We start from the raw sequence: 72,089 nt of genomic DNA on the forward strand, positions 1-72,089 counted from the left end.
GTGTTTTCCCCAGCTGGGGTTCTACACGCACCCGCCTGCTCAGCTTTTATTGCGCCACGAGGTGCGCGAGCGTCCCATCTCTGACAAATGCTTCAACCATGTCTTTTACGTCTGTGCATTCTTCAGTGTTGTGGCCTTTTGTCTTGTGAAAGTCACAGTATTTGCTCCGATCAGCATCGTGACGATGTCGGATTATTGGAGGCTTTGGCCACGGGAGCTCTTCAGTGGCGAATATCTCAGTGACGCTTTTGCTGAGTGGCGTCCATCTGGAGTTCCGGTGCGGCTGTGCATTATCCCTTCCGCCCAATCGATGTTGCAAGCCGGATGAGGTGTCAAAGTTTACCCGTGACTGCCAAATGCCTTGCTTCCGCTTTTTATTTAGTCGGGCGGTGAGGACGTTGTCTTCTCTCGTCTTCTGGGTGTAGAGGTTTGTGCTCTGTGGGAGATCTCTACCCAGTTGCTTCTCGGTTTCCGCATAGCGTTTTGCTGCTGTCATGATGGCATCCCATGTGGATGGCATGCCATCTTTACCCGTTAGCGTGCGGATGAGCTCTGGGTCATGCGCGCCCTGGATGAAGGCAGCGCGAACAAGATCTTCGCTGATATTGCCCAAACTTAGCTTCTTTGAGTTGAAGCGAGTGATGAAGTTTGGCAGAGATTCATCTTCTTCTCGTATGCATTTGAGGATTGTCCATTGCTCCTCGGTATACTTCCGTTGCTGGCTGAAGTGTTGGCTAAACTTCTGCTGGAAGTCTGCCCAGTCGTAGATGTGGTTGACCGGTAGACGATCAAACCAAGCTCTAGCAGCCCCAACAAGCGTCATTTGGAACATGTAGCACCAGGTGGGTTCCGTCCAATTGCTGACTGTTGCCCCTGCTATGAACCTGTTCAAATGATCGTCTGGATCAGATATACCGTCATATGTGCCTATGTTAGGCATTTGTTTTGCACTCTTTGGGGCGATTGCTTCCGCAATGTCCCTTGCAAACTTGGACGTTCCTGCATTTGCAATGTTTGGTCTGAACGTTTTGGAAAAGTCTCGTGGACTTCCACCTGTACTTTTTGGTTTGAAGGCTTGTCCAAAATGCCTTTTCGGTTGGGATTCCATTTCCTTACGCTTCCCTTTTGCCCTATGGCGAGGGTTCGCGTCGGAGTCGGATTCCTCCGAGTCATCCAAGTAATCTTCGAATTCGTCAGCCTGTTGGACGGAACGCAAGCGTTCGTCCAACTCAGCCTGGAATTCCTTTTGTCGTGCCTCCGCCCATGCCTTGACTTCATCGAGAGTTTGGCGGGGGAGTCTTCGTTTCTCAACCTGGGTATCAGTGGATCCCAGTAGGCGATCATTTACTGCACTTGCCCCAGCCTGAGTAACTGGGGTAGTGTTTGTAAAAACTGTGTTACCGGTGTTCATCCCAGTAGCTGGGGTTGTGGTTACCGGAATTTCTCTAACCATCTTTTGTAGAAAGTTTGAAAAAACTGGAGATAAAGTTCTAGCTTTATGCACGGATGGCGCCAATGAAGAAACACTAACTGGACCCCGGACAGATTACTGGTAACCTGGGGGTTGGAGAGATGTTTCCCACGAGGGGTTAGACCCTTGGAAGATGGTTCTTCTGATAACCTGCAAAACAGACACCGTGAGCTCGTCACTGGGAAGGGGGGGTTCCTCCTTGTGACCACACTCCGGCGTGAGAATCAGACTAGATTGCTCTTTAAATATAAAAGTATATTAAGAGATTGCTAGAGCAGATATCAGGTATAATATGATGATAATGTAGTAAGATATGATAAGATGAGATGGTCATACCATTTGTGGTATTTATAGCCGAAGGTAGGTTTCCAAGGAGGTATGGCCGGCTGCAACAGTGTTCCTGTTCCACCAACAGTAGCCTACGCACGTGTCCTGCTGGTAGTTGGTGGGTAGGTAGCGGCTGATAGTGACCAGACCTGCTGTATACTATTCCTTTTCCACCAACTGCCAGCTACGCACGTGGTATGACAAGAGTTGGTGAGTAGGCAGCGGCTAACAGTGACAAACAGTGTAGGAGCATGCTGCTCGCCATACTGTTGTCCATAAGCTGTCGTATCTTTAGTCAGATCTTTTTCCCATACCTCGTCAGGTACAGTACAGAAGATCTTCCTGTATCGTACGGACTGGCTTATTTGGGCGGGAGTATTCCCCCTCCCGCCCTTGTGCGGGATAGTTCCCGGCTTCGCTCATTCCTTCAGGTGACACTGAGTGATTGAGAGCTAAGTGCCTTGTGCGTGTAGCCTTGCTGCGCGGGTGGCCTTCCCTCATGGCTTGTATCCGAGGCTGCGGGAACAGGCGGAGTCCTTCACCATGGGAGGCATTTCCTGCGGGAACAGCTTGCGTACTGCGCGTAAGGACGTCACGTCTCTGAGCATGGTTGGTCCTGCGGATCCAGTTGGTTTCTGCGCAGACGTCCCTGTTTAAGGTGAGTCTTGCGGGTCCAACTGGGCTCTGCTGGGACCTACCTCTTCACTCCTCTAATCAGTTCACCGGAATAATCCCATTAGAGACTGGCAACCTGAGAAATCTTGTCACTCTTCATTTGTTCAACAATCAGTTAGGCGGTTCTATTCCACAAACCCTATGCCAACTGACATTTCTTTCTGGGCTCGCATTGAATGATAACAATCTTTACGGTTCCATTCCTACCTGTTTGGGCCAGTTATCGAATTTGAGCTATATTTTTCTGAATAGTAACAATATTTCTGGAGCAATCCCAGAAAGTTTGGTCAATCTGAAGAATCTAACCTTATTAGTTCTGTACCAGAATCAACTGAGTGGAAGAATACCTAGGGAACTAGGTAAATTGACTTCACTCCAATCGGTTGAGCTACAGTATAACAATCTCAGTGGTTCGATTCCTTCATCACTAGGTGAACTCAAATCCATTTTTCTACTTCGTCTCTATTCAAACAAACTTTCTGGTCTCATCGGGCAAGAATTGGGAAACATGACATCCCTTTCTACACTGGAAATAGGAAACAATCAACTCAACGGTTCCATTCCAAGTTCATTTGGTAACCTACGAGCTTTAGAAACACTGGTTCTTAGCGATAATCAGCTTTCTGGTTCTATTCCCCCAGTATTAGGAAAGCTGAAGTGGGTGAGATTTGATATCACCAACAATCATGTTTCAGGTAGCTTGCCTGATGACATCTGCAATGGAAGAAAGCTCGAGTTTCTTGGTGTTAGTAATAATAAACTTACAGGTCGAATTCCTAAGAGCTTGTACAACTGCTCCAGCTTGACGCGTGTGCGTTTTGATGGAAACCAACTTACTGGAGATATTTCCGAGATCTTCGGTGTCTATCCGCGTCTCAATTACATCAATCTCAACGATAACCAGGTTTACGGGAAAATCTCAGACAGCTGGAGCAAGTGCACAAACTTAACCATGATACAGATGGGAGGGAATCGAATTGGAGGAAGCATGCCTCCGTCCCTTGGAAACTCGATTCAATTGGAAATTCTTAATCTCTCGTTCAATGATTTGGTTGGAGAGATACCCAAAGAATTTGGAAGGATAGCTCACATGGGGAAGCTTTTTCTCAGCAATAATCGACTTTCTGGAATTGTGCCACAAGATCTAGGATCGTTACTAGAACTTGAACGTCTTGATCTGTCCATGAATAAGTTGAATGGGTCCATTCCGTCGTCCCTTGGGCAATGCTCAAACCTCTTTTCCTTGGACTTGAGCAACAATGAATTTACTGGTGAAATCCCAGTCCAATTAGGTAGATTGGTTCACGTGTCGGTTCTTGATTTGAGTCATAATTCACTCATCAAAGAGATACCTTCTGGGCTTTACAGTATGAGTAGTTTGGAAACTCTTAATCTCTCTCACAACAAACTCTCAGGTACTATTCCAAAGAGTTTCGAATCAATGAACGGGCTCTTGAGCATTGACCTTTCTTATAATCACTTACGAGGTCCTCTTCCCAAAAGCAAAGTGTTTTTGAATCTTACAATAGAAGCATTGCAAGGGAACGATGATTTGTGCGGGAATGTTACGGGATTGAAAGAACGTGAATCAGAAAGCCATACCCCAATTTCCCCAAAACACAAACTTGCACTTGTGATTTTGCTTCCACTTCTTGGAGCCCTTGTACTTGGCGGTCTCATGGGAATTTTTAGTTTGTACTGTCGGAGATCCAAGAAACTGCCATCGACACAGCTTGTCAGCGAGCAAAAACACGACAATAACTTGTTTTCCATTTCAACTTTTAATGGGAGAGAGATTTATGATGAAATTGTAACCCGAACAGAGGAGTTTAATGAAGCATATTGCATCGGTATAGGAGGATGTGGAAGTGTGTACAAAGTGAAGTTGTCATCAGGTGATACGGTTGCTGTAAAGAGACTTCACTCGTCTTCTGAGGTGGTCAATCATGATGAGTTCGTAAATGAGATTAGAGCACTGACAAGAATACGACATAGAAATATCGTCAAACTATTTGGCTATTGTTCACATCCTCGAAACTCATTTTTGATTTATGAGTATCTCGAAGGGGGCAGTCTGGCTGATATTTTGGGTGGTAGAACAGCTCAACATTTGGATTGGACAGAGAGGGTGAACATTATCAAAGGTGTTGCATATGCTTTATCGTATATGCATCATGATTGTTCACCGGCTATTATTCATCGGGACATATCAAGCAAAAATATTTTGCTTGATTCTGAGTACGAAACTCGTGTTTCCGATTTTGGTACGTCCAAAATTTTGAACCCTAATTCTTCTAACTGGACTAATGCCGCAGGAACATTCGGATATCTTGCACCAGGTAATTTATTTTCCTGTTTTCAGAACAACAAAATATACATAACTCATCAGTTTAATTAGAATGGCATTCGTCATGTAAATAATTTTGCAGAACTTGCTTACACAATGAAGGTAACTGAGAAGTGTGATGTTTATAGTTTCGGGGTCCTAGTGTTAGAAATCATTAAAGGAGAGCATCCTGGCGATATGATTACTACTCTAGCAACAACATCAACCGAACAGGTCAAGCTCACAGATTTGGTGGATAGTCGTATACTCTTTCCACTCCATGAAATCGAAGATGTTCTAATGTCTATATTAAATCTAGCAATTAAATGCGTTAATTCAAACCCTAAAGTAAGGCCTACAATGCATGAAGTGTCGCAAAAAATTGCAAGTATTTTGCAACATGTAAAGAGCGATGTTTTTTGTGTGCGACATGTATAAGAGCAATGATTTTGTGTAGTGCCATCACTTTGCATATTTGGTCTCGGTTTACGTGTCACACCCCGACTTAGGACCTAGAAGTGTGACTAACAACTGGTACTTGTTTTGTAAATATATCAAAGTTGCGGGTTGTTTTAGCGGAAGACTTTATTTATAATAAAATATTTATTTACTTTTGGAAACTTCTTGGGTAATAAATATCCAAGTGTTTGATTTAAAAGTCATGTTTAATATGTTTACCATCATTAAACAATTTAAAACCAAGACATCTTCTTTTAGCGAGCATCTAACTCCTTGAGTTACTCTAATTCCTTGCCACTTGTGTTAAATTTGTTTTCCTGAAATGTGGGGGAAAATACGTCAGCGATGAGCTGGTGAAACATTGACTGACTCTTTAAAAATTTTATAACAGTCATTAAATACAAATATAATTTTCTGCTTCACAATCTCAACAGGAATGCTGGTTCTCATTGTTTTTCACATTAAGAATAATTTGTATTTGATCCTTAAACGACTTTTAATACACACATACTTGATTTAAACTAGTAAATATGACCCTGAACATTGTAGCGGGATAATTAATGCATTGATCCGTTCTTTTTCAATGTTATATTATGTATTTTTTTTCTAACAGAGTAAGCCGAAATCGTCCCTAACGTTTGGTCATTTATACGATTTTCGTCCAAAATTTTTTTTTCGTGTCTAGACCGTTGAGGTTTCTAATTTCTTGTCAATGTAATCCAAAAACAGTAATTGTGTCTAATTTCTTCGTTAAATCAAGGCTAAAATAGTCTCTTCACTTTAGTTTATATTTTAATCGTTGACAAAATAGCAAAACTCATCCTTTGCGTTTACATGATTTTTCAGTGGATGTCCTTTGTAAAGATAAATGCCATAAACCTTCCTTTTCGTTTAAAAACCTTAGCACATCATGTCCTTACCCGGTTAACCTTTTTCTTAAATCTAGTCATGTGCATCGCATATGAGGATAAATTGGTCTAATTTTTACCATATTTAATAAAGAAATATAAAAAAACCATTAACACCCACCCTCTCTTTCTCTCTCTCTCTCTCACACACACACAGAGAACTCACTCTCTCCTCAACTCTCTCCTCACCTCTCTAAATTCTGGTGCCACCACCACCTTTTGCCGAACACCACAACTACCGGCTGCAGCTGTCCTTGAGCTTAAGGATAGGATGTAGCAACGGTGACGACTCTGACACTCACACCTTCCCCCAAATCAGATTCACAGACACCACGTCATGGAGATCCACCACCAACTCAACCACTCCCGCCATTCTCGCCACCACCGGCTCCGACACTCACACCTACCCGTGAGCGAACTTCACCGTCAATCATTACCATCATTTTTTATTTGGTTTCAAACCTAGATCTGACCAAAAATACCCAAAATCTTCCATCAATAAAAACCTTGAATTACATTCTGATTGAGATTATATATGTACTGATACGCACTATAATTGCAGAAAGAATCAGTGCTTTAAACACCAATATAATCGATTTATGGGAGAATCAGATATCGAAGCTAAATCTAGATCAGTAATAATTCTGTTACCGGTGTGCTTAAAATGATTGGAATCGGTTTATCTTTTGAAACTGAAATCGCATCTTGATGTGAAATTATGTTAATGAGTTTAGGATTCATCGGAATCTGTTTATGCGAATAAATTGAAATCGAATCCAGAAAGTTTTGCGTTCATCGTTGGTGGTGGTTAGATCAGGTGGTGGTGCCGCCGACAGCAGGTGGTGGGGACTTGTGGTTGTTTGGTTAGGGTGGGTGGTGATGGTGGCTAGACTGTTAGAGAGGGGGGGGGGGGAGATGGTGAAAGAGAGTTTAAGAGAGACCAATAGGGAGAGATACAGAGAGAGATAGAGAGTATTATAATATATTTATTTTATTTGAATTATTTGATAAATTTGTAAAATTACAAAAAATACCCTCATATGTCCTATGTGCGATGTACATGACCAGATTTAGCGAAAAAAGTTAACCGGGTTAGGGTTAAAGAACATGGCATGATAAAGTTTTTAAACGGAAAGAATGGTTTACGGCATTTATTTTTGCAAAAGTACATCCACTGAAAAATCATGTAAACGTAAAGTCTTAAATCATGTTTTCAATCCCATATAAACCCTAGTTACCCAACCCCTAATTCCCCAACCCAGTCACAATTAGCTAAACCCTAATTTGTGTTCAACTCGTCTGCAACATCCATCTTCACATCGATCTTCACACGAATTTAACCGGTCATCCCCATGTGCGTCGTGACTGATATAGCCACCACCCAACAACCATCGTCATCCTCCTGTGCGTCTCGTTCTGCTACCAGTCGAACGATGGCGCCGCTATGGGTTTCAAATTATCAAATTCCGGCGAACAAGGTGGGGAATGGAAACGGGGAATGGTTTCAATCGAAGAGGTGTGAACTTGCGCTGGTTCAGGTGGTCGGAAAAAAACGGAGGGGGCAGAGAATTTGGTTGTGGCCGGAGCGTGTGTTGTAGAGTGGAGTGGTCGCCGGCGTTTGTAGTAGCCAATGATGGTTGTCGCCAATGTGTGGTATCAGCGGTAACGGTAGATGGGTGATGGTGAGGCCGTGAGGGTGAGGTAGTAGCTGGTGTTGTTTAGCTGGTTCATATGAAAAAAAAATAACATTTTTTTAGATAAAAATCGTATTATTGAACAAACTTTAGAGACGACACTTCACTCTTTCTAAAAGGACTTTTAATACTAATATTATTATAACATAATATTATTATAGACATAAAAAACAATAATGATGTTCGGTTATATATGCGATAAAACGAATAAAGTATGCATGAACTATTTTACAACTTCTTGGCATGTACTTAGAGCTTCATAACATGTATCTTATGCATAAGAAGTGGTCTACATGTTGTACGCTTGATTTATCACACCTGTCTTCTTTATGTTCTCACACATGTCAGTTTACACCTGTTGCGTCACCGTCTCTTTCTCTTTCATTTTGTAACTCCAGATCTCTTTTCATATTTGTGATCTGCAACACTACCACACCATCGCCACCATCCAACCACCGCTCACCATCTCCGCTACTTGGTTACCAACCACCACCTTCTTCTTGCATTCTCTCTCTTCTGTTTAAGAGATGATTCTCTTTTTCTGTTTGAGAGATGACAAAAATGGAACCGTCACCATATCCGCTGCAGGTTCCATTGACACATCGAGTAGTCTACGTGTTTCCGGGTTCCATTTTTGAAACCGAGGCGGCGCGAGGGCGGTGGTAAACCGTCGTTGTCGGTGATAGCCGTTGCCGGATTCCATTTTGGAATCCTTGGCGGCGGCGATGGTGGAGTTAAGACGATGATGTTTGACCGTCGTCGGGTTCCATTTTTTTGGAGCCGATGGTGGTAGCGGACCTTCGACTTTTCTCTGTGGTTATAAATGTGGGGTTTCCTAATTTTGAGGTAATCAACTACTTTCTAACCTTTAAAGTTTCATTTAATTTCACCATTGAATGGGAAAATCAATTAAATTCACACTTCCGTTGTATTAATTCGAGGATTGAAGGTACTCACCTTTGTTGTTCAAAATACTATTCAAAAAAGAGAATGGTTGGATGTGTTAAATTTATTTGACAAATTGTCGAGTAAGTTTCTGCCATAAGATGGACAAATGTGGTTATTACGGGGATCAGGATTGTTGTCGACTTCCTTTTCCAAACTCTAGGTGGCGGTTGCTTGGTGGTGGTCTGCTGAAGCGACACCTTTGTGGTTGTCGTCATTTACGATTCGTTGTGACTATTTTGCCCATTGATGAGTTAGGCGATCGTGATGGTGGGTTTTGTGAGTTGTATCTGTGGCCTCCAAAATGTCCGGTTACCCGATATCATTGTTTTACCAGTGTCTTTAAGGCCTGCTTTGTCTTAGCTTGGTTTACAAGGGCTATATTGATCATGTATATGAGCCCATGATGATGATTGTCTATCGTTACCAGGTTTCGATTCGTAACCCTTGGTGGCGATTGAGTCGATTTGGCATTTGCCGACTGTGATCCGGTGTTTTGCTGCTGGCTTTATGACTTATGCTAAGTTTTTTTTGTTGATAACGGTCGGCTATGATGATTATGTATCTGAGCCAATTATGATTCATTTAAAAGTTTTTGTTGTCTTTTTTTTTTTTTACTTTATAAAGACCTGAATGCAGTTTCAAGGAAATGTTATGATTGGTTTTGGTTTACAAGACCTACAGTTATTTGCTTTATAACAGATCTAATCTCAAATTGCATTCTATTTAGGTGCAGAAAGGAAATTTGGTTCAAGTTATATATTTGGCCTTTTTAAGGTCAAAAGGCAGTTTGGGAACACACTTTACCAGTAGCAGGTCGAAATTGATTTCAAGTTGAATTTACTACATGACTCCATTAATGGGTAGCTTTGGCTATTTGTTTTGCTATGATGACACTCCTTTATTTGAAACGGCTACGTATGTTGCATCCGTATTGGATACGTGTATTAGAGATCTGAGCCTTTGTTTTGTATAGTTGATTTATTTTTATTCATTTATTTATTTAAATTCACCTGTGCTATATTCGATTGGCTCTCGACCACCAAATTTGAGCTTCGCCGGTGGTTTCACAACCCCCGCAACGTGAGGGTCGAAATACCATTTCTTTTAAAATGTATAACTTTATATTATAATGAAACTTTAAAAGCTAGAATTACTTGTTAAGACGTAAGTTTAAAGGGTAAAAATTTCACTACAAATGGTTATAGCTAAAAGAGTAGATACGTAAAATTGTAGTTGACAAATAAAAAGTATATATGTGAAACTTTTGTAATAAAAGTCTATTTAAAGTTTGCAAATAAAGTTCAACATTCAAAAGAAGAGATTTGGAACTTGGGTGGCTTAAATATTAAACTACTATACTTACAGTTTAATTAAGTAATTATAGGTAAATTAGATTTTAATAATCTTAACTTTTTGCAGCTGGCCGATAATAATTTCATCTTAGAAAATAACTATCACCGGTTTTACCTTTCACATTAATTGCTTTAATTGGACCCCTGTTAAAAATTTTTTAACTCGGTTAAGTTTTCTTTGAATTTCTAATTGATGTTTTAGGTTTTTTGATCGGAAGGAGGATATAAACCAATTAATATAAACCTTATCTCAAAACGGTGCTTCGGACGGTTTGAATTTTGTTAATTGGAAGTTTAAACACCCGAATTAAAGCACCGTTTCGGTGTTTGGAGCAACATTTCGAGGTAAGTTTTACATCATCGTCTCGTATCCTAATTTCGATCAAAAGCTCTAAATTATCAGCTTGAAAATTAGAAAACTTTAACAAAGGTTCAATCAATTAATGTAAAATGTGTAAAATGTGGAACCAATGATAGCTATTCTCTAAAATGTAATTATTTTCAGCAAACACCAAACTGTAAGATAAGTGGTCTTATTTGGCATTTTCTGTTTGTTTTAAATTTATTCTACATCTTGTTGATGGAGCAATTGATCGTGACTTGGTTTGTGCATCAAATTTAAAGTTCAATGTGACGTTTGCTGGTGTGCATTAAATTGTGAGGGGATATGTATTGGCAATTGATCGTGACCTGGTTTGACATCAAATTTAAAGTTCATTGTGACGTTTGCGGTGTGCATTAAATTGTAGACATGTATTTTGTTTTTGGGAAAATTCCTAAAATAGGCATTTTTAGATAGAGAAGTTACAAAATAACCCTACAATATTCAAGATTCTCAAAATGTCACAAAAAATTGGACTGGGACGACAAATTGAGAGAAGATCCTGAATCTGACAAAGCCGGTCAAATTTTTGAAAATGTTAAAAGAAACATGCCAAATTTTTGAATAAAGTTGATGGACAAGGCCATTTATTTGAAAATCTTGAGGGATAATACCGTATTTATCTCACTATATATCTTCTCTAAAGTAGTCTACCCAGACTGGATTTTTACGTTTTCTACCAGATCCGTATAAATTTTCTACTTCTTGAATTTTGTTCCTTTTGAATTCCGTTTTGGCATACGCATTTTAAACAAATTTGTTCTAAGGAGACGAGCCCTATATTTTTTTTTCTTTATAAGTATTAAATATGGTCCACATCGACATGATTTATATTAAATATGTCCACACCGACAGAAACTAAGTGGATCTCGTCCACACCGACACTTAAATCTTTGATATTTAATTTAAACATTTTTTTATTAACTAATTTTCCTTATTTTACATGTAAAATATTTATATTAAATATTTATAAAGAAGAATCATATTTATATTAAATATTTAAGATTTAAAGTATCGGTGTGGAGAGGATCCACTTAACACCTATCGATATGGACGGATTAAATATAAATTATGTCGATGTGGACGAGATTTAATACTTATAAGAAAACAATCTCGTCTTCTTGGAGCAAATTTGTTTAAAATGTGTCTGTCAAGACAAAATTCAAAAGGAACAAAGTTCAAGAAGTTAAAATTTTGTACGAATCCAGTAATAAACATAAAAAGACCGTTTGGGTGGACTGCTTTAGAGAAGATATTTAGTGAGATAAATATGGTCTTGTTCCTCAAGATTTTCAAATACATGGCCTTGCCCATCAACTCTATTCAAAAATTTGGTTTGCTCCCTCAACATTTTCAAAAGATTGGCCGGCCTTGTAAAATTCAGGGTCTTCTCCTAATGTGTCGTTTCAGTCCAAATTTTTTGAGACATTTTGGGAATCTTGAATATTGTAGGACCATTTTGTAATTTCTCTCTCTAAAAAGGTCTATTTTTGAGAATTTTTCCTTTTTTTTTCCCGGACTAGTAGGGGACATGCATCGGCCATATAATTTCGTGTGAAGTTTGTTTGTCATATAGTTAAACTATCTGAATAAATAAATTTATTCCAACAACGGCAGAATATGAAACACAAATAATGTGTTAAATTATTTATATAAATATGTATTGTACGATATAATAAATTACATATTAAACCATATGAATATCTTAATTCCGACCAAGAAAACTATTTTCCGGCAAGCTTCATATACTATCAAGCAGGTCCAAATCCGGGTAATTATAATATGTTTTATACTTGTTTTATCCATATGATAAAACCCCTAAGGTTAATTGAACAAACATGGATCGAAATGGGGAATTAGATTTCTAGGGTTATTAGCGTAGAAGATGAATTGGATTAAATATATAAATATTTCAATTCTAAGCTGAATAGATTGATAGAGCAAACCCGGGTCAAGCATATGTGTTGTTCTTTTTTAACAGCTTATTTAATTATCTTCTATAATTAAATTAATTATTTAAAAATCTTAATAAATTAATAAAATTATTTTTAAATCAAATAAAATTTTTATAAAATAAATTAAATTATATTTCACCTTAATCCATATAAAAACCAAATTTTTCCAAACCCGTGAACTCGCTAACTTTAGTTTGTTCGTTAATAAATCCATAAAACTCAAATGATTTAACTTTAATTCGTTTAACCATTAAAAATTAACTTTAACCCGTACATTGCAAACCTAATATATTTCTCGTAGTTACGTTAAATTATTAAGTTATATTAAAATAATATTAAAACATAAAATATTAATAAAATAATATATTGTCTTAAAATATGTACAAATTATTATAAATACGATATATCTTCCCAACAAAACTCATAAAATAATTAGTTTAATATTTCCACTTAATAGTCGTTAAATATTCGTTTTATTTCGTTTATAGCTCGTGAGGTTCAACCAATCCAATTCCTTTGACGCTTTTCAGCTCACTACTAGAAAATTGATTGGGCTGTGACGCCGAATTGCGTCGGAAAGGCGTGAGAAACGACTGATTCTGACGCACTTACGACGTAATGTGCGCGTCAGAAAAACCCTCGTCGGAAATTCCTTTATGACACGTTTCCGACGCAAATTAAGACACATCTCCAACGCATAGTTGTGTCGCAATATTCCGACACCTTTCCGACACTTTTTAACAACTTTTAATAATTATAATTACTGTATTTTTAATAACTTTTAATAATTATAATTACCGTATATGTATAAATACGGTATTAATTTTTAATTTTTCGACGCAATTCTGATGCATATAAAAATTGATTTTCGACTCAATTCCGACACCACTTTAAATTATTCTCCGACACAAATCCGAGGCAAATATGAAATGTTTTCCGACGCAATTTTGACACACGCGTAATATGTTTTCCGACAGAATTCCGACACACATAAATTACATTTTGATCCATTTATTATGCTAAAAATACATAAAAGCCAACAATACCTGTATAAATGACCACAATTTCACATGCAAAACAATTTTTACCATTTTAAAATACAAAACACAGTCGAAGTCATAGTTATGAACATCCATAAGAAAACCACAAAATCAGTTTAAACGACCACAAATCTACTACAAATTGAAATGTTTAAAAACACTAGATATAAAACTACTACTGAGGACCGGAAGGTTACCAGATCTGTAATTCAATCTTTCATCATGTCACTCCTATTTCTCTCCTCTTCTATTTTATATTTGATCATAAACTATTTGTCGAACCCTAAAGTCGCAGAAAAAAGAATCTAAGACGACTAGTGAAACCGAGTGACATAAATTTCGTTATTTTTGTTCCTTGCATATTAGGTTACTATATGATTCTTGATAATCTTGAGCATAAACATATGTTGATGTTTGTTAGCTTCTGGTAGCATAAGGCAGTTTGAAAAGCTTCATAGCATGTGTATTTCTTATCGCTCCTTTTTTTTGGTAGTTAATTCTGATTTGGTTGATCGGTAGTTTGAATGTTTAATATTGTGTGAAATCATGTATCATGTATGGTTTTTCGTTTGGGAAGAAGGTACACTCGTTACTTTTTTTTTCCTTATAAAAATAGATATTATACTTAATTTACACAAAACAGTAGCATCTGTAGTTGATTATGATGAAGGTATACGCATATGTATTTGGATACATATATGTATCTGGTTATCTGAATACATATTTGTATTTGGTGTAAGATTCCATGAAAATATGTTTTACATATATGTATGTGATAGGATTATCCTACTGTTAATAAATTTCTTTATGCTTGTGCATGTATGTAATTTGGTGGATGATGAAATATTTGTCTTCCTAATTATTAAGTACGTGCATTTAGTTTAGTTTATATGTGTACTAGTTTTATTGGATGGTACGTGAATTGAACTAATACACTCTTATTTCATTTGAATGTTAAGTAATATCTTATTTATTTCCATGCAAGTATGGTGCTACATATATGTATCCTTAATACGTATATGTTATCAATTACTTTCTGATGGGAAATTAAAAAAAAAAATTTGCTTTCTGATGCTAACATGCATAAGGAAATGGATATAAAGTCAACAACCGATGAAGTAGATGCAATTTAACAATGTTTTATTTTATTTTTTTTTTTGTTTTAGTATTTTATTTTAGTACCTTTAGTTATAAACATCTTTAAATCTCGGTTACTTTGAAACATATTACCTTTCAGGCATATTATCATGTTCTAAGACATATAAAAATTACCCAGAAATATGTATTTATCCTTAAATTATTGTGTTTCTATGTATGTTGGTTTGCTATATGCTAGAAGGTAGTAGATATAACTATATATGTTATGTATCAAGTGACGGATCTAGGAATTTTTTTTAGGTGGTGCACTACTTTTATATGCTTAAATTTCATAGAGTCGGTCGGGTATAAAAAATTCCGGGTCGGTTCGATGATTCGGCCAAAGCTCATTACATAATAAAAATACGATAAAATAATAAAAAATATACCGTCATTAAAGTGTCTTAATTTACCAACTAAATTGGTTAGAGGTAAATCATGCCCGGTTTGTTGACACGTACCTCTAAGTAGATATGTCCGTCTAATTTCATCTTTTTGACTTCGCTGATAAGATGAAATGGTTTGCCTTTCGAAAGGATCCCATGAAAGATCATCAAAAATTATTTTTGACGGTTTACTACTTGAAATTGATGATCCAAGGTTCGATGGTTCACTTTGTAAATATCTCTTAATATTCAAAATACCTACAAATCAACAATTACAAACTAACAAATTAAAAAACTATAAGAAACTAACAAATTCTAACAAACTAAGAAATTAAAACCAACAATCTAACTAATTAAAACTAAAGTAACAATAAAAAACAATTAACAAGAAGTCAAGAACAGTTAAAACTAAAGCAACAATTTAACAAATGGATGATCATTTTATAGAAAACTTTCTAAGAAGCATTTCATCGAACACCTTGTAAGCATAATTGTTACAATAAAAAAACATTTATTCATCTCATTCTACCACCAAATTAGAAAGATTTGAGAGCTGAATGTGAGAGTTAAACAACCAAACCACTTATTAACACAACCTAGACCATATAAGACAATAGAAGAAAGCAAAAATCCCAAAAATTATTTCAACATATCGATGGGAATTGGGAAAGAACATGGAAGATCGAACATACCTTCAAAGTCGGAAGAAGAGAACGGCTGAACGGGGACGAGGGGTCAGGGGAGATAGGCTGTCTGTGTTTGAAGAGAGCCAGGGAAAACTGAAGAGGCGCCAAATTTGTTGTTGTGGTCTTAGAGTTTTAATAAAACCCATAAGGTAAGTTGGTAAAAAAAATAAAAATAAATCTATCCTTCAACAAGAATGGAACCTGCGACCTTAAGGTAACCAAACAAACACCATACCGGCTGAAACAGCACTTCAAACTTTTATGTAGTGGTTCCTTTCCTATTTAAGGTGATTCCTTTTATATTTTCTATATATAATTAGACTATTATTTCGAAACTCGAGTGGTTCCGCGGAACCACCCACTTCTACTATAGATCCGCCCCTGTATGTATCAATGACTTTAGTAAAATACGCTTATAAAATATAGAGGTTAAAAACTTTATATATATATATATATATATATATATATATATATATATATATATATATATAATGAGGGAGAGATTGGAAAATTAAGACGTTTACTTTTAAGTAAATTATAAAGTTTAATACATAACTTACAATACAACAAAGCATCTTGGAAAGTTTCACGTACAATTTCAAATCACTAAACATAGTTATAATTTTACCCCCTTAAATTTAATCATCTTTTGTAAATTTAAACAATATTTACAACTATGACCCTTAATATTTTATCTATATACTCCTTTTATTTTCACTTTTAACCCAACTTCCACCACAAAATTTGAACGGTCATAATTTTTTTATACGTTAATATTTTTTATGAAACATTGCACCATAAAAATGAGTGTTTTATTATCTTTAATTTGAGTATCATAAATAGTTTTTTCAGTTAAAAAAAACTACATTTTAAGTATGAGTGTGTTTGCGGTCTGGTTTGATCATTTTTAAATTAAACCGTGAGCCAAACCGTGCCGTCGAAAACTGAAACCACCCCGTTGTAAATTAAAATCGGCTGGCCAAAAGTTAAAGAAAAAAAATCACTCGTGAAATCAAACCAATGACCGGTTTGAATGGTTTCACGGTTTCAAACCGAACAATGAACACACATAAACTTGTAATGTGATTACCAAAGTCCGCGTTTCCCGCTGCATCGTGCGGGCTCCCGTCTAGTATGTGTATAATATATATATATATATATATATAGGATTTGGTTCATTTCAGAAGTGTTTCTTAGAGCAAGAAGAGATTATAACCAATCACATGATTTCTTTTTTAATTTCTTATTATTTAAATAAAAGGGTATGTTAGTAAAATATAAAATGTTTTGTTTTGTAACTCATACTCATTAATGGTTTAATTAATGTTAAGTTACTAACAAATAATAAGTTGTTATTATTATTATTATTATTTATTTCATCTAAAATTTGAACAATTAAAATCTATTTGATCTAAAATCATTATATTCTAACACATGGCTAATTAATTTTTTATATTTGATATCTAATGTGAAGTTTTTTTTTTATTTATTTTAATCAACTAATGTAGTGTAGGCTTATCTTATATAATGTAGATAAAGTTACATGATCTAGTGTGTGCACACTTTCAAATTTTGTATAGTCATAACTAATGTAGGGTAGACATATCATATATAGTCTTGAAAAAACTAATGTAATGTAGGCTTACTTTCAAATGTTGTGTAGTCATAACTAACGTTGTGTAGATATATCAAATGTAGTGTAAGCAAAACTAATATAGGGTAGGCACACTTTCAAGTGTTATATAGTCATAACTAATGTGGTGTAGAAATATCATATGTAGTGTAGGCAAAATTGATGTAGCGTAGGTTCACTTTCAAATGTAGTGTAGACACACTTTCAAGTATCGTATAGTCATAACTAATGTAGTGTAGATATATATAGTGTTGTGTAGGCAAAACTAATGTAGTGTAGTGTAGGCATACTTTCAAATGTTATGTAATCATAACTAATGTCTTTTGAACATATTTAATATAGTGTAGGAACACTTTCAAATGTTGTGTTGTCATAACTAATGATGTGTAGAAATATCTAATGTAGTGTAGGTAAAACTAATGTCGTGTAGTCACTTGAGACAAGTTGGAGTATGTTTTTATGTATCATGTATATGTATTAAACTAGTATTAATCATCTTATGAGCATTAATTATGTCAGAAAAAATAACCGACAAATTCATTAATGCCTGGTTTAATTAGGCCAACACCATAAAAGACATGCATGCTCTTTTTAATTAAAAATATTTCACAAATATGTGTCTTTATTTACGATAATGCCATTTCTATTGTTGACCATTGATTAAACACAATCAATGGTCTAGATTCATTTCTCGCATTTCTCGCTATAATATCACTTCTCGCATAATCCATCTCCTATATATATATATATATATATATATGCTAAGTATAAAATGAAAACCCAATTGAGTTGTGGAAACTCTAGAAACTCATTCTTAACCACATATTTTTAATTAATGTTTAAATCTTGTGTTTCACAATTAAAGTGAATAAAAAATGTAAATATAAATATAACATTTTTTCTCTTCTGAAAACATATATAAAATTAGTAAAAAAATGTTAAAAAATAGCAAACCATTTTTTTTTGATGTTTCGATGTTTTGTATTAAATGTTACAACATATATTACATGTAACAAAAAAAACGATGTTACATAGGGTTTTCGCGGGTTTTCACAACTCAAATGGGTTTTCATTTTAACCTTATCCTATATATATATATATATTAACATATATATATCCTATATATATATATATGTTAATATCCATTTACATATGCTTAACTTATTAAATCACAAGTAGAGATGTTACCACACATACATAAAATAAAACTATTCAAATAGTAAAACACTAAAATATGTTAAAACCAAAATCGCTGGAAATATATATAGATAAGAACTAAAATTTTAAAATACAAAATAATCATAAAAAGGAACGTAAAACTAAAAAAACCAATTATCCAGTAGGGCATGTGGAATGCATAACTTGGTTATGTGTTATTATATCTTTGTCATAAAAATTAATAAAATTATGAAAGAGATTAAATTTGAATTAAAGATCTTGTTCAGTTTTTTTGGAATAATGAAGCCGATTTAAGGAGAGAATCTAAGGGATTAAGTTTGAATGAAATAAACATAATAAATAGAAATAAAGAAAATTACTAAAACACCCTTACAATAAAAATAAGTAAAAACAAAAAACAAATTTTGTGATTGGTCAAAAGAAATTCTCATAGTTTTTAAGAAAGGGAGTGGTTCTCATTTGAACCCTCCCATATATATATATATATATATATATATATATATATATAAGGGTGGCAAAACAAACTCAAATAGGTTGTTTTGGGTCAATTTAGATAACTTTTAAAATTGAGATGCGTCAGGATGGATCAAAAGAATTTTGTAAGAAGGTCAGGATGGGTTGGATAGATGCTAGTGACTTTTGATTATAGGTTAGAATGAGTTTGTTTATGGGTTAGAATGAACTAAATCAAGCTTTGTTCAATTTTATTTCAAGTAAAACCCACGGAACCAAATAGAATCTGAGAAATCAAAACCGAAACCATTGAAACCGAGCATATACCGAAACCGACCAAAATGAAAAAAAGCAAAACCGAAGCGAAAAAAGAAACTGAAAAAACCGAACCTGAACCGAGACAAAACCGAGGTTTTTTTTAATGAACGAGGAAGACAGCGGAAACATTTTAGTTATTTTACTTTTTGCGTTTTCGATTTATATTTTGAGTTATTATTTTTTTATTAATTTTTTTGAATATTTTTTTGAGGGGTTTTGAAACCCTTTGTATTTTAACCTTTATTTAGTTCAAGATGGGTTGACTTTACCCATCTTGACCCATACGCATCCTAAACCGAATAAAACCGAGAAATCAAAGCCGAACAAAAACCAAAAACATTGAAACCGAATAGATACCGAAACGAGAAAAAAAGAAAAAATGAACCGAAAAAAACCGAACCTGAGCCTAGACGAAACCGAGTTTTTTTATGAACGAGGAAGATGGCGGAAACATTTTAGTTATTTTACTTTTTGCGTTTTCGATTTATATTTTGAATTATTAATTTTTCATTAAATTTTTTGAATTTTTTTTAATGGATTTTTGAAACCATTTGCATTTTAACATTTACTTAAGTCAAGATGGAACTTTACCCATCTTGACCCATACCCATCCTAACCCTTTATTTTAAAAATCCAGACCCATATCCATCCTGACCCAAACCCATTCTAACCCATCACCCAAATCCAACCCAACCCACTCATATTGCCACCTCTATATATATGTAATGTGTGTACCATTAACTGGAATTAGCGAGCCAAAAACAAGAAATACTCAAGTCAAGAGTGAGTAAATGGAATACAGACTTGTTCTTATACTATGTTGTATCTTCATGATTACAACTGTTTTAGCAACTTCCACCGAAGAAATCACAAGTAATACGTTCCCCATATGTCTTGTCTTTTTGCACGCTTAATTGTTCTTGCTAGATTTAATTCAACATACTTATAATTTCTGTGAACTGGATGCAGACTCATTCTCTCGGAAGATTCTCACTCAGTCCTCTTGGTCAGGTGGTGAATGGGATACGGCTGGTTGGGTTTACGAGCCTCCAGGATGTTGTGTGCCGTAGTCCACTGTAACCTTCATCCACGTCCCGTATTTTGCAAACATCAGCATTTTATTAAGTATTTTATCATGCAATCTTATAATTATATCTTAATTAAGTTCTGTGATGAAATAAAAGGAAGAGTGGGGATGCCCGTGATAGGAAGAGTAAGGATGTTATGTTAGTTTATTTGTGTTGTATTGAATCTGTTTCGTTTGGCTAATGATATATGCAGAAGAATAAATTTGATGATCTAAGTGTTCTCTCTAATTTCTATTCGGCTTCCGTATGTGTTCTTTTGCCAACGATTAATAAACCACTGGAACAACAATAGTTTGTTTGCGGGTTTGACCCGAAGCCGACCTGCACCTGTTAGACAAAACCCAAATCCATAAATTTCATGTTAGATTTTGCGGTGTCAAAAATTCGCACGCCTTTTAATCATCACCCATATTGTATTGTTATTAACACGAAAAACCTTGTAAATCACTTTATTCAAATGATTAGTTAAAAACCATTTGACAAAAATGGGCCAAAAAGTGTGTTGGGTAACCTGATCAACCCACTCATTGTAAACCAATCCATTTTCTCACCTCTAAAAGAAAAAACAAAACAATAACTATATAATTCACTCTATTCATAAATAATAATAATTATTATTATAAGTTGGTGTTACCATCTGTGACAAATTCAGGACTTTTCACCAATGGGATCTGATTTTCGATGTTCAGATTGTTTTTTCGGGTCGGTCTCCGTTGGGGTTGGGTCTAGCTAGAAACATAATAAAAAACATTACATGTCATTACTCATTAAGAATATATGATCATTATTCATTAAAAAAACACACAAAATACTATGTTATTTGAAACAAGAAGAAAAAACATTACATTTTTAAAGTTATTCCTTGAAAATTTTCATCTCTTTGTTTGACGTCATATATAATTAGCACTAAAATTCAAGTTTTTAACAAAACTAAGTCACAATTTTAACAATTTGATACTACAACATACAATTACCAATATAAAATCGATCAAGTAGTCCTATAATTTACCTTTTGTAACTTCTAAGAGACAAAGTCATAGGCGAGGGACAAGAGCAAGAGGGGCGGGATGGAGAGGGCGGCGCTCCAATGACCGACGTGGTAGAGGAGAGGGCGGCGACCAGCGAGAGGCACGCTGAATGGAGGGTGTGGCAATGTGAGTTTGGATGTGCAAGTCAGTGGCGTTGGGTATCATGTATGTGTAAAACCCTATGTGTTATTGAGTAGAAGAGCCTTGAGCCTATGACGAATAAGATTTAAGCCAACAGATTTGCTATTGCATCAAAATTATATTCATAGTATGAGTTTTATATATTAGTTCTTATTATGGGTCCATGGAAAATTTAACATACCGACTCTAAGAAACTTTTTAAAATACATCGGGTCTTTGGACCCCAACCCAATTAATATGGGTCCACACTCACGGTTACCAATTTACCATGGCACAAGAGCTACCACCAAGTCCAACGCTAAATGAATAAATATATAGATTTACAATGGCACACCATCCACAAACTCCTCATGAAGGTACTAAATGCCCATTGATTTTTCCACAAACGCTCTGCTGCTGCCTTATCGCCTACAAAATTTTAGCATCTTAATTTACTAACAATTTCACGTGGTTACTTATTAATAGATCAACCTGGTTTATACATCATTTTTAAATATCAAACATGTAGAAAAAGAAAGAACTCGGTTAGAACGAAATGAAGCAAATGGTTTGAACATACGTAATGTTTGTGCAACCTTCGAAACTATATATGTATTGTTTATAGAACGTTTACGATAAAAAAGTGGTTTGGGTCAATCCAACCTAACCTAACCGGTTTTCCTTGAACAATAATGACCCGTATAACCTGCAGGTGCAAATGAGTCAAGCTTAACCCCGCCTAAGCTCAATCTTGCTTCGTGAGTAGTATATAATGTTGGAAATCAAGCCTAGTAAATCAAACACGATAACACACAACTTGAACAAGACGTTTGACCCTTTTCTTTATTATTAGTTTTCTTTATGTGCTTTTACACTTTTTGTCATAAAAAAGTCCATTAAGCCTAACAATCACTTAACCATTTTCATCTAATGTTGTTGGTAGGTCATGTAGCAATCTTGTTTCGCTATCAGATGTAGACCCAATTATGAGCTATAACTTTCCTTAACAGCTGACTTACATTAACAACCTGAAAGTTCTATATAGAAGGTCAAAGAAAACTTAATATGTAATCCAATTAAACCCGTATATGAGTTAATGCAAACATCAAGTTGTGATGAAATCTTAATGCAATTATTTTCATCAAGAATCAATTAAGTGGATTAATGTGTATACCTCAAGATGAGCGGGGGTAATTAAAACAAACTTGTCCTTATAACGGTAACATTCTTTTAGCGAATATATGCTGCATAAATCAAAGCATTGTTCATATCGTGATAGACCCAAAGAGACATTAGTTTTGTTCCATAAGTTTTACCTTAAATAGGTAATTACACATGTAACAAACAATATTGCTCTCCATTAGAGGATAATAGGATCACTCGGATTATTTTCTTATGCTTCATTAAGTAGAAGCCTTATGTAGGTTCAAATCTATACTCGTTCAGATATTACTCAAATTGCAACACACTAAATATGTCTAGATTAATGTAAAGCATCTAATAAAGTACAAAAATATCTTTAGAAGAAACGAGAGACTCTATAGAAGTGAGGACTCAAACCGGCTGAATACTCTAAACTTTATTATATTCAAATATAACAAAATGTAAATTTTCGGGATATATTATTATGTCAATAGATAAATCTATCTCATAGAGAAGTCATAATAAGCTGATAACAACAAAATATAAGCTATAATGACATAATATGTTGATAATCACAACGCAGTTGTCACCAACATCAAACCATTCCATCCCACCACCAAGAGACATTACATTTGTGTAGGTACGGAGGTACTCCACTAGGGCCCATAGAATATTGTGAACAGTCTTTTGCTAGCGGTTATGACTTATGAGAATACTTCATGCTACATTAATTAAAAGTGGGATTAACGATATTAAGGTTTCTACCCAGCATGACTTGAGTATTCTTTTGAGGTCTAGTCCACCTAGTAAGGTGTCTTTTCGACCCGGGTGGGATGAAGGGAACCTTACACCGATTCTCCGGTTTCATCGAGAGACTAAATCGGTGTTTATGGTTAACCCATACACGTATATGCGCCAGGGAATGAGAGCTATTGTCTGTTTAAGCCTAATGCTGGATAAAGGTATGCTTTAGTTTGTGCAGTTCTTTTCTATGAAATTTAGTTGGTTTATTTTGTATTTTATCTTTTCTAAAATTTTCCATAAAACGAGGGATGAGTTTTTTTTTATCCAAGTACTGGTATATTTATAGATCGATATTGACCATTTGACCGGTTTTGTTTTTTGGTTTGGGTATTTTCAATAGTAACGAGCTGATGCATTCCCACATCAAACAGGTTTTAGAGTAAATGGAATTTAGTTTTGAAACTTTACATTTTAATATTAAACCTTTTTAAAAAAATATATACATGTTTTTATTTAATTTTTTCCTTTTGACCTTCTAGTATTTTAAAAACTACTTTTAAATATAGTATTTTTTTATTTTTTATTTTTGAACGACCAACGATGAATACCCAGGGTAATCCAATAGCAAATGACGATCCCATACTCCCATGATCACATATAATGATGAGTAGCCGAAGTTCATCCTCTCTTGTTTCGGGTAAAACCCACTACCGAATGCCGGCTAAGTAAAGGCACCAACAAACCAAAATAAATACAAAAACCTTTACAAACACTTGTATATTGTGTAAAACTAGAAAAATAAAATTTTTTCTTTAATATATAACTTTTGTAATCAAATTTTTGGTTATTAATTCAAAGGTACACCAACCAATTCGATCAACTGATGGACACCGTATACGTATCCATGAAGAAATTAGGTTACCTAGATGTCAAAATAATCATGGCGGAGACAGGGCGACCATCGGGCGGCGACCCACAAAACACACATGCCAATGTTGCCAACGCCGCGGCTTATAACGGCGGGCTAATAAAAAAAGTGGCCTCCGGTGTCAGAACACCAGTAATGCCCGGACGAAAGTTTGAAACTTGTATATTTTCGTTGTTTAATGAGAATCTAAGGGTCGTCGTTGGGATGAGAAGAATTTTGGATTGTTTCTACCCGAGTTCACTCAAGTTTATGATGTTGGATTAATGCACGGACCTCAAGTAGGTGTTGTTTTAGTTTTTTATGATATTATGAAACACGTAGCTTTAAAAGAGAAATCGTTGCTACTGTGATATATGTTTAAAAAAAATTAAGCACGTGGCATGCATAATTGAATAAGAATTAAAAAATAAAAAAATAAAAGCAGGAGTAGATAAGATATTGATAAAAGTACAATTATTGATACTTCAATATTTATTTTTAGAACGACGACTTTCTTTTATTTATACTATCGCACTCTTTAAATTTAGAAAGTCTCAATGTCCCACTCTGGTCATACTATGTAGTCTTAATCGGGCCTACGTTAGCTTTAGAGTTTGGCTTGGGCGTTCCACCGAGAAACCATACCGCCAACTGCCATTTGACAGTCGTTGTGCCACCACAAAAGCGGAACTGTCAGACTCTCTCTCTTTTGAAAAGTACAATTTTTTGAAAATACATTTTTAGACATTTTTCAATACATAAAATTAAATGTACCGCCAAGTTGAAATAAATTTTAAACTGGCAAGGACGCAAGGTGGAGATTTAAAAGTAGAGTTTGAAACAAGCTCGAGCTATACTTGTTTCGAGCTTTATTGCTAAATTCAAGTTTATCTCGTGAGTTGTTTTTCAAGTTATTTTAAGTATGTAAATTATTGATTAATTCTTATTTATACAAACGTTGATTTTAATATGTAACATAAATATATTATTACTAGTTTTAGAGCCCGTGTCACACACGAGGTAATTCAAATTATAAAATTATAAGTAAAACAAATAATTACATAGCGTATATGAAAAAAATATATTACATCTATGCTTGTATCTATACAATGTGTACATAAATTGATTTTATTTATATTGTACAACGATTTTTTTAAATGAACTTAATAAAAAAAATGTTCGTGCAAAAACGTACCCGAGAATGCTTCTTTCTATTGAAAAATTCATTCTCGGTTTCATATATGTATAATTGAAAGAATTTTGGTTATGAGCCACTTTCAGAAATAAAACTTCTCATACGATAGTAGTTCTAACCACTCAGTCTAAATACAAAAAAGCGTCACCTTTATGATATATTTATCAATTTACCACCCATCAAATGAACGTAGAATATTAAATTGTAACAATGGATGTTCTTCAAGAACTATTTTTTCTTAGCTACACCATGAAAAAGATTTTGATAAGTTTCAGAGGGCTTCTCGACTTTGTCATAATGACAACATAAAAAATAACATGTTAGCCCATTCAATTTTATGAATATTTTGTTTCATTTGAGTAAAGTTTTGCATGACATGCTTCTCATACAACGTTCTGATCACCATAAAAGGAAAAGTTAGTGTTGATATAAATATTTCAAATTTGATAAAAGTTAAGCATTGATAGGCATGGGGTGGCATGCCGAAAGTATTCGCAATCTTTTCTTAAATTTTAATAGTTGAGGGAAAAGTAGTCAGTTTACAGATGTGACCATCGTCAATTTCAGGTTAACTCCGTTAACTCAACTCCGTCAATTCAAACTTAAGATCATTGAATCTGTAACGCACACCTCATTACATTTAAACTAGGGTTTAAATGACGCTTGACACTTACTACATGTGTAGTCTTTCGGGAATTGCACCGAAACGCAAAGGAGTTGACGCAAACAATTGGTGAATAAACGAAAAACGTCAAAGCAATAATTATGTGATAATTATGTGTTAGACATATGTGTTACTTGATTATATTATGTATGATACTAAACAAGAAACAAGAGCTAGTTAAAATAAGCTAGAAAAGTGCAAATTAGAAGTTGAGGGACCTAGATGTAACATGTTATTATAAATAATAATATAAACCTAAACCCTAACACTCCTTCTCCCTCCCTCTAGACCGATCGGCCCCCCTCCCCCCTTGTTCTTGGCTGCCGTCAATCACACACACACATATACACAAGATCTTTCAAGTTTAATCGAAGATTAAGGTGCTAGGAAGGTATAAACAACTATCCTATGTATTTTACATGCTTAATTTTGAGTTTGAATGGGTTAATTATAAACCCTAAAATCTGGAAATTTCATATATTGTGTTCATATGATCTTTGTTTGATTTGATGATGTACTGATGATGATTTGATAACTAGAATTGATATTGTTACATGTTAATTGTTGTGTCTTGATTTTGAGATCAAATAAAACCCTAACCATGTATGTATGGTGTAATTGATGTGCATGGATAGTGATTATGGTGTCTAGAGTGTTATATGAAAGGATTATAGTCTATAGATGGTTAATATGTTGAGTTTTGTTGCAAACATTTTCTGGACAGATTGTGTTGTTGATGTTCAATTGACTGTATCGGGGTGTAAATGTGAAAATTGGTTGAGATTATTGATACTAAAGTAAACTAGGTTGAGTCTAGTTTCTAAAGAATATAAATTTGCAATTTTTGGACGTGTAAAAGTTAACCTTTATGGTTTTACAAAAACGTTGTGCAAAGCTGAGTTGTTAGACCTGTTGTTAGGTTGTTTTGTAAATGTTATATCTCATGAACTACGAGACCAATTGGGTTGGTTCCACTTCTGGAAGTTGAATTATTGAGTTAGGAACCTAACCCAAGTGGTCTTGCATTTGTTGGATTTTTCATTTAACGGGAATTTCAAATAACATTCTGTTGCGCATGAATTTGACTGTTATGAGTTTGCTGTAATGATTTGATGATTGTGAGAAACCTATGTGGAATAAAAATATAATAAAATATGTTCTGGAAACCTAAGACATATATGCTTTTGTGATGATTTTTGGTAAATTAATTGTGATGCTATGATCGGTGAGATAGTACAATATTTCAAGTAGAATTTCTGTCTCGGTGAAACTAGCTGCTGAATTTGGTGAAAATGCATGAAACATGATACTTGCTATATAATTGTTATGTTTTGACCAAATTGCCCTTGCGGGGAATAATTGCTAATTGATTGTCATGATTTGACCAAATTACCCTCGTGGGGAATAATGATTAGTTAATTGTTATGTGTTGACCAAATTGCCCTTACGGGGAGTAATTGCTAGTGATGTACTTTATGAATACATGACACGAAAATACTTGCTTACACATGTAATGTATCACAACTACACTTGTTAAAGTCACACACGATCCACAAACGGAACACGAAACATGTTATGTGCATAGGTATTATGTGCCGGGTCTAGAGACTCGATAATATTCCGACACTTAGAAAAATCTCTTTGTTGTTTTAGAACGCTAGAGAGAGTTTTTCTGTGACGCGCATCTTGGTGATTTAATTTGGGAATTTCTTCGCAAACAGTGAGTTTCACTTTCCCCTTTTAAACTTTTTAAACGCTTTTCACTTGGGGGAGATAACATACTCCGAAAACGCGTTTAAGATTTTGTTAACATAGATTATATATCACTTGTAAAGACCAAGTGGCAAACGCGTAAACTAAAGTCCTTCATTCACATCGAACCGTTTAATATTGGATAATAGCGAGTCATTGTTGAGTAGTACTACTGGGTTTGACAAACCCCACCCAACGCTAAACTCGACTGGAGGTCGAGTGGGTGTAATCTTGGCTAAACACATACCATGGTCTGGATGACCTGGTGGCAAGGCAAATGATAAACAGTCAGCTTCGGTGTCGAACACTTAGTGATACTTGTTTTATAGGCTAGCTACCTATAGATATATAATTGACATAACATTATCTGGTAACGCAAAACGCTGTAACGCAAAACGCTGTAACGCAAAACGCTTAACGCAAAACGCTGAACGCAAACGCTAAACGCTTTATTTTTATTTAAACTTGTGAACTCACCGACCTTGTGTTGACACTTTTAGTATGTTATTCTCAGGTAGCCGAGGCGGGCGCGCGGTTTAGGAACATGCATTGCTTGAAACATTTTTAATTATGCAAACTTATTTTAAACTGTTATCATTGGGTTTTAAGTCGTCCTGCGTGACGCAACATTGGTATCTATGGTTTTACGCTTCCGCATTTAATTACTCGTAAACGTTTTCATGGTTTTAAAACTTTGTTTTATGGTTTGATTATAACTAATGATTCCGATCCTGTTAGTTCACACCCTCTGACGATAAAACTCCGTTAGTGAATTTTGAGGGTGTGACAACAAAATCCTGAACCTTTTGATTATTTCAAAAAAATGCCCTTAAAAATAAATTTAAAACCCGAATCATGTTTAAAATTTTAAATTTCATACTTTTGGCATTTTAAAGTCAACACTTTGAACCCATAAAAAATTTGACGATAAATCAATTTTGCATTCTCAAAATTTTCATTTTTGACCCGTAACATTTGACCAAATGTAGTTAACTTGTGCCAAACAATTTATTTACCAATTTTTGATCCATAAAATCAAATTTAAGTTCCACAAAAAAAAACGAAAACAATTTTCATTTGAGAAACATGATTTGTTGTTGATTTCTAGAATTCATCAACTATTTTGAAATATATAGTAAAATAATATGTTAATATTTATATTTATACAAACATATAGATATCTACCTATTATAATAAAGTAAAATAAATAGGTACACTTGTTATGTTTTGGTTAATTCTCATAATTTTTTCCCTCCAAAACTAATATACCCTAATATATATAATAAATCAATAATTATTCACTTTCCTTTTACACTATATTTATATAATATCTATATATTTTTATAAATATAAGTATTAACATATTATTTTACTATATATTTCAAAATATTTGGTGAATTCCAAAAATCAACAACAAATCATGTTTCTCAAATGAAAATTGTTTCGGGTTTTTTGTGTAAGTTAAATTTGATTTTATGGGTCAAAAGTTAGTAAATAGATTGTTTGGTACAAGTTAACTACATTTAGGTCAAAATTTGTTACGGGTCAAAAATGAAAATTTTGAGTATTTTTAAAAGTCTGAGAATGCAAAATAGATTTATCGTCAAATTTGTTATGTGTTCAAAGTGTTGACTTTAAAATATCAAAAGTATGAAAGTTAGAATTTTAAACATGATTCGGGTTTCAAGTTTATTTTTAAGGGCATTTTTTGAAATAATCAAAAGATTCGAGATTTGGCAAATTGACTATAGTCTCTCTATGAGACGTGGAAGCCTATAGCTCACTAACTAGTAGGGGAGAGTTTGAAAATTGCCATCGGTCACACCTTCGCAGAAAAGTAAGTAACCAATTTGTGCCGGAGTTGACTAACACGTACGAGAAAATTAACTATACATTCAATACAAAACTTAATTTGTATCTTAAATCTTAATACAAAATATTTACATTCGATCAGTTTTCTTCTTCTTTATAAGCTTAGTTTTGTAAAAAAAAAAAAATTATTGTTCCTAGTCTTACGAGTTACGTCCTCTTAACAAACTAAACTACATGACGGGGACAGAAAAAAATAAAAAGTATATTCATCTCGTAAAGGGTTAGAATGAACAACCTTCCCATTTGCAAAAACCTAGAAACTTTATTTTAACCATTTGATTGCACGTAACCAAAACTGACTGAATTCGCGTCGACTCACCACCTCAACGCCTGGAACCGACAACGCTTGTGTTTTACCAACGTCTGAGTTTTAACAACCAACTAAACGTCGTTTTAAATATTTTATTTTTTATATGTTAGTTTGACGAATTTACTTTTCAAGCTTTAACAATTGGATTTTACCAAAGTTTTATACTATAACCAATGTTTTAAAAACCGGTATTGAACTCGTACCAGATCGGGCTAAAAAATGGTACAACCGATTAAACCATGTTAATAGTTTACCTTATAATATCATATAAACATAATTTCAACTCAAAAAATAATTCAAAATTATATAATTCCATAATAAAATATAAACCAAAAGTTAATTCATAATAAAAAAAATAGTACAAAAGGTTTCGATTTTCAAAAAATAATCCAAAGGTTCACTCGTTTCGATGTTAATTGCTATGTTAAAAGTAGCTTTTAAAAAATATGAGCCGCAAAATATCAAAAATCGCTTGGGCTTGGAACCAGTTTGCCGGTTTAAACCAGTATTTTAGAAAAAACCGTGGTTCGATGTTATAGCAAACCGCCCAAAAATACCGGACACAAAATACCGGTCTGATATGCGAAATCTGGTATTACCGGTTCAACCGGCCTGTATAAACCGGTTTTAAAACACCGACTATAACTATACAAATTCTTTTGAGCAATATTAGTTTATCTGCTAATTTTATCATTAAAAGGAAAGGAAAAAACGTCGAAGTTAATTTGCAAGTTGGCTATATAAGTCTGCCATAGTTTGACCAACCGAAACAAATTGTCAAACTTAAAGTCGAGGACTTAAGTGGTCCTAATATTTTAAAAAAACGGAAGTTAGATTTTAATTGATCTATTCATAAGAATATTTACAAACAGTCTTAACTTTTTACTTATTTTTCTACATTAATTTTATACTAACTGAGAGTTAACTCGGTTAGCTTTTGTTGACATGGACTACTTATGTGATAAAAAAGTCAAAATTTTGATGACGTGAACTGCTTATGTGACAAATGAGTCAAAGGTTCGATGATGTAGTCCGCTTAAGTGACAAAGTTATTATGACATGTATTGTTTATGTGGCTTTTCATGTGAGCAAGAAATAATTAAATTAACTTTTAGTTAACTAGTATTTTACCCGTTTGGTGTACGGGAATATCAACATAGGAATGCAACGGTTACAATAATTCAGTAACATATGTGATGTTTTGGTTGCGCTCAAATACGCTTTGGAGGTACGGTGTTTTGGTTGCGCTCAAATACGCTTTAGAGGTACGGTCAAGGGAATAACAAATACAAGGGTGTTACTTCATATCATATTTATATATTTATGTGTTGCATCAAAATGGTAACACAATTTATGATGCACCGACTTTAGAAATTTGTGAACTTGTGTTTCAGATTAACACACATTATAGTACTTAATTTTTTAAATTATTAATGATTGTGTAATGTATTAAAAGTTAACAAATGCAATAATTAACATCCATATTGCTTGTCAGTCTTGTTTTAGACTTTTAGGTATTAATAATGGTATTTTGAAAAACAAATAACACATCACTCATAACATGTCAAAACACTAAAATATATAATATAGATATCAAAACAATTATCATAGATAATTATAAAAAACTTGACATACCAAACTTCAAAAGGTAACATAGAGTTAATTTTAAAAATAAAAAAACAACCACCACCATATACATTTTTTTAAGTCAGAGAATGTGAAATTTAACTTGTTGAGCTAAGATATATGCTAACAACTCTTTGTCTTTAGGATTGGAATTTAGATAAGTTAAAATCATTGTTAAACATACTTTCTAAAAGGCAACAACTTTTCCCATTAACTGCTGCTCAGCTGTAATGTGGTTTCCATACTCCATACTATGTAAGAACTGATGTAGCACATTGTAGGATAAATCACCCGTATGAGTTTAAAAACGTTGTGGCATGCATGAGATCATATGCACCTTGTCAAGTCCCAACTGAACAAAATCCATAATTGGACTATAAGTCACATCCTTCAATCCCTTTTCTGCAATGTAGCTTTTGTAACCCGAACTCAATCCACCCTAGTAGAATAACTAAAACTATAAGATGTATATAGTCACCAGTGAAATTTTATAAATATTGTACCTTGAGAACAACCATAGGTTGAAAGATGACAACAAATTATGGTGGCTCTCTTCCTTGCTGTGTCTGACCCTACAGAAAGAAAGATGCTGTTTATAAAGAAATAATAATTTGTATTCAACACTCCAAAACGCTTTATTTTAAAATTATGGTACCTGCACTGCTTTGCACTTGAGAGATTTGAACGTTGAGGTAGCCGGCTGTAAAACTTGCAAATATCTTCCTTGGTTAATGGTGTTTTAGATTCTCTACCAATATGCCATTCCTAAAAATGTTAAATAATATTAGATTTTTTTTACCCAAAAGTTATGAAGAAAAAGTTCATAATCAAACCTCGAGTTCTCCATTTTCGGGAAGCAAAGGTGGAACTTCCTCCTCTCATTAGAAGTTTTTGCCTGCCGTTTGAGAAACACACCTTGTTGCTTCAGCATAGCCAGTATAGTTTTTATAAAAAATAAAAATAAAATAAATAACACCATTGGTACCCTATTATGAAATTATATGTGGAAAAATGGGTGGGTTGGTTAATGGATCGACAAATTCAAAACATGTTGAGTCTGCAAAATGAACCGAAAGTTCAGTGTGATTTCTTAAACTGTTTGGTAGTAAGCTTGTTTATTTAATAAACGAACAAACATGACATGTCCCGTTCGTTCATTTATGTTTTTGAATGTTCGTTCTTTCAATTCGCTAATCTTTGTTCATTTATGTTTGCTTAAGTTCGTTAGTTTACGTTTGTTAACAAAATCATTTTTAAGTTTTACACCCAACACATTTTCTTCACACAACTTTTAACTCGTGATGTTCAGGTTATGTCCGTTCGTTAATGTTCATGAACTGTACATTTATACTGTTAACGAACACATACATGTTCATTTTATTAACGAATGAACACAAAAGCCTCATTCGTATTCAATCATTTGTTCAGTTAAAGTTGAACGAACAAACAGAAACATACTCCGTTCGTGTTTGTTTAAAAGCCTATCGGCTTGAAATGTCAAAGCATACCATTATGACATCAAATCATCAATAATAAAAATATTTGAAAATACCAATTTAGGAGGTTTTTCAACCCGATCAGCCTGCTTGAGATAACAAACAAATAGGGTCAAGGTAATACAAATTATAATTTTTGTTACAATTGACACGATCTTAGAAAAACTAAACATGCCCATAACTCCCCACTAACACAAACCACATTTCAGTTACATTTAGAAGTTACCCAAGCGTGTGCTGACTCTAAACATTTTTTTGTTAAAATTGCCACTATCATAATAAAACTAAATATTCCCATAACTCCCTGCTAACACAAACCACATTCAGTTATATGTACAAGTAACAACCCATAACTCCCCACTAACACAAACCACATTCGGTTACATTTACAACCCGTATATCCACACCAACACAAAACATCATTTCAGTTACATTTACAAGTAACCCAAACGTGTGCGGTGTGCTGACTCAAACATTGAGAACCGAAACAAAGTGAAACACATGTAAAACTTCAAAACAAAACATGCATAAACTAAAAGGATTGGTAAGAAATCACCTCCAATTTTGATTTTTAAGCTATTTGTTTGAATTTACTCAAGTTGAGATAAAACATAATTAAAATGAACCTATGATACTCAAAAAAGAACAAACTCACACAAACCTAATACAAGCTCCAGAAATTTGGCAAATCTGACCAAAGTTATAACAGTACCACCAAAGCCAAATTTCAAGATTAAAATCATAAATTACAAAATCTGTAACACAAACCTTTTTAATTTCTTCATTTCTTCCTGTCAATTACACATGGGTGGGGTAGTTGAGGTCCCCTGGCCTATTGAAAATAAAAGGCATTAATCACCTACTTATTAGAATACCAAATCAAAATCATTTTTGAGAAACAGCGATAACCAGTGACTCTTAGCAATACCAAATTTAAAACTTTGTGTTTGTTTCAGGAATCAACTGAATTGGGACAAAAAGAATATACCTTGAGCAGTGTATCAAATTAGAACCATGAATGTTTCAACTGACAAAGACTTGTAAGGATAAAAGCAAATTAGAGCAGATAAAGGAACACATAAATATAAACGCCCAAAGTAATGATACCTGAATGCTGAGAACAGAATTAGAATCAGAAATGGTTTCATTCTAATTTCATGTTCCTCCTCTTCGGGATAAACGCCAAAACTAAATATCAGAATCACCAAACAGACACCAATTTCTCAACGAAAACCAATCAATTGAGCCCTAAATCAAATGGATGTTTCCGATTAGCCTCCTTGACGGCCGCAATTCGTGTTAGCTATGGAGTTAGGGCTCCAGATCGAGTCAATATCGTGTCTCCGGCGAATGGAAATTGAAAATCAGTGATTCTGTTGAAGGGTGGTTGTAGCAAAACTGAATTTTGAAAGATGAATGTGAATGTTCGATTTGCCGGAGCAAAATATGGGGTGGGGGGTAAAGTTGAGGAGAAGGAAGAACACGTGAGTAAAAGAGTACTTGATACAGTCTTATCGGAGTGCTGCTGATTGATTCTTATTTTACGGTAAGATTCGGAGGGCTGAGAATCAATCTTGGATTTTTATCCAACAGTCAGGTTTAAATTACACTCTGTGACAACCTATATATAATTCGAAAAATATAACTATTTTACCGAGACCAATTTTAGCTGATCCCAAATGTTTACTCCATTTCTTGAGAGGCTTTTCTAACAACCCCAAAAATGCAATTATACTTTCAAGCTGTATTTTAGCCGATTTCATGAATTTACTTATGTCCTCAATATATGGTTTAGACGATTCCAAGAACTCAGTTATGTCTTTTAGAAGCACTTTAGCCTTTTCCAAAAGCTCAGTTATTTTAATCTTTATAATGTTCGTCTTGTCTTTCTTTCTTTTATCGTTCAAACGTTTGACGATCACATGTTTCATGCATGAAACATGAGCTTGCGAGCTTTGCCACCTTTTTGACACGTAACACCAACAACTATCCATGTTTTGTTTCTTCTCTGGATAGCAGTAAAAACATGGTGATGTCAGGTTGTCACAAAGCCGAAACTTTATCCTACCAACTCCGATGGTCTTTTGTAGGTTTAGACAACATGGGTGTAGGTTTTTGTTTGTGACATCACAGTGGTAAAAGTAGCCTTTAATGCCTGATCCACATGCACAAGATCTATGCTCTTCATTAGAATGTTCTTTAAAGAACTTGAAAGTGGATCCTTTTAAAAACTCATGGGTTGCTTCTTCCTTGTGGAACAAGCAGTCTGGATGAAGAATGTATGGACAGTTATCTTCGTAGCGTATGTATCTATTTCCAAACCCTAATTCTTTGCATCCGCTGCACTTGTATGATGATCGATCCTCGATGATTAAAGTCATGCCATGTGAAGAAACGTGGATCTACTCACTGGTAGCAGATCTACTTTCCTCGGGTGTGATTAAACTATTTCACCGATGGTTCTTCTGGATCCGAGTTCTTCCACCTACAAAATGAACAGCGCCGTTACTTACCCCTCAGAAAGGGACAGAGGGGTCCTCTTTGGGGTAACCCTCCGGCGTGAGAATCAGTATCTTTTGGAGAAGATAATAATGTTGTATGTAAGTGAATCTCAAGAGTATTGCTGAATCGCTGAATACTCTTGATTTGTGTGACTGTGTGTTTTTTCTGTAACTGACTGTGAGTGAATATAATTCAATATGATTGAATGTGATATCACTGCTTGTAACTGTCAAATGATTGAGTGTGAATGAATGTGTCATCAAAGTGGAGTTGATGCTGTATTTATAGTGCTAGGGTTTCCATTGGTTGGGCTCAGCCTCGTTGGCCTCCTCCAACCGCACTGCGCCATGTGTCCTCTGGGACACCTGGCGCTTTCTCGTTGGTTGTAATCATGTGGTAGCACATGTGTCATGCTGAGTTGTCGACCTTTCATTTGGCAGCTGTCAACATCAGCATATTCTTACTCCTTAAAAAGATGCCTTCTAGAAGATTGTCTGACGTGCACAATCAAGGTTGCCCTAACCCTGATTTGGATAAGGACGAGGTTGATTATGTGCACGTGTGATATGCGCCCATCCTGAGGATGCGCGAAGTCTTCTTTTTATTCTCACGCGCAGATATTTCATGCGCAGGTGTGATATGCACGAGCGTGTGATATGCGCCGCGCGCTGGTGCGCCACGCGCATATGTGACGCGCGAGCATATGTGATGTGCAAGAGCATGCGATATGCGCCGCGCGCATATGTGATGCGCGAGCATGTTTTGTATGCGCCATGCGCCTGGGTTTTGGCTTTGTGCCTTCATAATGTCTTTATCTTGCGGGTTGACCCGCCTTGATTGGTGTTGAGGCGGGTACATACCTCTTCAAGGGCGCCTGAAGAGGTATGTACCCGCCTCAACACCAATCAAGGCGGGTCAACCCGCAAGATAAAGACATTATGAAGGCACAAAGCCAAAACCCAGGCGCATGGCGCATACAAAACATGCTCGCGCATCACATATGCGCGCGGCGCATATCGCATGCTCTTGCACATCACATATGCTCGCGCGTCACATATGCGCGTGGCGCACCAGCGCGCGGCGCATATCACACGCTCGTGCATATCACACCTGCGCATGAAATATCTGCGCGTGAGAATAAAAAGAAGACTTCGCGCATCCTCAGGATGGGCGCATATCACACGTGCACATAATCAACCTCGTCCTTATCCAAATCAGGGTTAGGGCAACCTTGATTGTGCACGTCAGACAATCTTCTAGAAGGCATCTTTTTAAGGAGTAAGAATATGCTGATGTTGACAGCTGCCAAATGAAAGGTCGACAACTCAGCATGACACATGTGCTACCACATGATTACAACCAACGAGAAAGCGCCAGGTGTCCCAGAGGACACATGGCGCAGTGCGGTTGGAGGAGGCCAACGAGGCTGAGCCCAACCAATGGAAACCCTAGCACTATAAATACAGCATCAACTCCACTTTGATGACACATTCATTCACACTCAATCATTTGACAGTTACAAGCAGTGATATCACATTCAATCATATTGAATTATATTCACTCACAGTCAGTTACAGAAAAAACACACAGTCACACAAATCAAGAGTATTCAGCGATTCAGCAATACTCTTGAGATTCACTTACATACAACATTATTATCTTCTCCAAAAGATACTGATTCTCACGCCGGAGGGTTACCCCAAAGAGGACCCCTCTGTCCCTTTCTGAGGGGTAAGTAACGGCGCTGTTCATTTTGTAGGTGGAAGAACTCGGATCCAGAAGAACCATCGGTGAAATAGTTTAATCACACCCGAGGAAAGTAGATCTGCTACCAGTGAGTAGATCCACGTTTCTTCATTGGCGCCATCCACTGTTACAAACGGCAATCAGATCTCATCCAGATCTAAAAAATTCAATCACCATGGTTTCTGGAGTTCGTAACGTTGATCAAGCTCTGGAGGATATTGAACGTGAGGGTGTTAACGACGGACAGCAGGTTCTGAGGGTTCCGCGTGATTCTACGCGTACCACCAGCAACCGTCCCTTCGTCACAACCCCTCACGGCCAGACTGAAACTCCTCCAGACGATCGCACGTTACAAAATATGGCCGGCGCGAAGCTGAAGGGACCAATGGGTCCAGAAGATGAAGCAGACGATCCGAATGAATGGCTCATAAATGAGCAACGGCGTCTGATGGAAAAGTACACTGAAATGATCAAACAGAAGAAGCTAGCCGACCAAACACAAAGGCAAGCGATGGAGAAGCAGCCCACAAAAAGGCCGCGCGCGCCGGAAGAAGGGCATTCTGTTCACACTGCACACACAGAGTTCAGTGATGAAGAGGTGCATAGCATGAGAAAGACAAGGGATACTCATGCAGGAGGCTCGCAGCTCCGCGCGCCTGTGAACATGGCGCCAGGAGCCAGAGCAGATCCGGATCTGCACATGCCATACAGCCCACCGGTCAGAGGGCAAGTGGACGTAACCACACCCTACAGACCAGCCATCCTGGTAAAACACTCAAAGTTTACTGCGCGCATCGCGCAGGCTCCCATCCAGCATAAGACCAAGATGCCAAGTGGTCTGGGGAAATATGATGGCACGACAGATCCAGATGACTTTTTGCAAGGTTTCTATAACACGGGAAACCTAGAGAGCTGGACGATGCCAACATGGTGTCATATGTTTGCCCGCTGCCTCACGGGCGCAGCGCGAGTATGGTTCGAGAGCTTGCCGACAGGGCAAATTGATGGGTTCGAGGAACTATTAGAAAAGTTCCAGGCCCACTTCGTACAGCAGCGCAGGCACACGCGCGATCCTGATGACATCATGCACTGCATCCGCAGGAATGATGAAACGATTGAAGATTACATCACTCGTTTCAATCAGGAGTCCCTGGCAATCGGGGGCATAACTGAGCAGCTCCTGCGCGTGGCCTTTATACAAGGCGCGCGCAGTGATCAGTTACGACGAGCTCTCGTAAGCAAAGATGGTATGCCCACCACGTGGGCCAAGTTAATGGAGGCATCGCGAGTTTTCGCGAGAAATGAGAAACAGATTGCCCAAGATAGGGCAAGAGAAAGAGCGCATCAGGCTGAATCACCGCGCAGCAAAGAGAAGAGGGCCAAACAGAACTCTGTATGGTCCAGGTTGCAGCCAACAAGTTTTTCTTCCGCGGAAAAACAAGCGCAACCAAGCTCACCCCAGCCCCAAAAGGATGCTCGTAAACACGGGGAGGGTGACAAGAGGGAGGGCGGCAGAGATCCTAGCAGACCTCTGCCAAGAATATGGACTCCTCTCACTAAAACACCTTCACAGGTGTTAAGTACTGAGAATGTCCAATTCAAGCCTCCCAAGCAACTACACTACAAGGGGCCGCAAAACAGTGGTAAATATTGTGAATTTCACAGGTCCCCGGGCCACAACACCGACGCATGCCATCATTTAAAGGATGCGATCGAGAAGGATGTAAAGTCTGGCAGGCTGGCTCACTTGGTGAAAAACCAAAGAATAGAAGATGAGCAACCGGAGGGAGCCTCTGCCAGCAAGAAGTACAAAAGAATCTGTGTGGCTGAGGGGGGACGACAAGGGCAGACGTCAAGAAAGAGAAGCGCGCAAATTCACGGAGATTGGCGCGAGCAGCAAGTCATCTTCCCAAGAATCAGGGGAGGCCCTTCAATAAGCAGTCCTCTCGTTATTACCACACACATTGCTCATTACGAAGTGTCAAAGGTCCTGGTGGACACTGGAAGCGAATCTGACATTATGTATGAGCAGTGTTTCAGAAAGTTAGACCCGGCAGACCAAGCTCGGCTCGAAATTGTGAACGCACCAATCTGTGGTGTCTCAAATGAAATCATACATCCCCTAGGCCAGATTCAATTTGAACTAACTATGGGGGATGATGAGCACAAGCGAGCCGAAGTTGTTAACTTCTTGGTCTTGCCCACCACGTCATGCCACAATATGATCCTGGGTAGGGGAACAATTGCCCAATTTAATGCTGTACCATCGCCAGCGCACGGCGCATTGGGGATCCCTACACCAACAGGCGTAGCATTTGTTTACCGCGATCATTTGTGCGCAGTGACAACCACGCCGCGGGAAGGGAGAATGAAACTTCCAACGGCGGACAATGCGCCAGAGAAGTGGATTTTAAACCCAAAATTCCCCGACCAAACGGTCACAATTGGCGCTACCATTTCAGACGACACGAGATTGAGAGTGAAAAGGTTGCTCACAAAATACATGTCGGTCTTCGCGTGGCAACACTCCGATATGACGGGGGTCCCGCGAGACTTGGCGCAACACTCTCTTAACACGTTCAAGTCGGTGGAGCCAATTGCTCAGAAGAAGAGAATCATGGGGGATGAAAAGGCGAAGGCCATGAATGAGCAAGTTGAGGACTTGTTGCGCGCAAACATTATCCGCCCGATCCGATACCAGACGTGGGTAGCCAATCCTGTGATGGTAAAGAAAAGCAACGGGTCATGGAGGATGTGTATTGACTTCAAGGACCTCAACAAAGCATGTCCGAAAGACTGTTACCCACTACCAAACATCGACGCAAAGGTGGACTCCGTGGCGCCTTTCAAGCTCAAATGTTTCCTGGATGCCTACAAAGGCTATCACCAGATTCAAATGGCACCACAGGATGAAGACAAGACGGCCTTCAGAACCGACAAGGGTGTTTTTTGTTACACAAAAATGCCCTTTGGTTTAAAGAATGCGGGCGCAACCTATCAGAGACTTATGGATTCGGTTTTCAGTGAACAAATCGGAAGAAATCTAGAAGTCTACGTCGATGATTTGGTGATCAAGAGCAGGGAGGAGAGACAAATGCTCAACGACATCGAGGAAACTCTTCAGCGCCTAACGGAAGTTAACATGAAGCTCAACCCGAGCAAATGTACTTTTGGCGCGGAAGAGGGGAAATTTCTTGGTGTAATGGTCACTAAGGAGGGTTTCAAGGTGAATCCTGAGAAGGTGGAAGCCATCCTTGACATGCCTTCACCATCCACCATGAAAGAGGTTCAGAAGCTGAATGGTAGATTGGTGTCAATCAACAGGTTCCTAGCGAACCACGCCAGCAAATCTACTCCATTCGTTAACACCTTGAGGAACTGTTTGAAGAAGAGCCAATTCAAGTGGACGCCTGAGGCTGAGCAAGCTTTCAATGAGATAAAAGAATGTCTCATAAAGCTGCCCGCGCTCACAGCCCCACTTCCTGGCGAAACCCTTACATTGTACTTGTCAGCTGGAGATCGCGCCATTGGCGCAGTATTATTGGTGGATCGCAAGGGGATCCAAACGCCAATATACTATGTGAGTCGAGTGCTCACAGACCCTGAGACGCGCTATTCCATCATGGAAAAGTTAGTTTTGTCACTAACACACGCGTCGCGCAAGCTACATAGATATTTCAATGGTCATCCTATTGAAGTACTGACTGGTTACAACATCCAGCAAGTCTTGCGACGTCCCGCGCTCTCCGGAAGGCTGACAAAGTGGGCGCTGGAATTAGGTGAACACACGATCACTTATAAGCCCCGTCCAGCAATAAAGGGTCAAGTTTTGGCGGATTTCATCACGGAAATCCCAGAGGGAAAGATTGAAGAAGCTCAGCGCGAGGTAGACCCTCCGCGACCAAATGATGAAGAAGATGTTTGGAGGCTATTCACTGATGGAGCCTCCAACAGCGAAGGGTCTGGCGCAGGTCTCAAACTGGTGGACCCTGATAATCATGAATATACTTATGCTATCAGGTTGGACTTCAAGAGTACCAACAATGAGGCTGAGTATGAAGCCCTGCTGGCTGGTCTGCGCATCGCGCGCAAGTTTGGGGTTAAAAGACTAGAGGCGCATGTTGATTCTTACTTGGTAGCTGCTCAGGTCAACGGCCTATATGACGCCAAGGAGAACACAATGCCTCTGTATCTAGAGCAGGCAAAAAAGCTCGTTGAGCAGTTTGACTTCTTCAGAATCATACACATCTCGCGAAGCGAAAACAAGTCCGCAGACGCGTTGAGTAAAATGGCATCAACTAATTTTGATCACTTTGGCAAAGATGTCAGGGTGGAAATAATGAGCAGCCCGTCAGTGCAAACGCAATCGGTCCTGGTAATTCATACAACTCCTTCATCCTGGATAACTCCAATAATGGAATTCCTGAAAGAGGGGAAGTTACCGGATGATCGCGCACAGGCGAGAAAGATAAGACACAAGGCGCAGAACTATGAACTACTTGATGGTACAGTGTATCGGCGCTCTTATCTTGGACCGCTCATGAAATGCCTGGATGCGGAAGAAGCAAGCTATGTGATTAGGGAGATTCATGAAGGAATCTGTGGAATTCACGCTGGTCCGCGCATGGTGGTTACCAAGGCGATGAGCTCGGGCTACTATTGGCCAGGCATGTACTTGGATGCGCTAAAAGAAGTCCAAAAATGCAAGGCATGTCAGAGCTACGCGCCAAACACCATGCGTCCAAAAAACAACTTGATTCCAGTCACCTCAGCATGGCCTTTCCACAAATGGGCCATTGATATTGTGGGGCCCCTGCCGCAAGCGCAAGGGCGGGTGAAATTTTTGGTAGTGGCGATAGACTATTTCACAAAATGGGTTGAAGCCAAGCCACTAGCAAAAATCACAGCTGAGGCGATGAAGCAATTCATCTGGAGCCACATCATTTGTCGTTTTGGCCTTCCTCTGGAAATTGTGAGCGACAATGGCAAACAATTCACTGACAGGAAGATATCAAGCTGGCTCAAAGAATTGCACATCAACCAAATCTTCACGTCCGTCTACCATCCTCAAGGGAATGGCCAAGTGGAGCGCGCGAATCAAAGTTTGCTAAATGGGCTGAAGAAAAGATTGGAGGGAGAATCCCATTCTTGGGTCGAAGAGTTACCTAATGTCCTGTGGGCGCACAGGACATTAAGCAAAACTAGCAATGGCGAATCCCCGTTCAGCCTAACCTATGGGACAGAGGCTATGATCCCAGCGGAAATTGGATGCCCATCCCATAGGGTACTCATGATGGGCAAAACTGATAACGACCGCGATAGAAGGTTGGACCTTAACTTGCTTGAAGGGCGCAGAGAAGCGGCTATCATTAATGAAGCCAGATACAAGAAAAAGCTGGAAAAATATTATAATCAGCGCGTTAAAGAGTGCCACTTCAAGAAAAATGATTTTGTCCTTCGAAACAATGAAGCTAGTCGCGCAATACCCCCAGGAAAAATGTCCCCCAATTGGGAGGGACCTTATCAAATTTCAGAAGATCTGGGGAAAGGCGCGTACGCTTTAAAAGATTTGAACGGAAAAAAAATACCGCGCGCGTGGAACGCGGCACAACTTAGAAAATGCTTCATGTAAAAAGTTCAAATTTGTAATCAAGGCTTTTAAGCCATCATCAATGATGATTCGCGCTATCTTTCAATATTTGTCGCGCTATCTTTCAATATTGGTTCTCTTACCTTTGCATACATGTTTCACACTTCCTTTATTAAATTGGAACAATATGACAACACTATATTGACTTCAAAACAAAATAAAGCGAAGTAAAACATACATGCGCGAGCCTTAGCTCAAACGAGTTAACGAGTCTTAACTCTAAAACGTCAGGGCCTTAGCCCAAAATTACGAGCCTTAGCTCAAACACGTTAATGAGTCTTAACTCTAAAATCGTCAGGGCCTTAGCCCAAAACAAAGAGCCTTAGCTCAAAACACTCACATACATCCATCTTACACCCCGCGCAGCCTGATCATAAAAATCCTTAAACAAAACTAAGGCAAAGTACATGCCATATCATGTTAAGGTCTCAGGTCGAGGCCGCGCGCGGAACCATAGTGGATATCTGAGTAACACAACCTGACATGTAATGGCTAAACTCATACTTCCATACCGCGTGACACCAACGCGCGAAAAAGAAATAACGAAAAATTAGCGTGCATGTCAGCATGAGCAAGATACTGCGAGAGCCACAAACAAAATAGAACAGAGGTTAACTGAATAATTTCCTTACAACCTTGTTCTTATTTTAACGTTCAAGCATATCTTATATCTATACAACCAAACATGAAGAGATGAATGGAAATGCGCAAGATACGAAAAGGAGATAACAAGTTTCATTTCATTGGATCGAAATTTACAAGTATGATGAGTTACAAACTACAAGTATAAAAGATAAATATACAACATTTGATGAAGGGCTTCTCAAGTCTCCACGTCGACGTCAGCCGCTTCATCATCCTCATCATCTCGCGCAGCATCTGGCGCGGTCTGCTCTTCATCTCCGAACTGACCATAGTCAAGTTCTTCCTCCTCATTGGAGTCTTCGATCACAACGGTGTCACGAGCAGATTCTTTCGCCGCGCCAGAGCCGCTGGCAGGGGCAACATCCCCCGCGCCACCATCATCGCCACCAGCCCTCTCGCAATCATCAAGCAACTTCTTTAGTGCGCCGAGGTCGGGCTGGTCAGCAAGCGCAGCTATCTGTAAATCATTAGAAAAGTAATGAGTACAAACACTTAGAAAAGTTAGTAAAGTAAAACTCATTAAGATCAAGGTACCTGCATAAGGATGGGGATGGGAGTATTCATATACTTTTCCCCCACCGCGGCCATGTCCGCGCAGGCCGCATCGAACTTGTAAGGGTACTCGGATGGGTTCTTCCTCAACATGCCATACTCATACCCATCCGTAAACCCTTCAGCTCGGCCCACCAAACGCGCGGCGGCATTGCAGTCCATCACAAGGGCTTGAAACTCGGCGGAATATTTCATCGCCAAAGCGCAGCGAGCCATGCCCTGTGACACCAGCCATTGGCGATCCTGCGCGAGGCCAGCAACAGACGTCTCGAGGGCAGGAACCTGAGAGTTTAATAACTCAACAGTTTCCTTAGCCTTTTTTAGTTCCTCCTTGTCAGACGCTGCTGCCGCCAAAATTTTTTCTTTCTCCGCCTGCGCAGCACCAAGTGCTTCCTGGCTGGACGCCGCCGTGGCCAAGGCCTCATCTCTATCGGCCTGCGCGGCCGCCAAATCCCTTTTCAGGCGCGCAACCTCGCTCTCCAACGATGATTTCTCAGTAATACTCTTGATGATAGCTTGGTCACGCGCCTCGGCCTGCTGTTCCAAGACACGCACTCTGCGCGCGTACTTGGCAACTTCGGCCTCCGCCAACTGCTGCTTCTCCCGCGCAGCCTGGAGCTCATGCCCGCGCTTGATGTATGCGGTGTTGGCACTTGCTCGGTTTTCACTGAGCTCCGCCTGGAGTTTCTCAGCTCGCGCGCGAGCATCAGACAGGTTCCAGGCGGCCACCTTAGCCTCTCGCTGGGCTTCCACAAGAGCGTCGCGTACTTTAATATAATCACGACGAAGCTCTTGGGAAGCAGCGAAAAAAGCCGACCCAGCGAAAACATGGTCGTTCAGCAAGTCCGCGCGAGTGCGCTCCTCTTGATACCTCCTTTCAGTAGGAGGCACGGCATGAGCCCAGAAGTCCTCGCATACGCCCATGGATTGAAAGGAACTTTCTTCATTAATATTCCATCTCGGGCGGTAAACGTGGTCACCTTCCTGCAAAAATGTAAGAAAAGTTCTAAGTCATAAAACATACTTATAGGGAGATACGCGAAGCGGACCAACAAATCAATACATACCTGCGGGGATGAAGCAGGAAAGTCAGCGCCAGCCCCGCCAGAGGTCTGCGCTACGAACACTTGCGGCACCCCAGGGCTGGCGCGATCTCCTAAGGAGTCTTCACCTTGAACCCCCTCGTCCTCCTCGTCTTCTTCAACAGGCCTCTTCTGCTGCGACCTGGAAGGCTCCAAACCAGCCTCGCGGGGAGGGCTACGTGCAGGAGGAGGCGAAGGAGGTCTCGACGCCGCCAGTTCGGCGCGCAACACCGTTTCCTGCTCCTTGGTTATCCCAACAAGGGGAGACTCAGCACTAGCAGGAGCAGGACCAGAACCAGCGGCGCCGGCAGCTGCGCCAGGAGTATCATCAGCAACTGTTGTACCAGCTACAACTCCTATGAACAAATAAACAAGGAATGGTTTATGACTAAGTCCAAAAGGAAAAATTCAGAAGACAAATGTGCAACACTTACCTTGGCGCAACTCTGTTCGCGCGTCGAACATCGCCATAAAATTCATTCTACCCTTTTCAGAGGGTAGAACAGGGGACTTCGATGGAGTCCCCGGCGCAGCCGTAGCACCTTGTGGCGCCTGCGGCTGATCTGTTACCGTCGCCGGCTCTGCAATCATTCAAATAACCAACGGTTTAATAAAAACTCAGTCAGATGAAGATAAGCAAAGTATACCTGTTGCAGGCGCGGCGCGGCTCCTCTCTTCAGCAGCGCGAACGGAGGAGGCGACGGCACCATACCTCAAGTGGACAGGAGGTCTGCCCACTCTCACAGGCAGAGAACTTAAAGACACCTTTGTGGTTTCCTTAGGTCTCTTCGTTTGAGCATGGGGATGAGCGACAGGGGGGTCCTCTTTCTTCTGTTTCTTACTGGCCCCTGCGCCAGATTTCCCCTTAGCTTTGCGCTTTAGTAGAGGCACCTCCTCTTCCTCCTCCTCCTCTTCCGCGAGCTCTAGCTCGTAGTTTTCAAGCGCATCTACAAAAACAAGCGACAGAACTGTTAATAAACTTGGGTATTCTAAAGGAATGAGCAGGATTGCGAAGGCTTACCAGGCGCGTCACCGTCAAAGTCAAAATCCAGATCCACTGGGATGAACATGTCATCGAAGCGATCCGGGAAACCAACCTCCCCAACGCCAAGTTCGACGGAGCCGCCCTCCACATGTTCATCATAAGCGGCAAGGATGTAATCCTTGGTGACTGCGCAAAGACAAGTTAAATGATATCAGCAAAAGAACGATGTTCGCGCAACAAAAAAAAAAAAAAAAAAAAAAAAAAAAAAAAAAAAAAAACAACAAAAACACTTACACAACCCGTCGACTTGGATAACGGGCTCAAGCGCGCTGTCGGCCCAGAGCCTGCTCATGCCGACCCCAACCAGCGCCTCCTCGCAAATTTTCTTCGCGGGGGATGGTTCGGCGGTCAGCTTTTTAACCCATGCGCCAGTTGGGTTCTTGAGGACATCCTCATCCGCAGGCGCAGAAGTGATAGAGCGCATGGTCATACGGATGGGGATCACACCGGCCTTAATGTAAAAAAACCTCTCAGACCAGTCATGAAGGCTCTTGAATGAAACAGTGGAGCACTTCACCTTCTGACTGCGAGGAATAAAAGAGATCCAATTGTCTTGGATCTTGGCCTTATAAAAATATTGAAAGCGCCGAGGAGTGGGTTCCTCGCGCTGGGATTTGCACATGAACTCAAAGTGAGTCACGCGCACGAGTCCAAACGGATGGACTTGGGATATGTGAATCCCATAGAACTTCAACAGTGCACCCACAAACCTTGTCATCGGGAGACGAAGGTTGCAGTGGGTGAAAAAGTGGCTATATAGGGATATATAGCCGGCAGGCGGGTCCGCCGCCGTTTGCCCGGACCTAGGCAACATGCAGCCAAACAGGGTGGGAAACCCCTGAGAGGCGATGAGGTTGTCGAGATCGGCCTGCTTCAATTTGCAGGGGATTTCATTCCACCTTTTGGTGGCCTTGGTCCTCCCTACTTCCTCCGATGCGGTTTCAACAACCTTCTTCCCCTTTCCTTTTTGCTTCAATGTCGACATCACCACAGATTTCACACGGCGTCTTCGAGAGGCAACGGAGGTGATTGAAGGGCTAGACGAGTATGAACTATCAGACATACAACTATAATAGCCGATAATCGAGGATTCCAATCGATGTAAACACTCAAATCAGAATTTGAAAGCAGAAATTTGAATTTTAGAAACAATGAAGATGAAGATAAAAATTTCCTAAGGGCCTGCTTTTATAGGACCAGGAGAGAGAAAAGTGGCAGCTGATCGGATTCCACGCGCCCCCACTCGCAGGGGCAACCCAAGGAAGGCGCGACACGTGTCCCTAACAGCTGTGTGAGGGGACAAAAAGATGTAACCGACCTGCCACGGAACAGACACGCGCCCTCACTCGCAGGTACAAACCAATGCGAGTGCGACACGTGTTCAAGACAGCTGTGAGGGGACGTGAAAGGCAACTGTAGCACCTCGAGCACACGAAACGTCTGACACGTTTACGGCGCACGTCATCACCAACCAACCACGTGTTTGGACCTTTCGTTTTCAACCAAATGGATAGAACTTCGCGCGACGATGGAAACAACCAAGAAAACGACAAAACCCCCTACAAAAGGACAATTCAGTGAGTCTAATATCTATCTTACCGCGCTCGCGCGAGATAAGACACACATTAGACTGGGGGGGCTTGAAGAGGTATGTACCCGCCTCAACACCAATCAAGGCGGGTCAACCCGCAAGATAAAGACATTATGAAGGCACAAAGCCAAAACCCAGGCGCATGGCGCATACAAAACATGCTCGCGCATCACATATGCGCGCGGCGCATATCGCATGCTCTTGCACATCACATATGCTCGCGCGTCACATATGCGCGTGGCGCACCAGCGCGCGGCGCATATCACACGCTCGTGCATATCACACCTGCGCATGAAATATCTGCGCGTGAGAATAAAAAGAAGACTTCGCGCATCCTCAGGATGGGCGCATATCACACGTGCACATAATCAACCTCGTCCTTATCCAAATCAGGGTTAGGGCAACCTTGATTGTGCACGTCAGACAATCTTCTAGAAGGCATCTTTTTAAGGAGTAAGAATATGCTGATGTTGACAGCTGCCAAATGAAAGGTCGACAACTCAGCATGACACATGTGCTACCACATGATTACAACCAACGAGAAAGCGCCAGGTGTCCCAGAGGACACATGGCGCAGTGCGGTTGGAGGAGGCCAACGAGGCTGAGCCCAACCAATGGAAACCCTAGCACTATAAATACAGCATCAACTCCACTTTGATGACACATTCATTCACACTCAATCATTTGACAGTTACAAGCAGTGATATCACATTCAATCATATTGAATTATATTCACTCACAGTCAGTTACAGAAAAAACACACAGTCACACAAATCAAGAGTATTCAGCGATTCAGCAATACTCTTGAGATTCACTTACATACAACATTATTATCTTCTCCAAAAGATACTGATTCTCACGCCGGAGGGTTACCCCAAAGAGGACCCCTCTGTCCCTTTCTGAGGGGTAAGTAACGGCGCTGTTCATTTTGTAGGTGGAAGAACTCGGATCCAGAAGAACCATCGGTGAAATAGTTTAATCACACCCGAGGAAAGTAGATCTGCTACCAGTGAGTAGATCCACGTTTCTTCACCATGATCATCATGGCTGTAGGATGCACCTACAAAGAACCAACCACTAATTATATGAAATATCTTTTCAAAAGATGGAATGATCATTTTGTTACATTTGGTATGATAAATTGCAGGGCCGGCCTGTGGGTCAGTGAAAACAAATTAGGGCTTTAGGCCCACATTTAATTAAGGTCTCCAATTAAGTCCAAAAAGATGTTAAATATAGATATATTATATTGGGTCAAGTAAATTAAAAGTAATGTAATAGTGTGGTGGTAGGCTTGGTTGTTATTAAAGTTTAGGTCATGAGTTTAAAACTTGTAGTAAGCAATTTGTTTTTTTCTTAACAATTGTCATAAAAAGGCACCGAAATCTTATTTCGATTCGAGCCTCCACATTCGTTAAGCTGGCCCTGATAAATAGTATTAATTTTAACACTCAATATTTATGTTAGATACACATATTCAAATTGGCACATACCTGTTGTAGATATTTTGAGACATGCTAGCTAGCTAGCTTTTGTAGAATGTTGAACTCACTGAAACCATAATAATAATCATTTTATTATTTTATGGATTAACACACAATAAAGTAATTAGACATGGCAGCTTACCTTTGAAACTAGAATCCCATATGAAGATATGATGATGGTGTGGAAGAACTATATTATTTGAGTTATTTATAGACACTAAATTATTAGTGGTCCAGGTTTTGTGCTGAAAATTTTACCTGAAATTTAACAAGATCTAAGATTAAGTCTCCTTTTGGCTGATCAAGAAGACCGTAACTAGAGTCAAAACCAAAATATCTTACACGAAGTTTCGTCATGAGAACATGGAAACCTAGCTATAGCTCATTAACTATCTAGGAATTTTTTTAGGGGAACATTAGTTTGAGAATGGATTGATGATTACATGGGGTTGGAGATTGAAAATGACCAACCGGCCCACCATCACAAAAAAATAAGCAACCAATTTGGGCCTCAAATGGGAGTGTCAAGTGAACTATTAAGGAGAGCGGGTCAAATTAAACATTTTAAATAGCATGAATAGGTTTTTAAACATATTCCATTTTGATGGGTTGTGGCTTTGCTTCCAGTCGAGTTTTCTAATGCCTTCAACCTAGTGGATATGACAACACTCCTGGAGGAGGTTCATGCCAGATATCCATTTATGGGTTAATTTTCTATACGGCCAACCGGCTATGTTATATGTAGGGAGCGATTGATTTGGTCAAATACTGGGGTTCAACAAGGGGATCCTTTGGGTCCCCTCCTCTTTGTGTCAGCTTTACACCCCTCATTCATAGAATACGAGATTGTTGCAAGTTACTTTTTCATGCATAAAACACCAAAGACACCAATATCAAAACCACCTTCAACACCGGGCAAGCATTGGTGTGTGCCTAAAGTCTAAACCTGATAGCAGTGATGTTTCACTTCAAGCCAACATAGATTACATATGTAGCAATGGTGTCGATTGTAGCCCCACCAAGCCCGGTGGGCCTTTCTTCGAGCCCAGCATAGTGCGAGCACATGCGTCATTCCTCATGAACTCTTATTATCAGGCCCATGGCCGTCATGATATTAATTGTGACTTAGCTCACACCAAAATTGTAGCATCTAGCGACCCAAGTAAGTAAACAATGTTGAAGTTAAACTAAGCTTTATTGTTAATTATAAGTCTAGGAGTTTAAATGTCATTGTTGTAAATTATGTTTAGGGTTAAACTTATACATTGTGATTAGGAAGGGTCAGTATGTAAATTAGGTCAATCAGTGTTTTACCAAAACGTTGTGACGTTTGGAAGCACCAGTTCTTGTTGTATAAATAGGGCAAATGTCAAGCACATTCTGTAATCTACAATTGTTAATTGCATATTTATATTCAGTATTGTTATTCAAGAATTCGCTTGTTTATATCATTCATTGTATTTTTGTTCTATTCAATTCAATTGTGACTTGTGAAATTGATTTAGGTTTTGCTTTATTTGGGCCCATTTGAGTTTTTAAGTAACGAATTAGCGTGTTTTTATTTTATGTTTTTTTTTTCAGGTAATGGTTCCTGTAAATATATTTAGTAAACTTTTAGATGAAGTGGATCTGAGAGTTGGAACCATGGGTTCTTTGTAATGGAGTACGTGTCTCAAAATCGACAATACGTTTTAGATCCACGCTGTAATTGTTGTAGACTAGATATTGACTACTTGGATTTCCCTACATGTTGACGTTAAGTATTTTATTTGTGACTATTATAAACATATATTTGCTAGAATTTATTGTAATTATATGTATCATAATTAAAAAAATGAATTAATAAGATTTCTTTTGTAATTATACTCAATTAAATCAGGGGTCATGCTTCTTTCGTATGTTATAGTCTTGTTAGGAGTTAAAACTCGCAAGCCTAATAAACTTGATGTATGAAACTCTGGCTCATGATCTATTTTAGACAAGCTTTAGTTGAATACTGTTGGAAGTTAATCATAACTATAAATGTGTGAAAGCCAAAGGGGTGAGCCGAAAGAGTCAAGAGATAGGCTTTTTAATATAATATAGGTTAAATTAGTTTTTTAATATAATCTAGGTAGAAGACAAGAACATGAAAATAATATAATCTAACTTTTGCAATCTCCCTTATCTAGAAAGAAGTCCATGAGCTCACTCTACGCGTCCTCTAGCTATAAACATCACCATGGATGAAACTTCCTCTAATTAATTTGTTGAGGGTTAATAATTTTTTTCTATAAGCCAAACTAAGACTTAGTCTTAATACTTGTTAAATATGTGGTATGCCTCTTGGAACTTTTCAAGGACTAATTAAGTATGTAGTTTAGTGTGGTTATAAATAGATAAATCCCCCTTCTCATCTTCCTACACTATTAGCATAGGAGATTCCTTTATAGATCAACCATCCCTTATTTTCTTGTAAGTTTCATTGCTCACTCTTGTAATCAGTAAACATGTTAAAGTCATAAATCAAAATGTTTATTAATTAATTATGGTTTTAGCAAGGTTAGCATTCTGCAAGCATGTCTCAACATTTTGAAGCCTCAGATGTGCGGCACAGGTATCTATCAAATTTAATCATATGTGAAAAGTGTAGCACCCTAGGCAAATCTCACATCGATTGAATTGATTAGTGATTTAAGGAATGTCTTGCCTTAAATACCATCAACACGTTTCAAGTGCATTGGTTGTAGATGGGTGACCTCCTAGAAGTATCCACTGGTGTAACCTCAAGCCATTTTGTGCTTAAAAGATTGAATTTAAGAATGATGTTATTAGTGGTTCTTTCTTTGTAGGTGACAACGAATCAAGTTCAAGCAACAATGACATGAGGAACACCATAAAGCTCAAGATAAGGGAGCTTGTGGAACGGGCTAAAGTACTTATATTTTTTTACCGTATTCTTGAAATCGTCCACAACGCATCTTAAGAACATAACCCACTTCTTGAAATCAGCTAGAAAACAGATTGAAAAGATAATTGCATTTTTGGAAATATTACAAAACCGTTTTGAGAAAACATCTCCACATGTGGGACGGGCTAAGAGCTTTCTCGAGAAAATAGCTCCACATTTGCATACTGTGGAGTTAGTTCTCGACGGTCTTCGTCCTGTGCTTTCTGGCTTTTACACCCCGGAGATTATGTGAATCAAACCAGCTTTCCTTGTAATTCAATTATTCTAATTGGTTAAGACTCATTGTTGATATAGGAAACCAAGATGAAGATGGTTTATTTTGCCGTATATGAACTATGTGTTGTTTTGGAAATCTCTTTGACTCCATATTTGTGTTGACCATCATGTTGGGAAAAACGACCACCTAGCCACGAACGGTAAGCAAAAAAGTGCGAAATTAATCTTCGTTTGGCTAAACTTTTTCCCGACCCGAATGAACCAATGAGGATGTAAACAAATAGGGTAATATAAAAGTAAAAGTGACACAAAAATTTTAGCGTGAAAAACCTCTCAAGGCGAGAGTAAAAACCACGAGACTACTAGAGCCGCTTCAAATCCACTATCACCAATAATGAGCAATACAAAGTCTTCTCTAGGTAAAACTAGAGGCATACAAAATCATCATACACTTGGTACAAACAATCTTCAAGTATATGGAACCAAACTACAAAAGAGTAAACGAGTAAGAGGTATCACTAACGAGATAATAAATCGATCTCTAGAACGTCTCTTATCTTCACCAAAACCCCAAAAGAAAAATATCAAATTCTTTCTTGTTGTCTTTCTTCTTCACGGCAGCAAAGAAACCAAACAAAAACCCTTAAAACTTCTTTGGCAGGCTGGAATGAATAATGCACACAAAAGTAAAACCTATATACTTTCTTTTTGTGATGTTGGTTGAAAACCATTCCAAATAAAAACCTTCTTTTGCTTGTTGAGAAAGTCTTCGGTAAATTAACCAACTCCACAAAGAAAATATCACCAACTCCTTGTTTGTGGTCAAGTGGGCCCAAAAGTTCACCATAACAATAAATTCTTTTACGGATGAATGGAGTGAACATATTATTATTTTTTCTTTTATTACTAAATAATATTATTAGTAATGAAGCCCATGAAGGATAAAATTGTTTATTGGGCTTTCTCATGGGCAAAAATACCCCAACAAATCTCCCCCTTTTTGTTTATGAGAACGAACTCACCACCCCGCCGAGCGAGTAACATATCTTCAGCTTCTCCCTTGCCAAAGCTTTTGTCAACATATCGGAACAATTATCATTGGTGTGAACTTTATCAAGTTCAAACAACTTGTCTTCAATACCATCTCTAATCCAATGATACCTCACATCAATATGTTTTGTTCTTCTATGATACATAGAATTTTTAGCAAGGTGAATAGCACTTTGATTATCACAAAGAACCACGTAGCGCTGTTGCATAAAGCCAAGCTCTTGCATAAATCTTTTCAACCACAATAATTCTTTGCATGCTTCTGTTGCTGCCATATACTCTGCCTCGGTAGTAGACAAAGCAACACACTTTTGCAGTCTCGACTGCCATGACACAGCTCCCCCTGCAAATAACATCAAATATCTAGAAGTGGATTTCATGTTGTCCTTATTTCCTGCCATATCGGAATCCGTATAACCAACAAGCATCGGCTGCCCATTTCCAAATGTTATACCCAATTTGGAAGTACCTCATAAGTATCTAAGTATCCACTTAACTGCTTCCCAATGCTTCTTACCTGGATTTGACAAGAACCGACTAACAACACCTACTGCATGGGCAATATCAGGCCGTGTACATACCATTGCATACATCAAGCTTCCAACCGCTGATGCATATGGAACACCATCCATCTCTTCAATCTCTTTCTCAGAAGTAGGGCAATCTTTTTCAGTTAACTTAAAATTGGGAGTAAGAGGTGTACTAACCACATTAACTTTAGACATCTTGAATCTGCTAAGCACCTTTTCAATGTATTGCTCTTGTGACATGTGCAACTTCTTTAAAGCTCTATCTCTAGTAATCCGAATGCCAAGAATATTCTTAGCTGGCCCCAAGTCTTTCATAGAAAACGACTTGCTTAATTCTTTCTTCAGCAGAACAATTCTTTCTACATTCTTGCCAACAATCAACATATCATCAACATAAAGCAATAAAATGATGAAATCATCATCACCAAACCTCTTGAAGAAAACACTGTGATCAGACGCAGTCTTTCGGTAGCCTTGCTTCCCCATAACTGACTCAAACTTCTTGTACCACTGTCTCGGTGCTTGCTTCAACCCATAAAGACTTTTCTGAAGTTTACAAACATAATCTTCTTTACCCTTAACCTGAAAACCTTCAGGTTGCTCCATATAGATTTCTTTATCCAGATCACCATGAAGGAATGCTGTCTTGACATCCATTTGCTCAACCTCAAGATCAAGACTAGCAGCTAAACCAAGAATCACTCTAACGGAACTCATCTTCACAACTGGAGAAAAAATCTCATCAAAATTCATACCCTTTCTTTGACTGAACCCTTTGACCACCAATCTTGCCTTGTACCTAGGCCTCGAGGTATGCTCTTCAGTCTTCAATTTGTAGACCCACTTGTTCTTCAAAGCTCTTTTGCCCTTAGGCAACTTCACCAACTCAAATGTATTATTCTCATACAAGGAATACATCTCATCTTGCATGGCTTCAACCCACTCTCTTTTATGTTTATCTTCCATGGCCACTTTGTAATACTCGGGCTCTCCCCCATCAGTGAGTAAGACATACTCACCGGTAGAATAACGAGTAGAAGGTTGACGGTCTCTGGTAGACCGCCTGAGTGGGACAAATGTAGGCATATCTACTGGTAATTCAGGATGAATATCCTCATCCAACTCTGCCTGCTCTTGATTATCAACATTATCGGTACCATGTTGTTCGTCATTTTGAATACCATCTTCGTGATGTGGCTCAGATTGCTGAGTAGCAATAGGATCCAAATCAATGAGATCATCAGTGTGCTGAGGAACTACCTGTGTCTTCTCAATATCTTTCAAACTCTCATCTTCCAGAAACACGACATCACGACTTCTAACAAGCTTCTTTGAAACCGGATCATATAGCCTGTATCCAAACTCATCTTGCCCATAACCAAGGAATATACATTGTCTGGACTTCACATCAAGCTTTGACCTTTCATCTTTGGGAATATGCACAAATGCTTTGCATCCAAAGACCCTCAAATGACGATATGAAACATCTTTGCCACTCCAAACCCTGTCTGGAACATCATTCTGCAAAGGAATACAAGGAGTAAGATTAATGACATGTACCGCTGTATTAAAGCTTCACCCCAAAACAAATTTGGCAACCCTGCGTGTGAGAGCAAACACTTAAACCTTTCAACCAACATTCTATTCATCCGTTCTGCTAAACCATTCAACTGTGGTGTCTTTGGAGGTGGTCTTTGATGTCGAATACCCTTCTCTCTACAATAAGCAATGAAAGGACCAATATATTCACCTCCATTGTCTGTTCGAATACACTTGAGCTTCTTCCCGGTTTGTCTTTCAACTAAGGCATGAAACTGCTTAAACACATCAAACACCTGATCTTTAGACTTCAAAGTATAAACCCATACCTTCCTCGAATGATCATCAATAAATGTGACAAAATATAAGCAGCCCCCAAGTGTTCTAGTCTTCATAGGACCACATACGTCTGAATGCACCAAGTCAAGTATACTTTCTTTTCTATGAGGCGGATGACTATAAAAAGAAACTCTCTTTTTCTTACCATTCATACAATGAGAACACTTCTTCAAATGAACATTTTTCACACCGGACAAGGCATCTTTCTTCAATAATATAGACATCCCTTTTTCACTCATATGAGCAAGTTTCTTATGCCACATATCGGTTACATCAGAATTCGTCAATGAATGAACCGAGTCTCAGGAAATATTTAGATGTGCCATGTATAACTTTGAAGTTCTTTCACCTCTTGCCACGATCAACGAACCACGAGTGAGTTTCCAAATTCCACCACCAAAAGTACCGTGAAAACCATCATCATCTAATGTGCATGCGGAGATCAGATTAAGTCTAATATCCGGAATATGTTTTACATTGTGTAAAACCAACTCCATCCCAGTATCAAACTTCAAGCAAACATCCCATTATTACCCATCTTGACATTCCCAAAATCACCAGGAGTATAAGACGAATAAAAATCCATTTGTGATGTCACATGACAAGTAGCACCACTGTTAACAACCCAACTCGAATCATCACGTGCAACGTTCATCCTATCATAATCACAACAAATATGAAATTCTTCGGTTTCAGAAGTACCTTCATCACCGTCGTCTTTCTTGTGGTTGTTCTTTTTATTGTTGTAATTTGCCTTCTTGTTCTCCCTTTTCAATTGTTTGCAATACTTTATCGTGTGCCCTTTTCTACCACAATGATAGCACTCAAATTCTTCAAACTTCCCTTTGGACTTACTGCGGTGCTTTGCTCTATTACTCGGACCTCTACTGTGGCTTCTCCCCCTACTTTCGGTAACTAAGGCATCTGAATGTGAAGAGGAACCTTGTGACTTTCTTCTCATCTCTTCATTTATAATACTACCTTTAGCTAATTCCATAGTAATAATACCGTTTGCTGCGGAGTTGGACAACGATGTCCTAAAAGTCTCCCAAGAATCCGGTAACATACCAAGAAGCCATAAACCTTGTATCTCGTCTTCAAACTTTATACCCATACTTGCAAACTGATTAATAACACCCTGAAAAGCATTCAAATGATCAGTAACAGGCGTACCATCACGGTATTTCAAGTTTATCAACTGTTTAATCAAGAACAACTTATTGTTCCCGGTCTTCCGAGCATACAACTCTTCAAGCTTGGTCCATAAAGTACGAGCATGAATCTCCCCACTAATATGGTTCAAAACATTATCGTCAACCCACTGCCGAATATACCCACAAACCTTTCTGTGCAAAATATTCCACTCTTTATCAGTTTTATCTTCAGGTTTATCAGTAGTGAACACAGGCAAATAATGATAATTAGAACCATTCAAGTTCACCATCCTACTTGTATTAGCTTCCATCTTTCAAACAAGTCTTAACCCAAGAACAAGAGCCGAAACTCTGATACCACTCTGCTGGGAAAACAACCACCTAGCCACGAACAGTAAGCAAAAAAGTGCAGAATTAATCTTCGTTTGGCTAATTAGAACCATTCAAGTTCACCATCCTACTTGTATTAGCTTCCATCTTTCAAACAAGTCTTAACCCAAGAACAAGAGCCGAAACTCTGATACCATTCTGCTGGGAAAACGACCACCTAGCCACGAACAGTAAGCAAAAAAGTGCGGAATTAATCTTCGTTTGGCTAAACTTTTTCCCGACCCGAATGAACCAATGAGGATGCAAACAAATAGGGTAATATAAAAGTAAAAGTGACACAAAAATTTTAGCGTGGAAAACCTCTCAAGGCGAGAGTAAAAACCACGGCACCACTAAAGCCGCTTCAAATCCACTATCACCAATAATGAGCAATACAAAGTCTTCTCTAGGTAAAACTAGAGGCATACAAAATCATCATATACTTGGTACAAACAATCTTCAAGTATATGAAACCAAACTACAAAAGAGTAAACGAGTAAGAGGTATCACTAACGAGAGAATAAATCAATCTCTAGAACGTCTCTTATCTTCACCAAAACCCCAAAAGAAAAATATCAAATTCTTTCTTGTTGTCTTTCTTCTTCACGGCAGCAAAGAAACCAAACAAAAACCCTCAAAACTTATTTGGTAGGCTGGAATGAATAATGCACACAAAAGTAAAACCTATATACTTTCTTTGTTGGTTGAAAACCATTCCAAATAAAAACCTTCTTTTGCTGGTTGAGAAAGTCTTCTAGCAAATTAACCAACTCCACAAAGAAAATATCACCAACTCATTGTTTGTGGTCAAGTGGGCCCAAAAGTTCACCACAACAATAAATTCTTTTACGGATGAATGGAGTGAAAACATATTATTTTTTTTTCTTTTATTACTAAATAATATTATTAGTAATGAAGCCCATGAAGGATAAAATTGTTTTCTGGGCTTTCTCATAGGCAAAAAATACCCCAACACATCACGTACAAAGCATATTCACTTTTTCACTTCTAATCAAGAAAGAACATAAAGTGAAACCTAAAAACCAAGTCACATTATGGATTGCAACAGGAGCGCCAATGACACCATCACCTAGCTACCAAGGTGGGTGTTGATTTCGTCTTATGTCTAATGTGTTCACCATGCTACATTAACTTCAATGCAAAGCGGAAGGATTTCATCGAAGGAAAAAAATTATATTAGTGAAGATGGTTCTCATCGGTAATATGAAAACAATGACGGGAATTAACTAGAAAACAATTTTTTGATATTAATTTTTTCGCTAAACATGATTAGATGCATGGTCACTAAAATTTGGTTTTATTAGCAAAAACCGTGTATGAAAACCGATCCATATAATATTTTTTATAACAATGCTAACTCATATTCCATGTAAACCCGGTTTTTTAATTTGATTCCTAGTCAATCAGTTTGATGTTGAAAGACTATAGTTGAACACATAAGTGATTAGAATAAATTATGAAGAAAAAAAATAAATATAAATAATAAAAAAAGAAATAAACAAAAATCGCCCGTGCGGCTTGAACCCATAACCACAAAGTTAAGAGCCTTGCGCTCTACCAACTGAGCCAGACGGGCAGATATTATATCAAATATGTGTTATTCTAATGTCTAAATATTCTACCAATTCGCTCAAACAGGTGCCTTTCAATGTACAGCTCTTGATCAAACTAATAAGTTAGTTTTTGGGTACTTATGAAGACCTTTGGGCCGGTTTTATTAAGAGGCCCGGTTTTGGTTCCTAATTGTGTTTAACCATAATCATGTTTATTATATATATCCCATCATGTTGGTTCTGCGCTAATAAGAAATACCTAGCTGCTGCACGTGGATGTAGGCCCCCTCGCGGGGACCAAACCACGTTAAGATTCTTGTGTCGTTTATATTTCCGGTTACTACGTGTTTATCGTTTGTGCATGTGTGTGTTGTTTCGCTTCTGTGCGCCGCTTTGTTCCTAACATTAGTAATATGATTTGGATTGCAATATTAGCAATTGGAATCATAGCTGATTATATTACTTCTTGATATGTTACATGTATATATGGATTTTTAATAAACGAGGTAAGTTTCTTATGAACTGGTTGTGCATTGTAGTTGTGGCAATTTCAACCTGCTTATGGGTAAACTGGTCGCTTGAGATCATGCACTGGTCTCTACGTGTGGATGATTAATAAATTAGCAGGTTTAAAGTTACTGAGAGTGAATAAAAACGCACAAACCTCCTAAATAGATTTATCTTAATCATATTTAACGTAATAATTAACCGTAAAACTTAACAAGTGAAAATGTCAAGTTCACCTGATCAACCCATTTTGACCCGCACTTTGCCACCTCTAGTGCATTTTATATTCACCTTTAATGGATAATGGAATCACTTTGAATTCCAAGTATAACTTGACACCAAGTAAGGTTATCATATGGCTAAACATGTTTCCAATTATTTTTTACTAAAGGTAACCCCTAGTAAATTAGTTAGATTGTCTTCTACTATACTTTCTAGGGGTTACGTTTAGCATGCACGTAGTATGTTTAGCCAACCTCTTAATAAAAGTTAGGCGAGTACTCGATACAAAATAAAGTTGACATAGAGTGGATCCGGATATCTGATCATTTACAGTTGTAAAGAGCAAAAGTAAACTGTAAGTTGTCACACCTTTTATTTAAATTAATTTGTAACACCTGACAACTACACAGCATATGCCATCATTTCCTTTAATCTTAAAGCAAAATACACCATCTCATCATGTGTCTTAAAGCAATACCACAATCATATGTTCAACCTCATTTCAAATGTGTAGGCAAACCGGTTTATAGTTTTTAAAACGCGATTAAAATAAAAGAATTGTGAAACATACAATAACCGTCTTCGTGACTTTCTCAATGTCATTACCAAACTCGTAAAAAATAGCATAATATATAAAAAGAAACACGAAAAACAGAAGTTAAACGTAAACATTGCAAACTGATCGTCTTCAAACCATCCGAAACGCACAGCTCAGAAACATTTTCTGTGCACGATTGACGGGCCAGACTCGTCATACTCAGCCTTCGCGATCCACATCTACATTCACAAGTCACAACAAATTTTAACAGTTAATATTATTTTCATCAATATAACAATATATAAAGTTTTAAACGTTAGAACGTTAGAAACCGAACCTGTTGGAAGGTACTAAGAGAGGCCAAAATAGACCCTCCAATCCAAACACTGTACTTCCTCTCCGGTGGAGCAACAACCTTAATCTTCATACTGCTCGGGGCTAAAGCGGTAATTTCCTTACTCATCCGGTCAGCAATACCGGGAAACATGGTGGACCCGCCACTGAGTACGATATTACCATACAAGTCCTTCCTAATATCCACGTCACACTTCATAATCGAGTTATAAGTAGTTTCGTGAATACCCGCAGCTTCCATTCCAATCATAGACGGCTGGAACAAAACCTCTGGGCACCTGAACCGTTCAGCACCGATGGTAATAACCTGCCCGTCGGGCAGCTCATAGTTCTTCTCGATGGTGGACCCCGAGTTTGCGATTTCAAGCTCTTGTTCGTAATCGAGGGCTATGTACGCCAGTTTTTCCTTCATGTCTCTGACAATTTCCCGTTCGGCTGTTGTGGTGAACATGTAACCGCGTTCGGTAAGGATTTTCATTAACGCGTCGGTCAGATCGCGTCCCGCGAGGTCCAACCGGAGGATGGCATGTGGTAATGCATACCCTTCATAAATTGGTACGGTGTGACTCACACCATCACCTGAATCAAGAACAATACCTGCACCAAGAAAATTAAAAAAAAATATTAAAAACAGTTTTCGGTTAAATCAAATAATTGGAATTAATTATAACTAACGGTTAGAAAAGAAAGATTACCGGTTGTACGGCCACTAGCGTATAGAGAAAGAACGGCTTGAATGGCAACATACATAGCAGGAGTATTGAACGTTTCAAACATGATCTGAGTCATCTTCTCACGATTGGCTTTAGGGTTCAACGGTGCTTCGGTTAGAAGAACCGGGTGTTCTTCCGGAGCAACACGAAGCTCGTTGTAGAACGTGTGATGCCAGATCTTCTCCATGTCATCCCAGTTACTCACAATACCGTGCTCAATCGGGTACTTTAAGGTCAAAATACCTCTCTTTGACTGAGCTTCGTCACCAACATACGCATCCTTTTGGCCCATTCCAACCATCACACCAGTGTGACGTGGACGACCTACGATACTCGGAAACACAGCCCTTGGTGCATCGTCCCCTGCAAATCCAGCCTGTAATAACAAATTCAGTTAAACTAAACCATAGTTGCAGACTTGCAGGTACTTAAAGTTAAAGACTTGAAGCATACCTTAACCATTCCAGTTCCATTATCGCAGACGAGCGGCTGAATATCGTCACTTTCGGCCATTTTTGATTAAAAACTGTAACGAGATTCACTAATTAAAACAGGCAAATATAAAAGCTATATCAAATCATCAACAATCAACAGATCTGCTTAATTTCAAAACTACACGAGAATACGCAAATTTCGATTTCGAAAACAGCTAACCGAAAAGCGAACACTTCAACTCTATACAAGCCATCAAATCAGAAGCACATAACAAATTCAACACGAATCGAACAATAAACATTAAGCAGGATCTTCTTTCTTCAGAAACATATACCAAATTCGATATGAATCGAACCGTAAACAATAAGCAGATCTACTCAAATCTGAATCTAATCAATCCGTTCCTTTTAAAAATGCAAAAACACTTCAAATCTGGACAATTTAAGTTCCTGATTATCAATAATTTAGCACATATTATCATTAGTGAATACTACACCTAACCAGTTGCAAAATCACACTCTAAACTTAATTAACTTCAAATCAGTTCACAATACTTCAAATCCATTAAAACCCAACTCAAATTCATTACAATAATCACAAAAACTGCAGTCAATTTCATCGATTAACCCAAAACCCACAAACCCCAGATAACAAAACTAACCCAAAATTGAGTATAAACTATACAATAGAATGCAGCTACAATAATAATAATAATAATACCTGATGAAAGAAATGCTAGAAAAATGGCGAGAGATGAGTGAGTGAGAGAGAAATGAGAAATGAAAAAGACGAGTTATATCAAGAGAGAGATATGATATGGACCGTTGATTGGTTTTGATCTCATGATGTACGAGGTGGATCACACGTCTTGGTTGTCATGGGTCCCACACTCTCCACTCCTTTCATTATTTTATTTTGTTTTATTTTCTGATAAGTCTTTAATGTTATTTGTATATTTGTGTATTTAACTATTTATTTGTATAATGAAAAGTGTTTTTTTTTTCTTGTCCATCTGTTTTTTTCCGGACGAATTTTTTCCACAAGAAATTAAATTCATTTTGGTGTATAATTTATGGTCTTGGTATTGGAATTGGAAGATAACTTTTAAATTTTAAAATGTATAAAGATGTTATAGGTATTGAAGAATGTGTGATGCAGAAAAACTATGAAAATGTGGATAGGATAAATCTTTGAAAGCTTTCATATAGATACATCTTATGATGTTCACAATTTACCAAAAAAATCGTAACAGTCACAACCCAAGTTATTCTTGTGTTACTCAAAAATTATTATTAATTTATTATTATTATTATTATTATTATTTTGGCAAATGTTACTTTTTGCTCAGGTTTAAACTGAGATATCTCGTTTAAAAGGCATGTGTTTTTAACTTTTATGTTAAATGTGTTAGCCCTACACTGATACTAAAAAACTATTTCATTAAAATCTTTAATTTAAGCAAAGCTTAAATTTTATATGGTTTGATAAACGAGCTCAATCAATACTAAATTCTAATTGATTTAATAAACAAACTCAAGTCCGATGCTGAAATTAATTAGGCTCACGAACCTAAACAAGACCATCACACGTATACATTTATTCAATTTTCTAATATAAGTTAATATCTACTTACCTAATAAATATGTATAGAATAATTATGCATATATATAAATAATGTAAATGGTAATTAGCGAGTAGTTAACTGATAATAAACCAGTCAATAGTTTATTACACTCTAGATAATAACCTTTTTCATAAGTAGGATACCGCTTATATAAGGAGGGGTTATGTTCGAGCACAATCAGGGCCGGCCCTAAAGGGGGGTTGGGTGGTAGACGGCCACAGGCCCGACACCCCGCTAGGCCCGAATTTAAAAAAAAATTATATGTATTTTTATTAAAACAATATGTATATTTAGTATTTAAACTCAATTATATAACCATTTGCTTGGTGTGGTGGCAAAAGAGTATTACTCCCAACCAAAATGTTATGGTTTCTAGTCTCATTTGAGATATTTTTAATCCTATTTTTATACAAAAGTTTTTTACACAACTAAATTATAACCAAGTAAGCTTATATCAAAATTAAATTGTTTAAACCCAACAAAATACTCACTCTACTTAAGGTCCAAAAAATTTGTCGTTTTCGACCCAAAATTTTTTTTGCTTTCTTGGAGCCGGTACAATAAGCGTGTGAGCCCTGTATGTAGTCGGCTAATGACTTGCTTGGTTCACGTGAGTTCCGGATTTTTCTTCCGTTTAGGTGTCATAAACTAAAAGGGATATTTTCATTCTTTGTATACTCTTTTCTTTAACAATTTGATGAATTGGCATTAGTTTCGTCTAAAAACATGTATGAATGATTATGGAATAGGGGTGAACTCACCCTTACATAATTGAATCGCCTAACATCCACGACAAAACAATTACATACAACATATAGAACCGGATCCTATTGGGATGTAGCCTTTTCTTTTTTATAGCAACGCCTATAAAATGAATTAACAAGAAATAAAAATTAAAGCGATACTTGGTCCCCTATTTTTTTTAACGACAAACTTACACCCCTTTAATCTAACTCCTAAATTGTGACTAGTTCATTATCTGTTACGCATGTTATTTCCTATTTACCAGTTTTATTTTCTGAATATTTCATTAATAAAATCTCTGTATTTTATTTTTTAATAACAAAATCATGAAAGTTTAACAAAATCATAAATTGAACAGCTTTGAACAGCTTTCATCAATATTAAATAGGGTGGTCACAAAGATTTTACATTTGTGTAATCATGAAAGATTCAACTCTCATGTGTTGAATGATTTAATTGAACAACTTTACGTAACTGTCACTAATAATTGCTTTTGAATTATAATAATAAAATTTTCATTATTATTTGTATTATTAGTCTAAACTAGGGTAAATAGTTTTAAGACAAAATTACTGGAGTTGTTCTTTAACTATAGCTTTTTGCTTAATGTACTTAACTTTTTTTGACAAAAAGGCTTAAAAATTAAAAATGCAAATGGTTATAAAAAAACATTTTTTGAACTTAATACTTGCAGGGGCGAAGGTTAGAAGGGACCAGATGTGGCCTACGTCACTACGGTTTTCTTCGTTAATAGAGTAAATTTCGCGATTTTTCTTGAAAATTTTTATGGGTATTAAACGCGCTCACTGCCAATTTATTTTTCCAAAAAACTACCGTCACCACCATTTTTTTAAATATAATACCCTGTCGTTTGATTTTTTTTTATAAAACTTTATGGTTTTTATAAACAAAAGTTATGAAAATTGTAAAAAAACTTAGTTTTTAATAACACTCAAATTTGGAGGAGCTTGTTGTAAATTTTTACATAACATAACTTAAAAAAAACAAACGGGAATTCTTTCAAAACAATCGCCCTACCTGTTGCTTCCCTTCTACCCTGCGTTCTGAGTTCGCCACCACCCACCGCCGTCCGCCGGTCATCCACCTGCCGCCGCTCATCCCCGCTCATCCACCACCGCAAAGTAATAGTCCATTTCCTCTACCTTTGTGTTGTTAAATCAAGGATTATAAAATTAGACTTTGTAATTGTGAATTGGGGATTTGAGGAAATTAGTGAATTAAGCTTGTAATGGGTATTGTATGATGACATTTTACTCTAACTTACCCTATTGATTCTTCTTAATTAGGTAAATCATGAAAAAGCAAGATATAATTTACTCACCCTCCTCTCGGCTTTGTATTATTATCATATTATGGACATTTTAGGTATTGTTTTTTTTTTTAATTGTGAGAACAATCGTTTTGAATGAATGAAAAAAAATAGATATATAGATATCATATTGTTTGATCCGACCTGACCCGAACCACTGACACGGCCCGAACCACTAACAAGAACTGAACCACCGACACGAACCGAACCACCGACACGAACCGAATCGCCGATCCGAAAATTTTTGCGTTCGTGACTTCGGTCACCGCCATGGCGAAGCCCAAGCTTCGCCACTGAATACTTGTTTTTTCTTAATTTTTAAATTTAACATAATTACACCTCATAAGTTTTACTAACATAAAAATCCAAACCTGGTCCATCAAGCTACGTGTGATGGAGAGTTAGACCCGCAAAGAGGAAGCTCAAATAACGAATTTTTAAATTGTTTTTGTGTCGTGTATTATTAAATTATATGTATATTATACAAACCACAATATCCCTTTTGAATACAAACCACAATATCCCTTTTGAATAAGACACACCCTTGTATCCTTCAACGCATCTATGTACGAATCTAAAATTATAAATACTAAAAACAGATAAATAAATAAACATACAAGTAAATAATTGTATTCCAGTTTATAAATATAAAAAGATGCTTACAGGCTACAGCCCATCGTTGGCAATCTTGCCTTTATGTTTAAGGAGGTATGCCGGTCATCATATCTCCCACCATCATCCCACTACACCTACCCATTTTAGATCATTTAATTATTTATATCATTAATAATTAGAGCAAGCTTTTCTAAAATAATATTATATTTATGAAGATAATTTGTTAGGTTAATTATTATTTTTATTACGGGTGACAAAAATGAATAATTTTGAAGTAGAAAATAAAAAACTATATATGAGTCATTGAGTTGTCATTTAAAAAAAATATATTCTATTATTTATTTATTTATTTTATATTTTGTTATTTATTATTTTAAGAGGTAAACTTTGATGACTAAAAATAAAATATATACTATATATGTTTACTTTATTACGCGTGTATAAATAAAGAGTTACATGTATGTAAATAAAATAAATATAAATAATAGATGGTCCGAGCCCAATAAAGGATGATCTTGAAAGTTTTCTCAGGATTCAAATTCTAGTTCTGGATAAGAGCTCGAAAGTCAAAAATAGGACCAGCCGGGTCAGGGTATTTGGCCGTTTTCTAAAAACCCGGTCGGGTTTTGCGGGTGGCGGTCGGTTAGGACCTAGTTACAGTGAACTGGTAAAACCTATTTTTTCATTAAATCCAAAATGAAATGTGCATGCCGGAATTCAAACTTGCGTCATTTCCGAGATAGAAACTTTAATAATTAGCACATGAACCAACCTACCAAGCTTCATTGATGTCTTTATTGATCAAACATAAATGATATATATTTAAAAAACAATATATAAAACATAAATAAACATTAAAGTTTGTTATTATTATTATTTTTGGTTATTATTATTTTTATATGTATATAAATTATATATATATATATACAAATTATTGATAACGTCATACGGGTTAAACACCAGTCGGTCCTCCCGGGCCGGTCCAACCTTTAACCCGGTAAGGTGTCCGAGTCGACGTCCGGGCCGGATCTGAAAACATCACGTGAAACTAATCAAGCTTGGACTCAATCCAATATGAGTATTCTTTACATCAATAAAAAAGTAATTCCACAACATGTAAGCCAATGTAACTCTGTATTTGGCAGAGTATGCCATCTCAATCTAGGATGTTTATGTTCATCAAGTTACAAGTTTAAAGTCGTAGAAACACCTCAGCTTGAGAGGGATGTCTTTAAAGTTTATGGGCTATTAGCTTATTACTGTCACCTACCCACATGGTGTGCCCAAAACTTTAGAGATGTATTTTCTTGATATTGTATCTTTTTAGGTGACTAGGACCTTACCTAGAAATCATATGGTGTTCTAGATATGTGACTATCAATACATAATCATCTTCACACCTTTACTCTATATTTTGTACTTGTTACTTTGCTCGTTGTTTACGTGTTTGCTAATATGCATGACTGGATCGGGCTGTTATAACTTTGTGACATGAAATATCTTCATGTCATGTGTATGACACATCATACATTTGATTATTTCGGATACAAACATATTTTGAATGCAAAAAGGACGAAACCAATAGGAACCAATGCGAATCATATTAGAACTGCATTTCTTGCGTCGAGTTATATTTGGATCAGATCACTTTTCAAACCGCTTTGGACTACAAAGTACAAACCAATGCATTAGTGTACGGGTGCACTTAGTAAAGTACAAGCCGCTTTGAAGAGGTAGGTCCCAGCAGAGCCCAGTTGGACCCGCAAGACTCACCTTAAACAGGGACGTCTGCGCAGAGACCAACTGGATCCGCAGGACCAACCATGCTCAGAGAAGTGACGTCCTTACGCGCAGTATGCAAGCTGGCCCCGCAGGAAATGCCTCCCATGGTGAAGGACTCCGCCTGTTCCCGCAGCCTCGGATACAAGCCATGAGGGAAGGCCACCCGCGCAGCATGGCTACACGCACTAGGCACTTAACTCTCCCCAGTGTCACCTGAAGGAATGAGCAAAGGCGGGAGGGGGAAAACTCCCGCCTAAATGAGCCAGTCCGTATGATGGAGGATCTTTTGTGTGATACCTGACGAGGTACAGACAAAAGATCTGACCAAGAATGCGACAGCTCGCTGACAGCAGCATGGCAGACAGCACGCCACAGCACTGTGACCAATAGCCGCCGCCTACCCACCAACTCCTGCCATACCACGTGCCTAGCCTGTTGTTGGCAGAAGAGGAAGAGTGCACGACACGCCTGCTCTGTGTCAGCCGCTACCTATCCACCACTCACAGGCAGGGCACGTGCATAGGTTACAGTTGGTAGCGTGTTGGGCCGGCTAAACCCCTTGGAAACCTACCTTCGGCTATAAATACCCCAAATGGTATGACCATCATATCTTATCATATTATCATCATATATACCTGATATCTGCTCTAGCAATCTCTTAATATACTTTTATATTTAAAGAGCAATCTAGTCTGATTCTCACGCCGGAGGGTGGTCACAAGGAGGAACCCCCCCTTCTCAGTGACGAGCTCACGGTGTCTGTTTTGCAGGTTATCAGAAGAACCATCTTCCAAGGGTCTAACCCCTCGTGGGAAACAGCTCTCCAACCCCCAGGTTACCAGTAATCTGTCGGGGTTCGACTGGTGTTTCTTCATTGGCGCCATCCGTGCATAAAGCTAGAACTTCATTTTTCTCCAGTTTTTTCAAACTTCTAGAAAGATGGTTAAAGAAACTCCGGTAACCACAACCCCAGCTACTGGAGGGAATACCGGCAACACAGTTTTTACAAACACTACCCCGGTTACCCAAGCCGGGGCAAGTGAAGTAAATTTTACGAACACTACCCCAGTTACCCAAGCTGGGGCAAGTGCAGTAAATAATCGCCCACTGGGATTCACCGATACCCAGTTTAAAAAACGAACAAGACTCCCCCGCCAAACTCTCGATGAAGTTAAGGCATGGGCGGAGGCACGACAAAAGGAATTCCAAGCTGAGTTGGACGAACGCTTGCGTTCCGTCCAACAAGCCGACGAATTCGAAGAATACTTGGACAATGACTCGGAGGAATCCGACTCCGACGCGAACCCTCGCCATAGGGCAAAAGGGAAGCGTAAGGAAACGGACTCCCAACCGAGAAGGCATTTTGGACAAACCTTCAAACCAAAAAGCACAGGTGGAAGTTCACGAGACTTCTCCAAAACGTACAGACCGAACGTTGCAAATGCGGGAACGTCCAAATTTGCAAGGGACATTGCGGAAGCAATTGCCCCAAAAAGTGCCAAACAAATGCCCAACATAGGCACTTATGATGGTATGTCCGACCCAGACGACCATTTGAACAGGTTCATAGCAGGGGCAACCGTCAGCAACTGGACGGAACCCACGTGGTGTTACATGTTTCAAATGACGCTGGTGGGGGCTGCTAGGGTTTGGTTTGATCGTTTACCGGTTAACCACATTTACGACTGGGCAGACTTCCAGCAGAAGTTTAGCCAACACTTCAGCCAGCAGCGAAAGTATACCGAGGAGCAATGGACAATCCTCAAATGCATACGGGAAGAAGATGAATCTCTGCCAAACTTCATCACTCGCTTCAACTCAAAGAAGTTAAGTTTGGGCAATATCAGCGAGGATCTTGTTCGCGCAGCCTTCATCCAGGGCGCGCAGGACCCAGAGCTTATCCGCACCCTAACGGGTAAAGATGGAATGCCATCCACATGGGATGGCATCATGACAGCAGCTAAACGCTATGCGGAAACGGAGAAGCAACTGGGTAGAGACCTTCCGCAGAGCACAAACCTTTACACCCAGAGGACGAGAGAGGACAACGTCCTCACCGCCCGATTGAACAAAAAACGGAAGCAAGGCATTTGGCAGTCAAGGGTAAACTTTGACACCTCATCCGGCTTACAGCACCGATTGGGTGAAAGGGATAATGTAAAGCTGCACCGGAACTCCAGATGGACGCCACTTACCAAAAGCGTCACTGACATATTTGCTACTGAAGAGCTCCCATGGCCAAAGCCTCCAGTAATCCGACATCGTCACGATGCTGATCGGAGCAAGTACTGTGACTATCACAGAACAAAAGGCCACAACACTGAAGAATGCATAGACGTAAAAGACATGGTCGAAACATTCGTCAGAGATGGGACGCTCGCACACCTCGTGGCGAAATAAAAGCTAAGCAGGCAGGTGCGTGTGGAACCATGGCTGGGGTAAACATGAATAAAAAATCAGCTTCAATATGGAGACTACATGCTGCGTAAAGAACGAGATCCCGAAACAGGTGCGTGTCGGCTCGATGGCACTCCTGTCCCAACATGGAAGGGAGTTCAATTACACAGTTTGCATGTAATCAATTCCAATTTGTACAGAAAAGGCCAAGAGCCACTTCTAATGGAAATGATTCTCTTTCAAACGTCGAAGCTGATGATTTACATTTATACTTTTGTACACACTAATATGCCGGTTTTCACCGCATAATTACAAAAAACGTCATTGCATGGGAAGGCGGTCCTACCCGCACGAACCCAAAAAGCATGATAAACCTTCACGCAGGTCAGTTGAAGGAGAAAAAAGTTACCATATGAAAGTGCTGGTCTATCCGCATGAATCATTCGAGGGAACTGCACCAACCTATCAACAACCGCGCGTGGGACAGTTCAAAATTCTTAAGAGGAAAAGGTAAACCTATACGCAGGTCAGATATGGGTAAAGTTATGCCATCCTACTAAGTGCAAGTGACGGGTCTACCCGCACAATCACGAAAGAGGAAGCAAAACTTCACACCTATTATCAGCCACGTTCAAAGGTTAACTCATCCTCAACAGGCAAACCTTCACGCAGGTCAGTTGAAGGAGTTCAATTATTCCATTAAATGAAAGTGCCGGTCTATCCGCACGAATCATGAAAGGAAGATGAACACTAACCTATCAACAACCGCGCGTCGAACGGTTAAAACTATCCAACACTGGTGACGGCATTCACATTACGTGAAGTCGTTGCATGGGAAGGCGGTCTTACCCGCACGAACCCAATAACGTGGCAAACCTTCACGCAGGTCAGTTGAAGGAAAAGAGTTCAATTATTCCATTAAATGAAAGTGCCGGTCTATCCGCACGAATCATGAAAGGAAGATGAACACTAACCTATCGACAGCCGCGCGTCGAACGGTTCAAAACAAAATTCTTAAAAAGGTAAGAAAAACCTACACGCAGGTCAGGTATGGGTAAAAGTTTTGCCATCCTACCAAGTGCAAGTGACGGTTCTACCCGCGCTATCACGAAAGAGGAAGCAAAACTTCACACCTATTATCAACCACGTTCAAAGGTTAACTTATCCTCAAAAAGTAAGAAAAACCTACACGCAGGTTAGATAAAAGTTAAAGTTTAGCCATCCTACCAAGTGCAAGTGACGGTTCTACCCGCACAATCACGAAGGAGGAAGCGAAACTTTAACCCACTATCAACCACGTTCAAAGGTTCTTATTCTAAACACTTGGAAAATTGCTATTTTAAACTAAGTATGCAAGTCATAAGTTTATAAAGCAAAGAATCCAATGAAAGGAATAACAATCGTATATTTCAATGATATATTACAACAGTGGCCGGGTAACTACCCGCCTAAAAGAAATCTATACAAAGCTAAGTCTATCCTAGCAGTGGGAAGGGATCTTCAGGATCAGGCTTCAGGGCCACCTCCGCTTGGACC

At 38.1% G+C, this 72,089-nt stretch overlaps 2 protein-coding genes and 1 pseudogene across 2 annotated transcripts in view; 2 read left to right on the plus strand and 1 right to left on the minus strand.

Annotated features, from left to right (window-relative positions):
* LOC143568340 (uncharacterized) overlaps nucleotides 1-5,237 on the plus strand; it is a 12,456-nt gene extending 7,219 nt beyond the window's left edge. The window contains exons 2-3 of the mRNA XM_077054516.1: nucleotides 2,504-4,812; nucleotides 4,903-5,237. Coding sequence (XP_076910631.1) covers nucleotides 2,504-4,812; nucleotides 4,903-5,237 — 2,644 coding nt within the window. The remainder of the gene's footprint in view (nucleotides 1-2,503; nucleotides 4,813-4,902) is intronic.
* A 16,267-nt stretch (nucleotides 5,238-21,504) lies between these two features.
* Nucleotides 21,505-52,753, plus strand: LOC143568341 (glucan endo-1,3-beta-D-glucosidase-like; annotated as a pseudogene).
* Nucleotides 52,754-60,544: 7,791 nt separating this feature from the next.
* On the minus strand, nucleotides 60,545-62,194 carry LOC143568334 (actin-7-like). The gene is made up of 4 exons (XM_077054512.1): nucleotides 62,080-62,194; nucleotides 61,609-62,002; nucleotides 60,897-61,510; nucleotides 60,545-60,798 (listed from the first exon to the last, which is right to left on the minus strand). The coding sequence occupies exons 1-4, from the start codon at nucleotides 62,137-62,139 to the stop codon at nucleotides 60,733-60,735; spliced, it is 1,134 nt and encodes a 377-aa protein (XP_076910627.1). The 5' UTR covers nucleotides 62,140-62,194; the 3' UTR covers nucleotides 60,545-60,732.
* Nucleotides 62,195-72,089: the final 9,895 nt, after the last annotated feature.

The sequence above is a fragment of the Bidens hawaiensis genome, unplaced genomic scaffold (genome assembly GCF_021521415.1).
Source record: "Bidens hawaiensis isolate Kalapana, Puna unplaced genomic scaffold, B.hawaiensis_p1.1 tig00023933_1, whole genome shotgun sequence".
Classification (NCBI taxonomy): Eukaryota; Viridiplantae; Streptophyta; class Magnoliopsida; order Asterales; family Asteraceae; genus Bidens; species Bidens hawaiensis.

Coding starts and splice junctions, on each gene's coding strand:
- LOC143568334 (XM_077054512.1), bottom strand. CDS start 62,139: ATGGCCGAAAGTGACGATATTCAGCCGCTCGTCTGCGATAATGGAACT. Junction 61,511..61,608: donor CGCTAGTGGCCGTACAACCG/GTAATCTTTCTT, acceptor TTCTTGGTGCAG/GTATTGTTCTTGATTCAGGT. Junction 60,799..60,896: donor CTCTTAGTACCTTCCAACAG/GTTCGGTTTCTA, acceptor TTGTGAATGTAG/ATGTGGATCGCGAAGGCTGA.